This window comes from Hordeum vulgare, unplaced genomic scaffold (assembly GCF_904849725.1).
Source record: "Hordeum vulgare subsp. vulgare unplaced genomic scaffold, MorexV3_pseudomolecules_assembly, whole genome shotgun sequence".
NCBI lineage: Eukaryota > Viridiplantae > Streptophyta > Magnoliopsida > Poales > Poaceae > Hordeum > Hordeum vulgare.
Window position 1 is genome coordinate 201,763 of NW_025422495.1, and position 72,089 is coordinate 273,851.

Below are 72,089 nucleotides of genomic sequence, written 5' to 3' on the forward strand. Positions count from 1 at the left end.
GAACTCCCGCAAGAGGCTATCATTGACAGAATCCTTCAATCACTGCCGCCAAGCTATAAAGGCTTTGTGTTGAACTACAACATGCAAGGGATGAACAAGTCTCTCGGCGAGTTGTTTGCGATGCTGAAAGTCGCAGAGTCTGAACTCCATAAAGAGCATCAAGTGTTGATGGTGAATAAGACCACTAGTTTCAAGAGAAACGGCAAAGGCAAGAAGGGTAATTCAAAGAAGAGCGGCAAGCCTGTTGCCAATCCGACGAAGAAACCCAAAGCTGGACCTAAGCCTGAAACGGAGTGTTACTATTGCAAGGGTATGGGTCACTGGAAGCGCAATTGCCCCAAGTATCTGGCAGATAAGAAGGCGGCCAAAGAAAAATCAGGTATATTTGATATACATGTTATTGATGTGTACTTAACCGGCTCTCGTAGTAGTGCCTGGGTATTCGATACCGGTTCTATTGCTCATATTTGCAACTCGAAACAGGAACTGCGGAATAGACGAAGGCTGGCAAAGGATGAAGTGACGATGCGCGTAGGAAATGGTTCCAAGGTTGATGCAATCGCCGTCGGCACAGTTTCACTTCAGTTGCCATCAGGATTAGTGATGAACTTAAATCATTGTTATTTAGTGTCTGCGTTGAGCATGAACATTATATCTGGATCTTGTTTATTGCGAGACGGTTACTCTTTTAAGTCAGAGAATAATGGTTGTTCTATTTCTATGAGTAACATCTTTTATGGTCATGCACCTAATGTGAGAGGATTGTTCATATTGAATCTTGATAGCGATACGCATATACATAACATTGAGACCAAAAGAGTTAGAGTTAACAATGATAGCGCCATATTTTTGTGGCACTGCCGCTTAGGTCATATTGGTGTAAAGCGCATGAAGAAACTCCATGCTGATGGACTTTTGGAGTCACTTGACTTTGATTCACTTGACACGTGCGAACCATGCCTCATGGGCAAGATGACTAAGACTCCGTTCTCCGGAACAATGGAGCGTGCAAGTGACTTGTTGGAAATCATACATACCGATGTGTGTGGTCCGATGAGCGTGGAGGCACGCGGCGGATATCGTTATTTTCTCACCTTCACTGACGATTTGAGTAGATATGGTTATGTCTACTTGATGAAGCACAAGTCTGAAACATTTGAAAGGTTCAAGCAATTTCAGAGTGAAGTTGAAAATCATCGTAACAAGAAGATCAAGTTCCTACGGTCTGATCGTGGGGGTGACTATCTGAGTTTCGAGTTTGGTGCTCACTTAAGACAATGTGGAATTGTTTCACAGTTAACACCGCCTGGAACACCACAGCGTAATGGTGTGTCCGAACGTCGTAATCGTACTTTATTAGAGATGGTGCGATCTATGATGTCTCTTACCGATTTGCCGTTATCGTTTTGGGGTTATGCATTAGAAACAGCTGCATTCACTTTAAATAGGGCACCATCAAAATCCGTTGAGACGACACCATACGAACTGTGGTATGGCAAAAGGCCAAAGTTGTCGTTTCTTAAAGTTTGGGGATGTGATGCTTATGTCAAAAAGCTTCAGCCTGAAAAGCTGGAACCCAAAGCGGAAAAGTGCGTCTTCATAGGTTACCCAAAAGAGACAGTTGGGTACACCTTCTATCTCAAATCCGAGGGCAAAGTGTTTGTTGCTAAAAACGGAGCTTTTCTCGAGAAGGAGTTTCTCTCGAGAGAATTGAGTGGGAGGAAGATAGAACTTGACGAGGTTGTCGAACCTCTCATCCCTCTGGATGGTGGCGCAGGGCAAGGGGAAACCTCTGTCGTTGCGACGCCGGTTGAAGAGGAAGTTAATGATGATGATCATGAAACTCCGGTTCAAGTTTCTGTCAAACCACGCAGGTCGACGAGACCACGTGCTGCTCCAGAGTGGTACGGTAATCCTGTCTTATCAATCATGTTGTTAGACAACAATGAACCTGCAAATTATGAAGAAGCAATGGTGGGCCCAGATTCCAACAAATGGCTAGAAGCCATGAAGTCCGAGATAGGATCCATGTATGAGAACAAAGTGTGGACTTTGGAGGTACTACCTGAGGGCCGCAAGGCTATTCAGAACAAATGGATTTTTAAGAGGAAGACGGACGCTGACGGCAATGTGACCGTTTATAAAGCTCGACTTGTGGCAAAGGGTTTTTCACAAGTTCAAGGAGTTGACTACGATGAGACATTCTCACCCGTAGCGATGCTTAAGTCCGTCAGAATCATGTTAGCAATAGCTGCATTTTTCGATTATGAAATCTGGCAGATGGATGTCAAAACGGCGTTCCTTAACGGTTTCCTTAAGGAAGAGTTGTATATGATACAACCCGAAGGTTTTGTCGATCATAAGAATGCTAACAAGGTGTGCAAGCTCCAGCGATCCATTTATGGACTGGTGCAAGCATCTCGGAGTTGGAACAAACGCTTTGATGAGGTGATCAAAGCATTTGGGTTTATACAAGTGGTTGGAGAATCTTGTATTTACAAGAAAGTGAGTGGGAGCTCTGTGGCGTTTCTAATATTATATGTGGATGACATATTGCTGATTGGAAACAACGTGGAGTTTTTAGAGAGCATAAAGGATTACTTGAATATGAGTTTCTCTATGAAGGACCTAGGAGAAGCTGCTTACATTCTAGGCATTAAGATCTATAGGGATAGATCAAAACGCCTGATAGGACTTTCACAAAGCACATACCTTGATAAAGTTTTGAAGAGGTTCAAAGTGGAACAGTCCAAGAAAGGGTTCTTGCCAGTTTTACAAGGTACGAGATTGAGTAAGACTCAGTGCCCAGCAACTGATGAAGATAGAGAGCATATGCGCTCCGTCCCCTATGCTTCAGCCATAGGTTCTATCATGTATGCAATGTTGTGCACAAGACCGGATGTTAGCCTGGCCATAAGTATGGCAGGTAGGTTCTAGAGTAATCCAGGAGTGGATCACTGGACAGCGGTCAAGAATATCCTGAAGTACCTGAAAAGGACTAAGGATATGTTTCTCGTGTATGGAGGTGACGAAGAGCTCGCCGTAAAAGGTTACGTCGATGCAAGCTTTGACACAGATCCGGACGACTCTAAGTCGCAAACCGGATACGTATTTATTTTTAATGGGGGTGCGGTAAGCTGGTGCAGTTCCAAGCAAAGCGTCGTAGCAGATTCTACATGTGAAGCGGAGTACATGGCTGCCTCGGAGGCGGCTAAGGAGGGTGTCTGGATGAAGCAGTTCATGAGGATCTTGGAGTGGTACCAAGCGCACTGAATCCAATAACCTTGTTCTGTGACAACACGGGTGCCATTGCCTTAGCAAAGGAACCACGGTTTCACAAGAAGACCAGACACATCAAACGACGCTTCAACCTCATCCGCGACTACGTCGAGGGAGAAGACGTAAATATATGCAAAGTGCACACGGATCTGAATGTAGCAGACCCGCTGACTAAACCTCTTCCACGGCCAAAGCATGATCAACACCAGAACTGTATGGGTGTTAGATTTATTACAATGTAATTCACATGATGATGTGAGGGCTAGATTATTGACTCTAGTGCAAGTGGGAGACTGTTGGAGTTATGCCCTAGAGGCAATAATAAATATAGTTATTATTATAATTCCTGTATCAAGATAATCGTTTATTATCCATGCTATAATTGTATTGAATGAAGACTCATTTACATGTGTGGATACATAGACAAAACACCGTCCCTAGCAAGCCTCTAGTTGGCTAGCGAGTTGATCAAAGATAGTCAGTGTCTTCTGATTATGAACAAAGTGTTGTTGCTTGATAACTGGATCACGTCATTAGGAGAATCACGTGATGGACTAGACCCAAACTAATAGACGTAGCATGTTGATCGTGTCATTTTGTTGCTACTGTTTTCTGCGTGTCAAGTATTTATTCCTATGACCATGAGATCATATAACTCACTGACACCGGAGGAATGCTTTGCGTGCATCAAACGTCGCAACGTAACTGGGTGACTATAAAGATGCTCTACAGGTATCTCCGAAGGTGTTCGTTGAGTTAGTATGGATCAAGACTGGGATTTGTCACTCCGTGTGACGGAGAGGTATCTCGGGGCCCACTCGGTAATACAACATCACACACAAGCCTTGCAAGCAATGTAACTTAGTGTAAGTTGGGGGATCTTGTATTGCGGAACGAGTAAAGAGACTTGCCGGTAAACGAGATTGAAATAGGTATGCGGATACTGACGATCGAATCTCGGGCAAGTAACATACCGAAGGACAAAGGGAATGACATACGGGATTATATGAATCCTTGCCACTGAGGTTCAAACGATAAGATCTTCGTAGAATATGTAGGATCCAATATGGGCATCCAGGTCCCGCTATTGGATATTGACCGAGGAGTCTCTCGGGTCATGTCTACATAGTTCTCGAACCCGCAGGGTCTGCACACTTAAGGTTCGACGTTGTTTTATGCGTATTTGAGTTATATGGTTGGTTACCGAATGTTGTTCGGAGTCCCGGATGAGATCACGGACGTCACGAGGGTTTCCGAAATGGTCCGGAAACGAAGATTGATATATAGGATGACCTCATTTGATTACCGGAAGGTTTTCGGAGTTACCGGGAATGTACCGGGAATGACGAATGGGTTCCGGGAGTTCACCGAGGGGGACAACCCACCCTGGGGAAGCCCATAGACCTTGAGGGTGGCACACCATCCCTTAGTGGGCTGGTGGGACAGCCCAAAAGGGCCCTATGCGCCTAGGAAAGAAAATCAAAGAGAAAAGAAAAGAAAAAAGGAGGTGGGAAGGGAAGGAAGGACTCCCACCCACCAAACCAAGTCCAACTCGGTTTGGGGGGGAGCCTTCCCCCTTGGACTCGGCCGACCCCCTTGGGGCTCCTTGAGCCCGAAGGCAAGGTCCCCTCCCTCCCACCTATATATACGGAGGTTTTAGGGCTTATTTGGGACGACTTTTCCACGGCAGCCCGACCACATACCTCCACGGTTTTTCCTCTAGATCGCGTTTCTGCAGAGCTCGGGCGGAGCCCTGCTGAGACAAGGTCATCACCAACCTCCGGAGCGCCGTCACGCTGCCGGAGAACTCTTCTACCTCTCCGTCTCTCTTGCTGGATCAAGAAGGCCGAGATCATCGTCGAGCTGTACGTGTGCTGAACGCGGAGGTGCCGTCCGTTCGGTACTAGATCGTGGGACTGATCGCGGGATTGTTCGCGGGGCGGATCGAGGGACGTGAGGACGTTCCACTACATCAACCGCGTTCACTAACGCTTCTGCTGTACGATCTACAAGGGTACGTAGATCAGTCATCCCCTCTCGTAGATGGACATCACCATGATAGGTCTTCGTGCGCGTAGGAAAATTTTTGTTTCCCATGCGACGTTCCCCAACAATTTTAACATCAATTCACCGTAATTTTACGTTTCATAATTTTTGTCTTATTTTATACGTAAAAAGAGACCATAAAATAATATAATCAATGTAAAAAAAATTATGTCACATAAAACTACGTACATACAAAACTAGTGCAAAAAATACAATAAATTCAATTTTTTCTGGTCTTGTGATCTATATTTTTGTTTTCCTTTTATCAAATTTTACGTAGTGATTCAATATAAATGTAACTATTTGTATTTAAAATTTAATTTATTTGTAAATTGATCGTAAGATTATCTCGGGTGAAGAATAAACTATTCTGCGTCCTGGGTGATGAATAGAGTTTCTATATATATATATATATATATATATATATATATATATATATGACAAATTATATCTGTCGTTCTATATTATTGTGTTTTGGTACATCAAGTTCTTTAAAATATCTGCCGTTCTTAGAGGTCGTCTGGTGAATCATCCTCGCAAATGAAGAATCCACATAAATTAGTCCCGGATTCCTGTCTCAAGCAGTACTTTACTGTAATGCCCCAAGTGTAGGTCTTTCCCTTTTTGTAACCTTTCTTGTGGGGCCACCTTGTCAGAGATTGTGATGCTATTATTTTGTGCCATGATTCCATGTGTGTTCCCTAGTGCTTACTTCACTTGCATGCATGCACTACATATCATCCCTTGCCATGTCTTATGTTTGTATATCAGGATCATGCTTGCATAGGCTCTTACTAGGGGTGAGTAGTGGGTGTTATATTTCATGTGGTCATGTGTTGTGTGCCTTGTGTGGAGTGTAGCATGTGTTAGCAAGTGCTCATTTATATGTTTCCCTTTCAAAACCAACCACCTTCTCCCCCCCCCCCTCTATTTCTTCCCTATATAAAAAAATCACCTCTTTCTTTCCTTTAAAAATAATGCCCATGTTTTAGCTAGAATTGTGGTGGATGAGTATGTAAGTTGCTGGATTTGTTGGGGTGTTTATAGGGGCATATATAATCACAAAACAGATCAAAATATTGCTGTTTTGTAAAATATCTAATTGCTCCTAAATTCTTGTTCTGATTTTTATAAAGTAAGGTTAGATTTTCCAAGTCCAGGGAGCTTCTTGTGTTTTTTTTTGTCATGTGTTTACAACCTTGGGCATTTCTTTCTTCTCTTGTATTCCTGTTAAAGGAAACTGCTTAGGGAGGGGTTTAATCTTTATATCTCGCCAAGTTGGGCTGCTTCCCGCGCAAGGTGTGGCCCATCTACTCCTCCCTCGCGAGTAGAGGCCCAGAACATCAGCTCCATCCTCCTCTCACGCCGTAGCTTTCCTCTGCAGCTTTCCGTCAGGTCGTGAGTGCACCTGTTGACGCCGTGAGGGCGCCAACGTCGAGGGGGACCCTTATAACCCGGGCGTCCGTGCCTCCCCCCTCCTCCTAGGGTTCCTCCTCTCCCCAGTCCGCCGCCGCCACCTCTTCTCCTTCCCATCTCTCACCTCCCGTCGACAGTAGGGAACCTGTAGGGGTAGTCCGAGTGGTGCAGCTCCTCGCCGGAGAACGCCTCGCTTCCGCCTCCGATCGCCGCCGTCGCCATGTCCAGGAGTTCGGGGTGGATCCCCGCGATCCATTCTCGGCACTAGGAGCCCCGGGGACCGACTACTCCGCTGGATCCGTCCACGTCTACGGAGAGTTCCCGATGCTCCTTCCCCTGCAGCGTTTCTTCGGTTCAGGAACAGCTACTCCGACGTCCTTCTTCCTCTCCGGCGCTCTCCCGTCGCAGACCGGCGCCCCCTCTTCCGGTTCTAGGTGACGACCGCCTCCTCCCTTCCCCGTGAGTTAGCAGGCGTAGTAGAGGCGTTCTCTGTTCCAAGGAGAGGGCGTCAGGAAGTGTGTGTGTGCGTGGTGTGTAGCAGGGGCAGTTTGTTCGATGAGGGGCGGTACAGGGTAGCCGCGCAGGAGCCCTTTCCCTCTCCCGCAGGCGTAGTAGAGGCGGGACAGAGATGCAGCTCCGGTGACCTCCCTGTCACCGGATCGCAGGTGCAGTCCAGCGGGCTAAAGCGAGGCATGTCAGGTTGCCTTAGTTCCCTCCTCGGTCAGACAATGCGTCGTAGCACAGTGGTACGCAGTGCGTTGTTCTTCCGTCAGGTGCAGGGATCGAATCCTAGTAGAATCATCCCCCTTTTTGTTTTCTTTTTCCTGTTTTATCAGCAGGACAGAGCAGTTAGTAGTTCCTCTGCTTGGGTCCTCCTTTGCCGAGTACCTAGAGCCTAGCAGAGTGGTAGGGATGCGGTTTGCACTCCAACAGGTCTGGGGTTCGACCCCAGCACCTCCCCCTTTTTTGTCTGAACATTGTTTCCTTGCTATTTTTTTCTTCCTTCCTTGCTAGTTGGTAGCTAAACTTCCCTATTAACTTGTATGTGGTATTTTTTTCCCTTCCTTGGCATTTAGTTTTCTCCTTTCCTGCATAGTGTGTACTTGTGATAGGCTTGGTGTAGGTTGGTGATGGAGTGTGTGCATGGTGGCACACACACAAGGGGTGTTTTGTGCATAAGAGTTTGTGTTTGTGTATGAACTTGCTATGCTTGTGATGTCTATGGTGGGTGCACCTTAGTGAAGTGGAGCTAACCTTGTTAAATGGGTCATGTGAGATGCCTTGACATTTGAGTGTGTGTGCCTTGAGGTGATAAGAGGCACTAGCTACCCTTGTAAAGCCCCAAACTCTTGAACCTTGATGTGGGCTAAGGGATCTTGTAGTCTTAGTTGTTTGCATTGGTAGTGGGGTGTGGATGCCTCCCCCTCATCACATGTTTTGGGGTGAAGTGAGGTTCTAGATAGCTATCTATGTTAGCATGTGAGGGTGTGGATTGTTGTGGTGGTTTGCATATTGTTGGTGACATGAAGACTAGGAAGATCCTAGTGATGCTTGTGAGAGTGTGCACCATCACATGCCCATATGTGGGGGGTGTGCATACTTTCTTGTTAGTTTAAAGATTTCTTATGTGTGAGCTTGATGCTAGTGCTTGAGAGGAATTGTGTGTGTTGGAGTTGTTGATGTGCATGACACATACATGGGGTTCAAACCCCCATGTCACTTTGTCATTGTGCACATGAAACTCTCCTATGTACTTGTCATTGTAGGAGCATACCTTATGGATTGCATTTGCACTTTGTTGAAAGTTTGGGCCTTGTTCCCATGGTATAGAAGGAGCCCAAGGGCATGGATTTTGTGTGTTAGTAGTAGGGGTTTATGCTCAACACCATAGTGGTGTCAAACACCTCTTGGGAACATGTGTGTGCAAACTATGCCTAGACAAAGTGGGCATGTGGCTGGAAAATTCCAGATTTTTGAACTCTGAAAATTTCACTAAGTCTGGAATGCTGAAAACATTTTCTTCCCCTATAAATAAGGTTGTGCTGGTCATTATGTTGGGAACTGGACTTAGTTAAGTGCTAGTGTTTTGAACCTGGTATGTTTGTGAAGCTTCCTGTCAATTTTCAAGTCATTTGGAGTCCAGTAGATTGTGTTTTGATTGCTGTCAAAAAGCTTCAGAACAGAAACAGAAACTCAGGTGCAGGAATTTTCACTAAGTCCCTGAGAACTGATGGTTTTGGGAAAGTTTGTGGCCTTGTATCTTCTAGAGTTTAATTCCTTTTGCTGTGATTCTTGCTGGAGATGGTAGTATTCTTGGTTGGAAACATCCCCATATATTATTTGTCATGTTTGAAGACCTGTAGCTATGTTGCATTTTGCTCTCAAACAGCTAAGATGCAGAAGCTGGCAGATTGCGTAGTTTTGACATTTTGTGCAAAGTTTGCGTTTAATTGTTGTTGGAGTGTTCTACCTTGCTCCATTTCATTCATGTTGGGTTAATATATGTCTTGGCAACCTGGGAACACCAGATTCGTGCCAATTGTGTGTGTGGTGATGAATCTTTCACGTAGGGCTTCATATCGTGTTTCGTTGATTCCCGTTGATCCGTAGCTCCGTTTGCAAAGTTCTTTATATGGTTTTGCACCGTTTTTACGAGATGCATCTGTTCATTTCATTCCCAGGCATGTCCAAATAGTTTAGTGCAAAGTTCTGTCCAGGAACTTGTTGTAGTTATTCTTGCTTGTGCTAGTGGTAGAAATAGTGGTGCATGCTCAACGTTCATCTCATGCATCATGTGATTGTTGCATTTTGTGGTGCTGCTGTTCATTGGCTGTTGTTCTTGCATTGGGTAGCACCGGGAGCGGAGACCGATTACGTGGAGTCAGGGGAGTACGTGCAGGACGATCCAGAACCTTTCCAAGCTGAGGATATCACACGCAAGATGACATGACCTTGATCCCATATCTAGACTTGTTATGTTAGTTTCGATTCCACGTCATATTGCTCGCTGCCTACCACTGAAAATATATTGCCTCTTCATATGCCATGAGCCTAAACACCTTACTCCTTCCTAGGAAACTTGCATGGCTAGGTAGGCTTGCTCAACTACTAATGTTAGCATTGTTAGTTGCAGGTGATTATAACTCATGAGTTGTCATGAGCTTGATATCATTATATTAATTTCTGTTATTAAATTAATGTATCTATACACTTGGTAGATGACGGGAGGCCGAGCCTTTTGCTGGGTGTCTTGTCCCGTTATTGCCGCCTTAGTTACCGGTTACCGGTGTTTGATTCCATAATGATCGCTCCTAACACGTTCGGGGTTGTTATGGGGACCCCCTTGATAAATCGCGTAGTGTTAAGGCTTGTCCGGCAGGACCCAACTTTGGTACTATTTGCTAATCACCTAATAATAATCTGCATAGGGAATAGCTAACCCGAGGATTCTAATCAACAACCCGGGCCAGTGCTCCTCATGAGTGTTGGTCCAAACTGGTCTGCCTGCGGGGCCACCACAAGGAAACTTGAGGTTTGGCACCTGTAGCTAGTTCCATCCGGCGTGTCCTGAGACTGAGATACGCGGCTCTTATCGGGGTCGTCGACACGTCGGGAGGTCCTGCTAGTCTTGCCTTGCCTTAGCGGTATATCTTGCGTATAGGATTACCGGTGAAGCTTTGGTTTCCCCCATAGTTGAGGTTTTCCTCTAAGGAATCCGACGAGATCACGAGATTCGTGATAGAGGATGCCTTTGCGGCCTGTGTTCGTTTGTGATGGACTAGTTGGAGCACCCCTGCAGGGTTTAATCTTTCGGAAAGTCGTGCCCGCGGTTATGTGGCAACTTGGAATATTTTGTTAACATCCGGTATTAGAAAACTTAAACATAAACTAATAAAATATGCCAACTGTGTGCGTAACCGTGACCGTCCCTTCGAAGATCTCTCTTCGACCGGGAACACGGTGGGGTCATGATTGCCGTAGGTAGGTGTTCAGGATCACTTTCTGATCAAGTATTCCCGATCGTTGGCGTAGGCCACTGCCACTTCTCCTTTGCGTAAGATAGCCACTTATTCAATCTTAGGATGCAGCAGCCGGAAACACTTCATCCCTTCCTTACCCAATAACATGACTAGATCTGGCACCAAGGCCTTAGATTGTTGAGTCCCCGTGGCTCACGGATTCCTCCGAAACTTCCAGCAGGTACAGGTACCCCAGAGGCAGAGGATCCCGACGGCACCCAGCTGGCGTGGCAGTACGACGAGGAGACAGATCGCCTTTACGTGAACTATCCAGAGGACTGAGCCGTGGTCGTGATCGTGGGCCTGCAGCGGGTAGCATAGCATTTCCCTTGTTTTGTAGTCCGTACCGGAACTACCTTGTTTGTATCTGCGTTGTACTCTGCATCTTTAATAAGAAGACAGTTGAATCCCAGATTGTCTACTATATTTATTATTATGTGCTATGTTTACTTGCTTGCAAAACACTTAGATGCGCTTCTTTCCTATTCGGGGCCTCGACCCCCAGATCGGAAAGGACCGCATCTTGGTCGTTACATTTACGAGAATAGAGTTCAATCAAAATAATAATCAAGCATGATAATGATACTGAAACTAGAATGAATGAAAATCAAGATGCGCGGAACTAGCTAGTGCTACTTACTTTGGAGAAGGTAAATTGCAGCTCATTATTCCATTCACCCTTAACTTTTTTGGTGAACTTTTTCCAAACCCTTCACGGCAAAGAAAATTATTATTTGATATCAGGAAATGAAAGAAAGTTGTCGATATGGTGCGATAATGATTGAACTTACCTCTCGAGCATTTCAGTAATCGGCGCCAACTCTGTAGGGTCTTAACGTAGCGAGTCCAAGACAATTACTACTCCCTCGTCAAGCCTAATGATTATCAGAACAAAGTGAAACCTGCGCACACATAACTCATCAATTACACTTAACCTCGAGTAAGCAAAACATAATGTGCGGAAGACGACTAGTAACACTCATCCGAAGTTGTAAGGAAATAGTTTTCTTCTGTCATGTTGTCGAAGTAACGCAGTTAGCAAGTTGTTCTTTGTATCCTTGGGTGTATTACATATGTTATGTGCATTTACGGTATCTGGGTTAATGAACCCAATGTCATATATTTGTCCTCTTTTATATTCGAGGATCTTCCATTTCCATAATATAGCAAGGATAATTACACATGCAATAATGAAGGAGATGAGCTAGAGACTTAATTACAGAAATAATACTTACAGACAATAGGAACTAATGATCGTTTTGTGGAGGTGTCTTGATTGTATAACTGAAATAATTCGTCAAATTCAACAAATAGTGACATGTTTCCATTGTAAAAGTGCTCATCTTTAAATCTCACGTAGATATTGTTGATCGAATCATTGTAGGCATTCAAGTACCAATCATGCAGTCTTCGCATCATCGTTGATAGTTTTGTCAACTGCTCATGTTTCACGAGAGGCTTCCCGTACTGGTATCTAAGGCCTACTATCGGGGCAGTTTCGAACTGTACATCATTGCTTACGAAATTAGTAGGATTGAAACCAAGATAATTAGCGGCCACTACCCCTGGATCAACATTAGCGACATCGGTAAACACCTTGAGCGGGGGGCACGATTGCTTCTCCTGTTCGACGAGCTGGGGATTTTTTTCCCACTTCTCGAACCACTAGTAATTAAGCTTCCCGGCCGCTTTAGCATGTGTCTTTTGAATAATTCTCTCATAGTTTGATGGCAGCGGACGCGGTACCGATGGTGGTCGCTCAAGGGCATCCAGACAGCGCTTCGCTTTTACCGGATCAACTTTCTCCTTTGGAGGTGGACGTTTAGGTGCAAAAAGGGCCTTATTATAGGCAACCACGATTTCCGCGTTTTCCTCGGGAGCCCTCTCATATGGTAATTTTGGAAGAGGCTTGAGGCTTGGACCATATTTGAATTTCTTCCCGCCTCCAGTGCTGCTAGCCGCCGGAGCGACGGCTTATCTCTTCCACCGTTGCTGACGCGTCGGAGGAGGCGGAGGAGGAAGAGGTTGAGTGTGCTCACGCGCCGGAGGAGGCAAAGGAGGAGGAGGCGTAGTGCCCTCACGAGCTGGAGGATGCGGAGGAGGAGAAGGCGGAGTGCGCTGACGCACCGGAGGAGACGGAGTGCTTTCACGCGCCGGAGGAGGCAGAGGAGGAGGATACGAAGGAGGAGGAGGAGTCTACTGAGGCGTCTAGTGTGGAAGCTTGATGTACTCCTTTCTCCATATACATGTAGACCTTAAAGCATTTTCCAGATGAATCTCCCCTTCACCTATAGGGTAGTCAAGCTCCAGCTCCTCAAATCCCTCCGTTATTTCATCCACAGTCACAAATAGCATAGTCATGTGGAATTGGACGACAATGGAAAGTTCCGTCAGCTCGAGGAGGTAGAATAGAGCCGATCGTCACCTTCAAGGTCAGGTTTTGGCATCTCGCCAGTAGCACAAAATGTTCAGCCTCCGTGATACTATCCACGGGGTAGCGAGGAGCCGTGAAATCAGGCTGAACGAGCTCCGTGGAAGCCACGCTGCTTCTCCGCTTAGATGGTGGGGTAGCTTCTGTGGCAGCGTCCAAGTAATGATCTCCGTGCCGCTGAGATGGTTGGCCGGTAGCTCGCTGGCTCTTAAGTTCCTCTCATTTCGCTAATCTTGCACTGAGCTTCTGCATTTCATTTGCTTCCTCTTTTTTCTTTCTCTATCGGCTTCTATAACCATCGTTGTCGGGAAACCCATGCACCCACGGAACGGAGCCTGATGTGCCTCGTGTTCGCCCAGGGTGTTCAGGATTCCCGAGGGCCTCTGTCAGTTCGTCCTTCTCTTTGTCGGGAATGAACTTCCCTTCCTACGCTGCCTTGATTGCCTTCTAAAGCTTGCTAATGTGTATTGCTAGTTGTTCGTTTGTCCAAACACACTTCCCTGATTCTGGGTCCAAAGTTCCCCCAATCCCGAAGAACCAATTCCTTGACCGATCTGGCCAGTACAATGTCTCTGGTTTGACCCCTTTAGCAAGCAGGTCTTGCTCCGCTTTTTCCCACAACAGTCGGCCTTTACTCTAGCCACCTGACCCCATGGTATGGTGATACTTCTTCAGTGCAACATTTCGCTTGTTTGTCTCTGACCTTTGCTTACCCTTGTTCGATTTCTTGTAGGCCACAAATGCGGGCCAGTGATCTCTGATCTTCTCATATTGACCGATGAACTCTTGAGTCTCGTCTTTCTCGACAAACTTTGTGTTCAAATGTTTCCGCCAGTTCTTGAATAGTTCTGCCATCTTCTTTAGAGCAAACGCCTTGACCTTTCACTCTATAAATGGGTTATTCGGATCCTCCTCTGGCGGTAGCCTGAAATTTGTCATCAGCGAGGGCCAAAGATCATCTTTCAGTCTATCATGGACATAAGAAACTTCAGGGTCCTTCTTCTTATTTCATTCATGGATTATGATCGGGACACTGTCCCTAACAACAACTTTGCACCGATGTACAAATGTGTCCTTGGTCCGCTTGGGAGCAATCGGTTGGCCATTTTGCGCGACTTCTATGATAGTGAACCTTTCATCCCGTCGCAACCTTTTCTTCGGGCCTCGTCTCCTTACGGAAGTTTGGCTCGATCCCGAGGGCTAAAAGAAGAAAGAAGTGTTACCAAAACATATAATGCATCAAGTCAGCACAGGCCAAAACATATACCTTGCCGGACTTTGCAACAGTTAAGGCTCCCTCCTCCATTTGGTGACCAGAGCCATCATCATGATCTTCTTCCTCCGCCATTCGGTCACCGGAGCCGTCATGACCTCCCTCCTCCTCCATTGTTGGATCACCGGGCATGACCTCCTTCCTCCTCCATTGTTGGATCATCGGAGCCGTCATCCTCTCCTTCTTGATCATTTGTGTTGTTGAGAAACGACAAGGGATCACGTCCGTCGCGAATTATATCCCCCAACAAATCTTATTTTTCCCAGTCTCTGTCCATGGTTTCTGCAAATATTACAACATGGTAATATGAAAACATGAGAGATGGATTAGCGTGGCCTCGATAGTTGGTCGGGCGAGCGGACGCCCTCTCTCTCATGCATGTCCGACGCCCCCCCCCCCCCCCCCTCTCATTTCAAAAAAAGACTTGCTTCACATTTTCATTTAACAAAAATACTACCTTCATATTTTCATTTAAAAACAGAGCACATTTCCACGAAACATTTCATCTCTCAAAATGGGAGCTTCACATATTCATTTCAAAACTCATCATGCGTATGCAAAATTTAAAATTTGTTTCTCTATCTAAAAAACAGATCGCATTGCCAAAAATAGAGCACATCCAAAAAAAAATAAAGCACATTTCATACATCTCATCTCATCTCATTATGCAACACAAATTCATCTGTCTATTCATCTCATCTCATTATGCAACAAAAAACAGAGCATGGCCGGAGCACTGGCAGCAGGGGACCATGGCCGGAGCAGTCGTAGCAGGGGCGAGCATGGCCGGAGTAGTGGCAACAGGGGGGCTTGGGAAAGGGGGGAGCTCATTGCGGACGCAGGGATGGAGCTGTGGAGAACGGCGACGACGAGGAGCCGGGCTCGGGGACACGCAGCTATGGTGATGTTCTTGGCCGGTGACCCCTTGGTTAACAGAAGAGTCCAATTGCGTTACTATAGCATCATGTAGTGGTCCAATCCAGTCCTAGTCATATTAACATGGAATTCAGTGCCTTGAGAAAATGATAAATAACAGGACCAAAAACTGGAAAATAAGAAAATATCATTCGTTTGAGATATTTGAGTTTACCAGTTAGCAAGGCATGTTTTGCAGAGAGGAAAAACTAAGTCTGATCGAATTTCTAGTTGAAAAACATCCCCAAACCCCTTCTTATATGAAACTAACTCCCCAGAATATCTTCAAACCACGTCCAGATTAAATAGTCAGATGCATCGATATTTTCCATGGTTTCCACTGCCTGCAGATTACAATTTATAATGGACATCATTTAAACCACATACGAGTGAAAAAAAATATTAAGTGGAAGCTTTTTCTTTGCAGGACTAACTAAAAGCATTTTCCATAACGCCAGGTCAATTATTTCTGACAATGACTGGACTACAGCCACAATTGAGCTGTTATCACAACCAGTCAAAGTTCAAAACAGAATTCCAAAGGAGGGTGATTGTGATGTTCTTGACCGGAAAAGTCCAAGTGTACTAATGTATCATCCTTTAGGGCATGAACTATGGGGGCAGTAGTATTCGATCGCCCCATAAATAAACGTTTGATAAAAAATTATGAAGCATCAGTTTAGAGAAAATTCTTCCAACGCAACTGATCTGAAGCCACGACCTCCCTGGGCCCCACCTCTAGAGCTTGGGCAGGCCTTGTCTCTCGTGTTTTGCCAATTTCTTCTCTCTCTCTTCCTCTTTCTCTTCTCTCTCCTACCTTTCTGACACAAGGAACCCGCCTCCTCTGCAGGAGACTCTGACAGACTGCAAGGCCACCATTCTGACAGTCCGAACCTACATGGCCTGCGGGGCAGCTAGCTGAGGGGACGCGTTGTACATGCTGTTACTGGTCCAATCATGTCCTAGTCACAAACCTGAAATAACAGTGCCCTAAGACAATGACAAATAGCAGGGACCAAAAAATGGCAAATAACACAATATCATTCAATTGAGATATTGATTATTGTCAGTTAGCAGTTCTATCAGAGACTAATTAAGGCTGATTCAATTCCTTATCTTTATCTATTTCTAGTATCAAACTAATTTCCTAGAATATCTTTAACACCAAGTGTATGTTGGCTTTTGAACGTGCGTATGCAGTCGTACAGGCGTGCCTACACGATTCTTGCTTCGGCCGGTTACTTGAAGGAACTTGCGTAACTAGCGACACGAATAAAACTGATCGATGGATTTGATGGCTAAAGGCCTATGTCGAGCCTTTGCTTTGTATTGCTTTTCATTTTTCTGGTGTTATACTAGTAGAAAACAGGGCTATCGTTCGGCCCTGGCCAGCCCATTAGTCCCGGTTCTTCAAAAACCGGGACCAATGGGGGGTATTAGACCCGGTTCGTGAGCCGAGGGGGCCGGCCGGGGCCTCGTGGGCATTGGTCCCGGTTCGTGTGGAACCATTTGTCCCGGTTCGAGCCACCAACCGGGACCAATGGTCCTCGCTGCTGGCCCACAACCTTTAGTCCCGGTTCATGCCACGAACCGGGACAAATAACTTGCCTACATATATACCCACCGCCGCGGCACAGCACTTCACGGTGCTCTGTTTTTGTCGAGCCGGCGAGGGGAGGGCATTTGGGTGCTCTAGTTCACCTCCTATGCACATGAGGTGTTCGATGAAATGCCCGAGCCACACTAGTTAAGCTTTCTCCTCTCGAAACTCGACCTTCGAGCTCCATTTTCAACGAGACTTGTCTATATTTAGCGGTCCGTCACGCCCCGTCCCCGCCCCGTCTTCACCGCCACCGATCGCCCGCGCCGATCTCGTCGCCGGCACCACCGTGGTGAGCCTCTTGTTCTTATCTTCTTTCTAAAAGAAAAAAATTCTGACTTCAGATAGATACTTGTCTAATTTTCTTACTTTTATTATTCCTTGTTATTATATAGTGCGATGGTTTTGGTATCCGCCCCCGTCGGCCCTCGTCGTGTCTATGATTCAGATGTGGTATATATTATCTTTTCATAACTATTTGGTTCATTTATTGTTTATGACAATTATGATGACCAACGTGACATATATTTTTAATCTAGGAGGTATGTGAACCGGAAATTCGAACCCACCTAGAAATGCTTCTCGAGAAGTTAACTTTGGTTGAAAAAGAAAACAAATACTTGAAGGAAAAATTGAAAATAATTGAGGATAAGAATGTGGAAATGGAGTTGCATGTTGCCGAGGTCATTGACGATCGCAAGATGAAGATCGATGTGATGCGGTTGAAGATGGATGCAATGCGCTTGAAGATTAGGAATATTAGAAAATATGCCATTTATAAAGAGGCTTGGTATCATTATGCTGTTGGGTCAATTGTTACCTTACTTGCGATTTTGATCGTGTTTGTTGTTGCATTTAAATATTTTACATAGTTATATGTTGTTTTATGAGAGAACTTTATGTATTTATTTTTCAATAATAACATTTGATCACAATTGTGCTTTGGTTTTAATGTGATGATGAACTTGTATTAATTTGGTCATTTCTCTATTTATTTTGTTCTGCAATGGTTTTTTGATATATACTTAATTTCATAATAGAGATTAACCGCAAATGGATGTACGGTGAACGGCGCACTTTGGAGTACATTACGAACCGGGACTAATGCCCGAGTCGAAAAGGGTTGTAAATTGATGATGTGGCTTTGAATGGTGCATTTTGAGCACAGAAAAACTATGGAGTTCAAATAAGTTCAAAAAAATGAAATCCCTTTGTAACAGAGGAGTTCCCGTATGAAACCCTGATACTTCGAAATAGATTGTCCGTTTTGTACACGAAGTGCATCCAGTTTTTGCCGTAACCCTCTCAACTTTCTCGCACATGCTATGTGGGTGAAATGATGATACCATGCCAACTTGGAACCTTTTCAGAGTTCATTTCAAATGCTTTTCAATTTCATGGTCTTATAGCTCATAATAATCAGTAAATGCATGAAAAATAACAAATGAAGTCAGAAAGGGTTGTAAATTGATGATGTGGCTTTGAATGGTGCATTTTAAACACAGAAAAACTATGGAGTTTAAATAAGTTCAAAAAAATGAAATCCCTTTGTAACAGACGAGTTTCGTATAAAACCCTGATACTTCGAAAGAGATTGTCCGTTTTGTACACGAAGTGCATCTAGTTTTTGTCGTAACCCTCTCAACTTTCTCCCAGATGCAGAGGCCGGGGGTCATCCTCCTTTTCTAAAAAAAACTCATAGCAAGGGTATGGTAACTGCATACTGGCTACAGACTGCATGATTGTGACGTGGTTGGACAGGATCAGATCTCTTGACGAACTGGTGGGTGCTCTTTCAAGTTATTCCTCTGATCTTCACTCATGGAAGCATGCACTAGTGGAAAACGGGCCTTTGGCCGGGACCATTTAGTCCCGGCCTGCCTCTCGGCCGTGACTAAAGGCCCGGCCACGTCGCCCCAATTCTCAATGCCTCCCTCGAGGCATTAGTCCTGGCCCGTAAGGAGCCTTTAGTCCCGGTTCGTGTCCCAAACCGGGACTAAAGGACTACGCGGCGGGCAGTGGTGGTGGCAACCGTTCGTATCCCCCTTTAGTCCCGGTTGGTGGCTCAACCCGGGACTAAAGGACCAACACGTGGCCTGCCGTAGTGGTGGCAACCGTTGGTATACCTCTTTAGTCCTGGTTGGTGGCTCAACCCGGGACTAAAGACCCAAACGGTTTGCATCCCGCGTCGTTTCGGGCGATGAAAAGCACGAACCGAAGCACAGTCGTCATTTCTCTGTTTCTTCTTCTCTCTCGCTCTCCCTCTCTGTTCTTCTCCTCTCTTCTTCCCTTCTCTTCTTCCACCATGCCAACTAGCTTTCATAAGGTGCTCGCACATGGCACGACCATGCTCGGTGTCATGTACACGAACCTGAGCACGGAGGTGTCGTTTTTTCTTCAACAGTTGAAGGAAAAATGGTTTGACAACGCAGTGGATCATGAGAAGTTCTTGGGGCTTGATCTGGAGTACACGGCCGATCAACGCGGTGTTGCTGTCATCCAACTATGCTTCGCACGCCATGTCTTGATCTTCCAATGGGCGAGGTAAGTTTTGAGGCTTTCTTTGATCCAAGATAATGACATTGTAAGTTTATTTGTTTCAATCATAGTTGGTTCCCTTCAAATAGTTGTAGTGAAACAATTTTGATTAGTTTAAGGGGAACACAATCTAATTGGAATAGTGTTCCATAATCTGAAAAATCGTATTAGAGTCAACTAGTGTTTAATATGTTCCATTGGAATCATAGTTGGTTCCCTTCAAATAGTTGTAGTGAAACAATTTTGATTAGTTGAAGGGGAACACAATCTGATTGGAATAGTGTTCCATAATCTGAAAAATCGTACTAGAATCAACTAGTGTTTAATATGTCCATTGGAATCATAGTTGGTTCGCTTCAAATAGTTGTAGTGAAACAATTTTGATTAGTTGAAGGGAACACAATCTGATTGGAATAGTGTTCCACAATCTGAAAAATCTGATTGGTTCAATATGTTCCATTGAAATCATAGTTGTAGTGATACAATTTTATGCGGTGTTCTTTGATCCAAGGTTATGAAAATTGAATATAGCTAGTGATCTCTCTAGGTTCCATTGGATAGCAATATAATATGTCATAGTCATGAAAATTGCATATAGCTAGTGATCTCTCTAGGTTCCATTGGATAGCTATAGTGATCTCTCTAGGTTCCATTGCATATGTTCTATTTGAATCCTAAAGATAATTTTCTCTTTAGTTGTAGTGAAACATGTTTCCTTATTGCAGCAGTATGTAACATTTGTTCCATTTTAATTTGTTTCTGTTACAGGAGTGACAAGCATTGTCCAGAACTCATGGACTTCCTTCGCAGCGGCATCACTTTTGCTACCATTGACATAAGGAACGACAAGCTGAAGATGAGGCACAGCTTCGGTATTGAGATACCAGCTGATTGCCTTGTTGATCTCCAAACGGTATTCAGGCTTCGACATGACAGGACTTCGATGGCTCATATGGTAGTTGCCTTGATCGACGAGGGATATGGTGATATGAAGACCAGTTTCCCAAAGTCTCAGCACAAACTTTGGGAGAAGGGCCCACTTGATCCTATCAACATTGAGTATGCAGCAAAAGATGCATACGTTTCATACGAGTTGTACCGCAAGATTCGAGTCGTCAACTATGTCAGTGTCACCTCGAGGAAGGTGGACATTCTGATTTAGACGATTCAGACGAGTAGTGTTCTGAACGTCGAACACTTGTATATATATCTATGGTAGCTATTATTATGTACTGTTTGGACTAGTATCATGTACTTCTTGGACCAATTTATATATGTCTAGTTTCTGTTTGTGTCATTATAGTTTCCAAATTTGAATGGTTTAGCCCTTTCTAACTTCATTTGCTACTTTTGAATGGTTTAGCCCTTTCTAACTTTATGGTATCATGCATTTCGACCACATATATATACAAAAAGTCTTCAGTTCAAATAAGTTTAAAAAATGAAATCCCTTTTGTAACAGATCTGTTTTTGATTAAAACAGTCATTTAAAAATAAGTAAATGCACGAAGAATACCAAATGAAGTCAGAAATTGTTGAAATTTTTTGATGTGTCTTAGAATGGTGCATTTTGAACACACAAAAAGTATGGAGTTCAAATAAGTTCAAAAGAAATGAAATCCCTTTGTAAGAGATGAGTTCTCGTTCGAAACCATGATACTTCGAGAGAGATTGTTCGTTTTGTACACGAAGTGCATCCAGTTTTCGTCGTAGCCCTCTCAACTTTTTAACACATGCTATGTGGGTGAAATGATGATAGTATGCCAACTTTCAACATTTTCAGAGTTCATTTGTAGTGCTTTTCAATTTCAGGGTCAACTAGCTCAAAAAAAATAAGTAAATGCATGAAGAATACCAAATGAAGTCAGAAATTGTTGAAATTTTGTGATGTGCCTTAGAATGGTGCATTTTGAACACACAAAAAGTATGGAGTTCAAATAAGTTCAAAAAAATGAAATCCTTTTGTAAGAGATGAGTTCTCGTTCGAAACCCTGATACTTCGAGAGAGATTGTCCGTTTTGTATACGAAGTGCATCCAGTTTTTGTCGTAGCCCTCTCAACTTTTTAACACATGCTATGTGGGTGAAATGATGATAGCATGCCAACTTTCAACATTTTCAGAGTTCATTTGTAGTGCTTTTCAATTTCAGGGTCAACTAGTTCAAAAAAATGAAATCCCTTTGTAAGAGATGAGTTCTCGTTCGAAACGCTCCTACTTCGAGAGAGATTGTCCGTTTTGTACACGAAGTCAAAATAATTACTTTTGAAAATAGAAAATAGTTTTGCATTATTTATTCAATTTCAAACACTTTTCATTATCATAGTTTTGTCAAATTCTCAAATATGCAAAAAGAATTTTTAATAAACATAGTTTTTAATTGAAAATAACAAAATAGATAATAGTTTGGATAGTCAAAATAATTAATTATGAAAATAAAAAATAGTTTTGCATTATTTATTCAATTTCAAACACTTTTCATTATCATAGTTTTGTCAAATTCTCAAATATGCAAAAAGAATTTTTAATAAACATAGTTTTTAATTGAAAATAACAAAATAGATAATAGTTTGGATAGTCAAAATTATTAATTATGAAAATAGAATAAAATTGAAACTATATTCGAAATCATAGAGAAAATTCAATCTAAATTCTCATTTGAATTTAGATTGAATTTTCTCTATAATTTCTAATATAGTTTCAATTTTCAGTGAGTTTAGGCCCGTAAGCCTGCTTTAGAGAGGAGCTCGATGGAGAAGCTACGACGGGGCTTATAAACAAGTGTTAGTCCCCCTCGCTGGGCGAGGTGGGACTAAACTTATCGTGCAGCCGAGGAGGGGCTTTAGTCCCGGGTGGAGCCACGCCCCGGGACTAAAGACCCCCTTTAGTCCCCGTTGGAGCCACGCCCCGGGACTAAAGACCCCTTTTCGGCAGGCGAGGAGGCGGGAAACGAGGGGCTTTAGTCCCGGGCCGTGGCTCCACCCGGGACTAAAGGGTGTCTTTAGTCCCGGTTTGAGCCACGCACCGGGACTAAAGATCCACCTATATAAGCGGGACTTCGAAAAATTCCAACCCAAATCGTCCATTTCTCTTCTTCTTCCTCTCGTTCTCCTGCCCGGTGCGGCACAGCGACGAACTCGACGACGCCGTCAGGCTGCCCGACGTCCTGCTCGCCGCCGCCTGCCGTCCTCCTCGCCGCCGCCGTCGTCCTCGCGCGCGCCGTCCTCCTCGCCGCGCGCCGTCGACACCTCCGGCCGGTAAGCCCCCCGCCCCCTCCTCCCCAACACTCCGGCCAGTAGAAGAAAAGAAGGAAAAGGAGAAGAAAATAAGAAAAAGGAGAAGAAAAGAAGAGGAGGAGAGGACAAGAAGAGGAAAAATAGAAGAAGAAAAGAAGAAAAAGGAGAAGAAAAGAAGAAAAAGGAGAAGAAAATAAGAAAAATGAGAAGAAAAAAAGAAAAAGGGAAGAAAGGAAGAAAAAGGAGAAGAAAGGAAGAAAAAGGAGAAGAAAGGAAGAAAAAGAAAAAAAATGTCATTTAATTCCAATTGTTATTAGGTTTGTGCTAGATTATTAGGGTTAGTAATATTTAGAATTAGGTTAGGGTTACAAGAAGAAGAAATATGAATAAAAATAAGAAAATAAGATTAGGAAAAATGAAAATAAGAAGAGGAGGAGAAGAAAAGAAGAAAAAGGAGAATAAGAAGAGGAGGAGAGGAGAAGAAGAGGAAAAATAGAAGAAGAGGAGAAGTAGAAGAAGAGAAAAAATTAGAAGAGGAGGAGAGGAGAAGTAGAAGAAGAGAAGAGGAGAAGTACTACAAGAAGAGGAGAAGTAGAAGTAGAAGAAGAAGTAGAAGAAGAGGAGACATATTGTATAGTGTCATTTAGTTTTGCTATTGTATAGTGTATATGCTTAATTTTGCTATTGTATAGTGTATATGCTTAAGTGTTAATAGTGTTTCTTAGATTATTGCTTAATTTTGCTATTGTATATGCTTAAGTGTTAATAGTTTAATTTTGCTATTGTATATGCTTAAGTGTTAATAGTTTATTTTTAGCAAGAAAATTAATAGAACTAGTTTATTTTTTTAGTTCATTTTACGATGCATCCCGCATCCTCGTCGTCGACTCGGCGGAGGACACCTGCTTGATCAGAGGGGCCCTGTCTGGGACTGGGCTCCGCCCGGCTGGTATTGGAAGGTGCTACCTTCCGGGGGGCGTAGGTTGGTGAGGAGCCAGCCCGTCGTTGACACGATCCTTGTTTGGTGGCGGTCGCGTGGGCCAGTGAGGGTGCCGAGGCTTCCGGACACCGCGGAGGTGGTACGTCACCGTGTCAGCGAGGAGGATGAGCACGTCCGTCGCTACATGGTTGCATTGGAGGGCAGGTTCGAGCATACCTGGCAGGTTCTTCGGGGATCTCACTGGAGCTATGATCCTGTGATGGTTCCTTCTCTTTGGGTGTCCACCGCCCGCGCCGATACACGTCGGGCGCTACGGTTCTAGATGTATCAGTGATGCTATATGTATGATAGTATTCGAGGAGTATTAGTGATAATATTCGACGGTGTACGGACAAAAGTGATGATGTATTAGCTTATAATTGAATGCATGCTAATTTGAATACTACTTTATTTTACGATTTGGTTTTGCTTATTGAATGCTCAAATTGGAAAAGTACTCCTACTTTGAATACTATGCAAAAATCTAGGAGTCCCGGGTGGAGCCACGACCCGGGACTTAAGTTGTTTTCGAACGGAGTTCCTGATAGAATAATTCTTTTTTGGTACAAAGGTTAAGAGAATCCGTTTTTTGCAGAACTATGGATCCACATATCAAAAACCTCGAAGAGGAAGAACTTCTCGAAGATATAATCAAAGACGGCCCCGACGTTGAACCAGCTGAATCTCCGTCGTCATATCTAAAGCAGGACGTTGGAATGGAGGTCGAGCGACACGAAGATGAAGCCGATGGGGCAGGAGATAGGTCCAATGACGGAGAAGGTGATAGCTCCACTGATGGAGAAGCCGGTGAAGAAATAATAAAGTCCGGCGAGGGATACATATGAAGTTCGACAATCACTTGTAATATGTGAAAAATATTGGAGATAGCTCTATATTGTATACATATACATTCATTTGATGAATGTTTCTCCCTCTTAGGCCTCCACATCGAGCAAAACTACGAAACGAGGCCCGACTAGAAAGTTGGATGCACGGACGCATTACACCTTTGAGGTGATATTTCCTACGGGCGAACCCAAGCTTCCTAAGAATGTTGCTGACACATTCAAGAAGCAATGCGGAGTTCTCGTTAGGGATCACGTCCCGATCAGCGTTCGGGAGTGGAACAAGCGCAAAAGGGCAGCCGATAGTGACTATGTCGCCGAAAGGTACAAAGATAATCTTTGGAATGATCTCATGTCACATTTCAACCTGCCAGAATGTGAGAATGAAGACGCCGCAGACAAACTGAGGGCCAAAGTCAAGCAATGGACTCTGAAGAAGATGGCCGAACTGTTCCGTAGCTGGAAGAAGAAGCTATGGAAAACTATCTGAAGACAAAGAAAGTGCCAGTATTCGAGGGGTATCTAGCCAAGCAGGCGAATCACTGGAAGGCATTTCAAGAGTACAAGGAGTCAGAAGATGCCCAGACATTATCAGAAAAGAACAAGATAAATGCCGACAAGAAGAAATATCACCACAAGCTGGGGCCAGGGGGCTATGAGACTGCCATCCCAAAGTGGGATAAGAAAGAGCAAGATCTGCTAGATAAAGGCATCTTACCTGAACCACTCCGTGATGAGTGGGAATTAAGAGCAAGAAATTGATTCCTTGCGCATGGTGGGTCGTACGACGAAAAAACAGGGGAGCTCATCTGCAATGACGGTCTTAGGATACCCAGGGAGAATTGGAAAAGGATAGTGAAAGAAATTAAGGAGGGAAAAAGAAAGTTCACTGCAGATAGAGATAAATATTTGCTCACACTGGTCCTCGGCAATGACGAACATGGAGGACGAACGCGAGACTTCGGTCCTTCTTACCCGTGGTGGCTTGGGTTTGCCAGAGACCAAGACACTTACAGAAGCCGAGAGAGAGCAAAGAAGCGGCAGCAGGATGAGGAGAATGACAAGTTCAACCAGTTGCTTGCCAGGATTAACGAGCAACAAAAGCAGATTGATGAGCTTAGAGGAGTACCGCGCCAGGAAGATCCTGCACTTGATATTACCAGCGCCCCATCTAAGGGAAAAGCGGCGTGGCTGAATCTGAGGCCCCGCCCGACGATGCACAAGAACTACATCAAGCTTCCAGGCTCGACCCCAAGGACAACACCGCCTCCGAGTCGTCGCAGGTCACCTACACCTCCATTACCTCCAAGCCCTCCACATGACGTCGGCCAGCACAACACGAGTCCATCTCGATCACCGCCGCCGGACTTGGGTCGTCCGTCTCCGCCGCCGCCCGCACAGGATACTAAGCGGAAGTGTGCCAGCAAGAACGCTCCGTCGATGATTTTTAAGCGACGGAGCTCCCCAAAGCGCAAACTGTCGCCACTCCCAAAGGTACCTCATGCTAATCTTCCTATCAAACCTTATGATCGTACCCCCGAGGAAAACGCCAGGATAGCAAAGGAACAACATGATGCGCAGATGAAAAAGAAGGAACCCGAGCCCCGCCCGGAATACACCGAGAAACAAATAGCATGGGCAAAAGACTTCATAACCCTTCCATCACAGTATGACTTACACTATAAGCCTGATGACTATACACGCACATTGCAGAAGGAAGTGAAAAAGAGCAGCTCACGTGCAAGTGCAAGTGGGAGCAAATCAAGTTCAACTACAAGCAAGAAAAAATCAGACGTTCCTCAGCTTGGACAACAGGCCAAACAGTCGATCCCACCCCTCAAGGTGTTAACCGAGAATGTTCCCCCTCCGGTGCAGGGGCAAGCTTTTGAAAGAGCAAAGGAGTTGGCGGCTGAATGTGGTATCTCAGTTGAAGATTTGCTGGCTTCCCAAGACGACAGGATACCCAAGGCTGTGGTAGCCCCTAAGCCATAGTTTGTCATGGGAGAGCCTTTGGTCAGCAAAGATAATCTCCCAACAAATATGCGTTACTTGCATAAATGGTACTTAAGTGAATCAAAGAATGGGAGAACGATGATCGTGCTGAGTGTCCCACGGGAGTACTACGGCCGCTCCGAAGAAATCCATATCAACTTTGATGAACTCTTCCAGATGTACAATGGCGACGCCCTCGACAAATCGCTTATGAGTTGCTATTGTGTGTAAGTTTTTCAATTCGTTGTCTACATATAACTTGTTTAGTTATTTCAATTCATTGTCTATATATAACTTGTATTCTATTATGCAGAATGGAGATTCTGGATTGTAAAAGTAAGACCATCCTAAATATTGGGTTTATTGACCCAGATAAAATACATATAGCGACGCTAACTGATAAACCCAAGGAGACGGAGGAAAACCTTCTAAGGTTTCTAATAGATCAAAATTTCTGTGACCACATACTGTTTCCATACAACTTCAGGTGAGGGTCTTTACTCTGTTGTGTCCATTCACTTATAAGTGTAATTGATAAGTTACTGACACATATATATATATATACATGTGCAGCTTCCATTGGATTCTGTTGGACATTCAAATTGATAAGGGAAGAGTTGATGCCTTCGACCCATTATCGAGACCCTTGGAACAGTTCCAAAGCCTGCAGGACATGCTCCAAGGGTAATTTTAATCATTCTTGCGCTCTATCGGTCTCTTTCGATGATTTTCTGATATATCAATTAATGAAAACTTAGCAAATCATTATCCTTGTCGGGCAGGGTATGGAAGCGGTTCAAGTGCGTGACTCCCGGTAACTTTCCTGAGAAGCTGACCTTTAGAGCGGCTCAGGTAAGTAGTATTATGATATACTTCTATTAATTTTCAATACATTTATGATGCTAGATTATTATTTTGATTATATATATTCTATTCTCGTAAAGTGTGACCAGCAGCCACGGGGAACGCATCTATGCGGATACTATGTTTGCGAGACCATTCGCACGTTTACCTCTGAGCTCAAGGATCACAGATTCGACGTAAGCAATGAACATTCACACCTCTATTTTTACCCGTCATTCTTTGTTATCATGATTGATATTCATATTCATCTTCTCTTCTTATATAGCACACGGCCATGAGGACGAAGGTCCTACCAGAGCAACGCGCGATTGCTGTTGCAGAGGAGCTTGCGGGATTTCTGAGGACGGAAGTTATAGAGCTCAAAGGACGATTTAGTGTAGCTAAGGGCCATTACTAATGTTCGTCCATGTAATCGAATAGACAGGCTCTAGTCCCGATAATTCAGATCTCCATATAATTGTATATATATGCTCGCTTGTAAGATAAGTTAATCTTATATATATATATATATATATATATATATATATATATATATATATATATATATATATATATGCATAATTATTTCTATTTAAATTATATGAAAACTAATTCCCGAACACCAAACGAGGCATGACGTTAATCTCCCGACCACCTAAACCCTAAAACCCTAAAACGCAAAAATAATTTCATTAAAAAAACCCAAAAACCAGCAAAATCTGAAAATCTGAAAATCTTTAGTCCCGGTCCGTGTAACGAACCGGGACTAAAGGGCCTGCCCCTGGGGCGCTACGAGGCGCCCATGTGGAGCACCTTTAGTCCCGGCTTGTAAGAGGGCCGGGACGAAAGGTTAGGCCTTTAGTCCCGCCCCTTTAGTCCCGGTTGGTGAACCGGGACTAAAACCCCTTACGGGCCGGGGCTAAAGGCCCGTCCCCACTAGTGATGGAGCATCTTAATCATCAAAGCAATGGGGCCCATGGAAAATTGGTTCTGGCTCTAGTAACAACAACAGTAGTATTCGCCACTCACAGTACCGTGTACTCTTCTCCTCTCCTCCTCTTGTTTTTTGTTGCATAACTCAAATATCCAGTTAACTCTTTCTTTTTTATGGCCAACTTGTAAATAGCCTTGAAGATCTTCTTGGCAGTATTAAGACAGGTTCATCATGGAGATGTAGCAATGGAAAACGACCTATCAGGAATTAAATGGTATAATGCAATAGGAAGGAAGGGAAGTACTACATGGAAACTAACAAGAAACAACTGGTGGTCCGAACCGAAATGATAATTATAAAGCTAAATGGATGCACATATTTTTTATGCTTTACCATGTCCTTAGAGGATTGGAATTTTATTGGAGCACTAGAGGATATATGTGTGGTGAAATGGCATAAATGGTCCAAAACAGTAATAGAACCACGGAACTTAATTTCTGAGCCATACAACACCTATGACAGAGGTTTTGGTGACAGCTGGAATTCCTGGCCAGGCACATTACTTTCAAGACAAGCGCCACCCCCATCCTCACCAGAGGTTAAAGAAAACTGCGATTTTTAATACTCCTGGCTTTCTCTTCTTCCATCTTCATACCCAATACATCCCATGGATTTGCTTAAATTTCTTCTGACACCGCTGCTGCTATCTCTTCTAACCCATCAAACCTATGTGGGCGCAGCATCGGATGATGAAGGTTTCTCCAAACAATGTTCACCTCACAGGTGCAGCAAACATGGCCCTGAGATCCGGTTCCCGTTCGGGCTATCATCATGTGGCGCACCTGGCATGCAGTTATCATGCTCCCGGGATGACATAATCCTGGATCACCCTGTTCTTGGCTCCTGCAAAGTGACCGAGATCTACTACAGACACCGTGTCATCAACGTCGCCCCGCTTGCGGAACCTGCGATGCAGTGCCCACTTCAGAGGCTCATCTCAACAAATTTAGCAACTGATGTGTACAAACTACCTCCATCACGAACGACCCTGGTACGTTGTTCAAGCGGATTCATACCTGCAGATCCATACAGCATAGCTGGCCCAGCTGCTTGTCTCAGTAACAACGCAACCCAATTCTGGTATTTGGCGGCGTCAGCTTATGCATACATATATGATCTACCACGAGACTGTGAGGCTGTTTCTAGAGGCATTCCAGTACCCTACAGCTATGATATACATGGCCCAAACTTACAAGACGATCTTGCCTTCAACAAAAAAGCGAGTGCAGTCATCAGTTTTGGTGAAACAACATTCACTTGGTACCTCAGTAACCTTACCGATGTCTGCCAACAGTGTGAACGTGAAGGTCGACACTGTGGATTCAGTTCACGAAGCCGTCAAGCATTCTGCCAGCCCCATGGTATTCTTTCTTTCCCTTGGTGTGTCAATTTATTTTGGAACAACAATTCAATCTCTTATATTCCGGTGTTAACTGTTTTAAATCTTCCAATAGGATTTTCACCGATAGTTCAATTATTTAACAAACAAAAATGTGATGCAAATCATAGAAATGGTTAAGTTGTTCAAGCACATACAGTCTGTAGGTTCACATCCTTGAAAGTTCCCACCAAAAAACATCCGTTAAGAGATGCAAGTGCCAAATTATATGGGAAAACCTATGGTGGTACTAATTTGTAAAATTCTCGGCACATAAAAAGTAAGAGATGAACCTTAATTGATCATTTTTCATATTGCTTTAGTATTTGATATCTGAATATGAATAAATAAGTGTACAACTATAACATAACAAAGAATAATTAATCGATATTACACCATATGTCTAAGGTCCAATAGACACGCACCAACGAATCAGGAATTAGTTGTTCCAAACATACTTTGTAGAAGTAATGAAGTAGTCTTCTGTTTTCATCTACATTCAAATTAAATCATGGAAAAAACTAATGATATTCTTCCTACATGCAAATGCAGGTACCCATGTCGTCCCAATTGCGGGTAATGTTGCAACTCTTTTCCTTTTGCTCATTCTAAATGAAATTCTTGTTGCTTACCACTATAACTCCTTTGTGTTTTCCCATTACAATAAGAGTCGGGAATGCATGGCCTCTTATCTGAATGCAATTAGCTAATTTCCTTTATTTTTTCTAATCAGCAGCCTCATCTGTAGCTGCATTTGTAGTTTTTTCATCGATGGTGGCCATTGTGATATATTTCTCCTTGAAGTCAAGGTACAATGAAGAGATAAATATGAAGGTTGAAATGTTTCTCAAGGCATATGGCACATCGAAACCTACAAGATACACCTTCCGTGATGTTAAGAAGATAGCAAGAAGGTTCAAGGATAAACTCGGTCAGGGTGGATTCGGAAGTGTGTACAAAGGCGAGCTACCAAATGGAGTACCCGTGGCAGTCAAGATGCTAGAGAGCTCTACAGGAGAGGGGGAGGACTTCATCAATGAAGTTGCAACCATTGGACTGATCCACCATGCAAATATCGTACGTCTCTTGGGCTTTTGCTCCGAAGGAATGAGACGGGCCCTTATTTATGAATTCATGCCTAACGAGTCACTGGAGAAATACATATTCCCACAAGTTCCGAATATCTCTCGACAGCTCCTAGCACCCAACAAAATGCTAGATATTGCTTTAGGCATTGCCAGAGGAATGGAATACCTGCATCAAGGCTGCAACCAGCGCATCCTCCACTTTGACATCAAGCCACATAACATCCTGCTGGACTACAACTTCAATCCAAAGATCTCAGACTTTGGCCTTGCAAAGCTGTGTGCAAGGGACCAAAGCATCATTACCTTGACTGCAGCCAGAGGCACAATGGGATACATCGCACCAGAGGTATATTCTCGGAACTTTGGAGGGGTGTCTTACAAGTCAGACGTGTACAGTTTCGGCATGCTGGTGCTAGAAATGGTGAGTGGAAGGAGGAACTCAGACCCAAGTGTTGAGTACCAGGACGAGGTATATCTCCCTGAATGGGTCTACGAGAGAGTAATCAGTGGACATGAATGGGAGCTTACTTCAGAAATGACAGGAGAAGAAAAAGAAAAGATGAGGCAGCTGACTATTGTGGCCCTGTGGTGTATCCAGTGGAACCCGAAGAATCGGCCATCAATGACAAAGGTGGTAAACATGTTAACTGGGAGGTTGCAGAACCTACAGATTCCCCCTAAGCCCTTTGTGTCGTCTGAAAATCATCATCCTAGAACATAAAAGCACAGAGAATGCTGCCATTATTTGAAGACATGCACTTAGTCCATGTGTTGCACAACAATACATAGCAGTAGCACTAGCGTGCATTATATTTCCTTCTTTCCACTCTATTACTTATTAGCACCTGATTGTATGAATAATCGTCCGTCCCCATGTAATAAAATACTACTACCAGGTATTTGCAAGACCATATGAGAACTTCATTTGGACTGTATAATAACAGTTAGAAATGCAGTGGTTTGTTGCTTACCTTGTTGTGACGCTCCGCTGATTTATATTTCCTACAGTGCATTATTCCACACTGGGATCCTCAGGAAACATGATTGTCATTTCCATTGTGCTGAGAACATCACAGAATATCTATTTCCCTGTTCCTTCAAATATCAGCAGTCGACTGAACATGTTCCGATCTTTCCCCTCCCCTGTGCTAGCACCTGCCAGCTGATGCATGAATAACCAGTCATCACCATGTACTAGTAGATATTTGCAGCATATCGGAATCACATGGAGCTTTGTTCTGCGGATCGACGCTTCTGTAACTAAGCTCTTTCTAATGCGCAGATCCTGAAAATAATCGTGTCACTAAAAACGAAGTGAGAGCAAGGGGGATTACTCACCGGAGCAGAGGAATGGGGGCGCTTCGCCGGAGCCCAAGGAAAGACGAGGAGCTCGCTTAGACGCCGGAGAATTAGGGCGGGAATCGCTCGCCGGCAGCCACAAGGGTCCGAGTTGCAAAAAATGTGGATACGTCTTTCTGTCCGAAAAATATTTTTTAAACACAATATTCATCACTGTCCGCCACAAGGGTTATAAACGGGCAGAGTTGGGCTCCCCTGCAAAAGGGGATTTTTATTCGTCACTGTCTTTACTTTGCAATTGATTTTTTTTAACACAATACGATCGAAGTCGCTTGCATACATGAGCATACACTTGTCGTTATGCATGCACACACGCACGCACGCACGCATACTCTACTTCTTTGAGCATCTCCGAGAGACTGAGTCGACAAAGCATCTTCAGACTTTACAAAGTCATCACATGTGTCTCGCCTCGACGGGATGTCTCCTTTCACTGAATGAACACTGACAGAAGCCAAAAATAAATTCAAAAATAATGCGAGCACCAACTTCAAGCCTAGAACTTGAACTCTCACGGGACATGAATATTTCTGTTCTCCTAACCATCCAACCACCAATTATTTGAAAAACGCTTTCATCGATCAACAACATCAGTCGCACGTTCTGTTGTTTGATCGGCATCGATCACATGGTGTGGCATGCAACAGGTGTGATAATTCCTAAGTACAAAGAATTGCCGTAGCACTTTTTAATGATGCAGCCACTTGAGAGGTCATCTATCGTCGAGGACCAAAACGTGTTGAGGTATGGGGAGAGGCAAGGGGGACGAGCCGTGTAAAACGGGCGGGCCTTGTTTGCACGCACGAACCATTGAGTTGTTTTCACCATAAGAATGATGTATCGATAAGAACTAGGGTTGGGCATTGTGGTAGACTTGCACACGCAATAATACAAACTGATCAACTGTTTTTGGGTGTTTCTTATTTCCCATGAAGGTATCTGGATATCAACCAACTAACCATAAGTGTCTCTCTAGTAGATCTTGATATATTGTGTCGGCTTAGTCTTTCAAAGATGCTTATAAGAATAACATGTGCGTTCGTTAAGGTGAGTGTATATACATATGTATGAACATCTATGTTTGTATTGTGGTAAATAAAAAAAAGCAATCTACCGTATAACCTACACACGCCCTGTCCTCTGCATGGGATGGCCCATTCTGCTTTTTTCCCACTGGTTTTGGAAACTTCTAGATCCTTCCTTGAAACAATTTTTAAAATTAGTGATTTCTTTGAAAATTGTGCATGATTTATAAAATTTGCAATCAAATTTAAATTCACGTTTGTCAATATAAGAGAATAATTTTCAAATTCTTAAATATTTTTTAAAATTCAAGATATGTTTTAATTGTTAACAATTATTTAATTTTGGAACATTTTAAATATAGGCAAGTTTTTTTTGAACTTTGGTAACAACCTTCCTAACTTCCAGATTTTATTGAAATTCCTGCACATTTCTTAAATTGTGAACATTTTTTATATTCAGAAACTCTATGAAGTTTGTCAACATATTTTTTTAATTTATATTTTGTTTTGAAACAAACATTTTTTTAAAACCATGATTGTTTTGAATTTGTGACCATTTTTAAAAAATTGAACAAGTTTTGAACTCTGTGAACATTCTGTGAAATTCATGAATAGTTTTTGAAATAATAAACAATACTTTTGAAGTTACGAACATTTTATGGCTTTGTAATGTTTTTGTGAATATTTTAAAATTTTCTCAAAATAAAATTATTATATATAAATTTAATGGTAAAACAAAAAACGAGGATAATAGAAAATAAAGAACGTAACAAATGGCGCCCAACGGGCTGACCCAAATCGTGTAGGGGGTTGTACGTTCGGAACGTAACCTCCGATCCACGCCTGGATTCATATGTCTCCTGTTTTTTGTCATGCTCGTGGTCAAATTATGTGGCACCATATCGCGGTTGTGCGCCCCTACAAAGTAAATAAAAGTTTTTTTTATCTTATCACCATCATGGCGAGCATCAATTGTGTGGGGTCCAGTGCACAAGTAGCACCAATTGCTCGGTGCACCAAATAGGCCCTCTATGTGAGCATGGCCTTCGGCTGTAGTGCTCCACCTAACCCTGACGAAAGGGAAATTCGAAAGCAGATGAAAGACGAAAGAATGATGAAACCTATTTGATGCATTCTGCAACAAAACATTCCTCATTTCAGGAAGGTGAATGACCGAGAGATGCATCGAGCCATAGCAGCTACGTGCTCTACAGAATCCTGGTTTTAGGAACTTTCTAGACGGTTCATGTTCGGTTTTTTGCTTTATATTTTGGTTTTTATCTTTTTCTCTTTCCTTTTTCTTAAATGTTATGAAATTAGGGAAAATATTAGATTTTTAACTGTTCACTTTTCATATACATGTCTTGAATTTTTCAAAATGTTAGATTTTTTAAACGGTTAACTTTTCATATATAAGTCTTGATTTTTTAAAATGTCGTGTTTTCAGAGAATGTTCCTTGGGGGAGTTTTTTTAAATGTTTATATTTTAAAAAAATGTTGAAATTTTAAATAAATTACCTATAATTTCAAAAGATGCTACTGCTATAATCCATATTAATTGTCGTTGATTTCAAATTTCTATGGATCTAAGGGAGTAGCATTTTACGTTTTTAAAAAAATTTACTCCCTAGGATCCATATTATTTGACGTTTTAATAAGGTGAATAACCGAGAGATGGATCAGCCTATTTAGCCTCAATCGAGTCACGTGTTTAAGAACTTCCTACATGGTTCATGTTCAGTTTTTACCGGTTTTGTTTGGTTTTCTATTTTCTATATTCGTTTTTGTTTCTTTATTTTCTTTTTAATGAATGTCCATATTTTTTATTGAAAAAATTCTTGATTTTTTTAATTGTTCACATTTTTAAAAAGAAGTCCTGATGTCTTGAAAATGCCCGTGTTTTCACAAAGTGTTCCTGTTTTGGACCCATCACCCTGTGCGAAGCGTCAACAATTGGACGCAGTGAGCGGCATATAGGATTTTCCCTAGAACCCATCACCTTGTTGTAAACAAATTGTCTGGCTACTTTTTGGAAAATCCTATCTGGACTGGTCAATCATGAGCAGCCAACCGGGAAAACAGTGTGTCCTTAGAGAGCGCTCGCCTCCTTTGCATGTGCTAGTCCAAGTGGGGATGCACATGAGCGGTGAATACCATCCTTGACGCTTAAGGTGATGGGGAGGAGGTCTCACAATGGTTGTGGTGTTGTAATTTGGGCATCTTGTGAGGCAGAAGCTATAAACTGACCAAACTAAAATGTGTCACGGACGATGTAACGGGACCTTCTATAACATGACTCGTGCACTAGGAATGAGGACAGGGAATATCCTATTTCATGCTCTTTGCGTCAAACTGTCGGGCAAACGCACAGAACAGGGCAAACACAGGAGTGATTACATGGGCCGGCCCGTTAACATGTTTAGGTGGTTCCGGTTTTGGGAATCTTCTAGGGTTTTTAGTCGGTTTTTTCCGGTTTTGGAAAACTTCTATAATGTTCACTGAACCTGTTTTTTTAGTTTTCTTTTTCTGTTTTTCTTTTCTGTTTTTGTTTCAAAAAATGTTCTGGATAATAAAAAAATCAGTTTCTTTTTTCTTCATTCTTTTATATTTCTTTCTTTCTGTTTCTGTTTCAAAAAAGTCCTGGATTTTCAAAAAATGTTTTGGAATTTGAAAAAATGTTCCAGAATTTGAAAAAATGTTTCGGAATTTGTAAAAATGTTCCAAAATTTAACAAATTGTTCCATAAATTGAAACAATGTTTCATAATTTGAAAAAATGTTCCAGAATTTGAATAAATGTTTCAGAATTTCAAACAATGTTCCGGAATTTTTATACAAAGGTTTCGTATTTTCCGAAAAATGTTCTGGAATTTGAAAAAATGTTCCAGAATTTTGAAAAAAACGTTCCGGATTTTAGAAAAATGTTCTGGAATTTGAAAAAATGTACCAGAATTTTATAAAAATGTTTCGTATTTTTCAAGAAAATGTTCCGTAATTTAAAAAAAATCCGGCATTTTAGAAGATGTTTCAGAATTTGAAAAATGTTCCGAATATTTATAAATAGTTTCGGATTTTCAGAAAAATGTTACGAAAAAATTGTTTTGTATTTTTCATAAAAATGTTCCGGAATTTCAAAAGTATTCCGGCTTTTGAAAAAATGTTCCGGAATTTGTAAAAATGTTTGCAAATGTTCGTATTTCTGAAAAATGTTCGCGCTTTCGAAACAATGTTTCCTATTTTCAACATATAATAAAAAATTCGGAAAATGTTCCAGAAATCAAAAGGGGAACGCTACGCGTCCGCCGGATGATTTTTAAAAATTATTCGTCACCTAGCTAGCCGTCGGATGCCGATCTAACACCGCACATTCCCGTCGCATGGTCAGCAGTTATTTTCTGAAACGACGCTCGAGTTGCGAAAACTTTCGATTTATTGCAAGAAATAAACTTTGGATCCGTTAATTCCTGAAACAACGGTCGACTTTCAGAAACAATTTGCTTGTTGCAGAATTATTATTTTTCTTCATCTTTCTGTAACATAAATATTTTTACAAAAGAATTTTTTGCAACAACGGTCGAGTTTCAGGAATTTTTGCAACAAAAGTCATGTTGCAGCCGGGATCCATGCTTAACGGAGAGTCGGGCGTGCGAGCAGGGACGCATCTCCAGCGAGGCAGAGAAGCTCCCGGCGGCGGAAGCTTGCCGGCGTCCGCGCCGCAAACCTCCTCGTTCACCGCGCGAGGTGGGGATCTGGCGATCCGGTGAGGTGGGGACCCGGCGAGGGGCTGGATCTCGTCGGTGAGGTGGGGATCCGGCGAGCTGGCGAGGACCGATGGCGGTGGCGGTTCGCCGGACTCCGGCAAGCTCGTCCCTGGTAGCAGAGTAGCCACGACGAGGAACCTGGAGTGCTCCAGCTTCAGCCCCCGTCATGAATCAACGCTTTAGTTTCTGAAACAACGAGCCAGTTTCGGGAAATGGTTCGTGATCGAGGCGAGATCTAACGGACGAGCAGGCGGCGGATGGATCAATCAGATCAGCCGGTGAAACGTAATCTTTTCCCAAACCAAAAAGTGTTCAACGTTTTTTGAAAAAAGGTTCGCATATTTGAAAAATCATCATGTTTTCAGAAACATATTCAATTTAAAATGTTGTAATTTTTGAAAAGGTTCGTCTTTTACAATATGCAGCAGCTACAGAAGCATTTTCTCGCATGTGTTTTTTTACTGTATTATCGATCTGGTGCTACAGTAAAATGGCTACCGGGCCAGCCCAGGTCTGAGTCTTTTGTGCGTTTCCTTGGCAGTCGGGTGCACAAGGCGTCGTATAGAGCTCCCAGAGGACAGCGCGCACCCTCCCCTCCCACCTTTCGCTCCAGGCTCTGAATTTTCAGAGCAAGTCTGCACTCGCATTCATGATTCTCTGCCGAAGATGCGGGACACATACGGCAGCGAGTCTACAGCGGTACTGGTAATCGCAAGAACCCATACGCAGGAGGTCACATTCTTAGCTTTTTAGCTCTCTTTTTTCCTGGACTTTCAAGTCATTTGAATGTTATTTATATGGCTGAAATTAACGCATTAGCAATTTGTTCTTGGTCTACAAGTCGTTTCGACGTTTACATGTCTGAAATTATTGCTGTAGAAATTCGGATGACAGATGCTGGACTTTTTTTTGCCCTGAGAGCGAGGTTGCTGCTGCTGTCCAGTTATTTATAGTGGTTCATATGAGGCAGAGGACTCGTCGTCCTTGCAGTGCTTGTCAATCACACTCGTAATTGCAGAAACGCATACGGCAGGAGGTTGCATTCTTGGCTTGTACAGTAGTTTTCTGCTGAACTTCAAAGTTATTTGGATGATTTTTATACCGTTGGAATTGCCGTCGATTAAATCACAATGCGTGTGACAGCAAGAAATCAGCTTAATTTTTCTCACCTTGAGCTGACGGTGAGGCTGCTGCTGTCAACTAGTTTGGTCCATATGCGACACTGGACTGCAGGTAAACAATCACATTCATGGTTACAAGAACTTAACCTTACCAAAAGTGATAAAAGTGCAGTCGACACGAATTCCTCTGCAATCATCATCATCTCCATACACTGAGCCCAAGTGTCGGGGGATAACCCCGGGGTAGGCTCATCGAGCCTGCTCCTTCATCTCCTGCCCAAAAGGAATGACCAAGTATAATTCCCCAAGGCCCAAGTCCTCTGGCCGGCTAGACTGCACCTACCGGCTGGAGGACGAGACGGCTACCTCTTCTTGACCGCCTTGGCCAAGCCAGCCGGCTAGAAACGAGGCGGCCATGCCCAAGCAGGCTAGCCGGCCGGGGACCTTAAGTCACATCAGGTCGTAGGTCATGACGAGACTCTACGATTAAAGGTGGCTACGCGTCAGCAAAGGTACTGTATCGGAGTGCCTGGCAGGTACGAGCGTCGGCGGCCACGCCGCTGACCTACCCCTGGTCTGATCCATCACCCAGCATAGTATCGGACCGTCAAACTCCCACTCCATTACTGCACTCGACGTGGGAACAGTGGAGGCAGCCGTACTATCTGCCCATGACAAATCTCGCTGGAGGCATGGGAACACTGAGCCCAAGCTTTACAAAGGGAGCACATTTATAAACACCCCTATTCATGTGTTTGTTATCTCTAATACCCAAGTTAATATTTACTGACAGTGTTTATGTTTTTTTTCTGTTTTTATCTTGTCTTCTTCATATGATGAGTGATGAGTTCAGGGCCGGGCCGGTAAAATCCGGGGCCCTGTGCGGAACGAAAAAATGAGGCCCTATTATAGAATAATGCGGCAAACCTTATACGATATCTATCTTTAGGACCTTTCTTAATTGAATTGTCTCTTTTTAAACCTTTTTGTGCTAAGATATCAATTTGTTTAGAATCAAGAGAATTCCAGTTTCTTGAATCAAATATATCAAATTTAAAAGAATCATCAACATCCTCACGAGGTGAACTATTCAAGTTAACATCAATATGATCTTCCTCTACCTCCATATTATCTGTCTCTGTCTGACCATCTCTATCATCATTGTAAGGAACAATTGCAAGTGCAAGGGTAGAAGGATCAACAGACTGATTACCGGATAACACTTGCGGTGGTTTTTTTCTAACAAATTTGTCCATGCCGCCTTTATAAGATTTATTAATTAAAATTTATTCTTCTGCTTTTTCCTTGCGCTTATAGGCACCAGATTGATGTTTCCCATGATGACTCAAATCTATATTATTGATACAATATTAAAAAGATGAATAAAATGAAATTGAAGTTATACAGTAGCATGATGACACTTAGACGAACTGTCTAACTCACTTAGTTTTGGGTCCTGCACGGATGACCTGGGATCGATCCGACGAGACGACGAGTCTCGGCGGCGGCCTGAATCGGATCGCGGGATCGATCTGATGAACAGATGAACTGATCAGTGATGATGCGAACGACGAAGGCGACGAGCACCTGAGTACCTGACGACGAGATATTATTTTCTTACCGAAGCCTGATGCTGATGGGAAAACGTTTTGGCGACGGCGACTCGGCAAACTGCGAGCACGAGACGGCGAGCCGCGAGCACCAGTTCCTCAGAATCCTCACGTTTCGAGATCACGTGTTTTGGCGAGCGAGAGCGATCTCCTTTTGGCGAGCGACAGGGGCGAGGCGGCGAGCGATTGCTGGATCACGGCGTCGTGCCTGGATCGATCGTACTACTACTATCCTAGCGGCTAGCGCTATACGGCTGTAGCTACTACTACTAGCTAACACAGGCCCAGGTCTCTAGCGCTGTACGGCTGTAGGTACTAGCTAACACAGGCCCAGGTCTCGAGGCTCTGTGCGGGGCTGCGGGCGCCCACTGGCCCAGGCGGCAGGCGCCCAGGTCCAGCGAGCGAGCGACGCCCAGATCGATCGCACGCCCACGACCCCACGTCCAGCCGATTTTCCTTTATATACAACTATATCTATATACATATATATATATTTTGGGGCCTTCCAAAATCGTGGGCCCTGTACAGGCTGCACATGTGGCATCACTGTGGGCCCGGGCCTGGATGAGTTAAATTCCTGATCCTTTCTTAATTTATTTTGAGCTAAATTATTCGTTTTGAGGTAGCTATGTATACAATACTGCTCTAAAAATTATTCCTTAGAAAAAGCAACATATGTATTTTTGTTGCCTTGAGACTGATTGAGGTCTAAGATAACTACTGTTGTCCACTGTTTTGCGATGGTCGATAAGCCCCACACCAACACCAGAGCAGCTTTGGATTGATCGGAGACTTACACTGCTACTGACTTCCACTGATTTTGTAATGGAAGCAATCATCATTTTCACAGTAATTTACTTGATGGGGATGATACCGGGCCTGGAATTTTCAGAGCAAGTCTACAATCGCATTCATGACTCTCTGCCGAAGATGCGGGACACATAAGGCAGAGGTCATCGCAAGAACCCATACGGCAGGAGGTCACATTCTTAGCTTTTAGTTTTTTTGCTGGACTTCCAAGTCATTTGAATGTCTTTTTATACGGCTGAAATTAACACATATTAAATTGGAATGTGGTAGCAATTTATTCTCGGTCTACAAGTCGTTTCGACGTTTACATGTGTGAAATTATTCCTGTAGAAATTTGGATGACAGAGATGGGACTTTCCTTGCCCTGGCTGTCCTCCCCATCTCTTATTTGGGGATGCCTCTGGCTGAGTCCAGGATCATGGTTAGCGGGTTTGATCCGCTGGTGGGACGAGTAGCGTCCCGTGCGGAGCCCTGGTGCGGCAGGTTCACGTCTAAGGGCAGCAAGACCGTCCTCATTAGCGTTAACCTTGCGAGTCTCCCCATGTATATGATGGGGATGTATATCTTGTCTGAAGGCGTGCATAGCTCCTTTGACAAGGAGCTGGCTAGGTTCTTCTGGCAGGCACGGGATGGTAGCCCCAAATACCACATGGTGAAGTGGGCCGATATTTGCTTACCGAAGGATCGAGGGGGCTTGGGCATACCTGCATCCCGCCGCATGAACGTTGCCCTGATGCTGCGTTGGGTGTGGCGGATCCTGCAGGGAGATGGGGATCTGTGGCTACAATTGATTGAGGCCAAGTACCTTCAGGGTAGACCCCTCTTGGCCTGCTCGCTCGCGACTGGGTCGCAGTTCTGGAAATCTATTCAAGGCATCAAGAGTGATATTAGACTGGGCCTACGGGTCTCGGCGGGCAATGGGTCTGGGACTCAGTTTTGGTTGGACCCGTGGCTGGATGGGGAACCTTTACGCCTGCAATTCCCGATGCTCTTTACTCTTTGCGGCGACCCAACCGCCCTTGTCTCCACGTCCGCTCTGGAGGACGGATGGCATGTTGCGTTCCGCCACCCCCTCGGTACAGCCGAGGTCCACGAGTGGGAGATCTTGAAGGAAGTGGTGCCTCTCCTAGTCTCGTCGGGTAGAGATTATGTGTCTTGGGGTCTTTCTCCTTCGGGAGAATTCTCCGTTAGCTCGGCATATTTGGTTCTGTGCAGGTTGCCGGTCCTTCCGTGGTTATCCCCATTTTGGAAGGCACCGTTGCCCGTGAAGATTAAGATTTTCGTTTGACAGCTTCTCCGTGACTGCCTGCCTTCAGGGACCGAGGTGCTGAAACGTCATGGTCCGGGTAACGGCACCTGTCCCCTGTGCCACGTCCCGAAGACTGGAACTCACATTCTATTCTCCTGCGTTGCGGCACAAGCCCTTTGGTGCTTTGTGCGTGAGGCTCTGGGACCTGAGTGAGAGGCCCATGACCTCGCAGAATTTCTGTATGTAAGGGACACCCAGGCTGGCCGTAAGCGCCGATTGTTCTGGCTGGTATTCGCAGCACTGACGTTGACTCTTTGGACGACTCGCAATAAGATGGTGATTGAGCGGGTGTTTCAGCGGCATGCATCTGACTCGTTCTTCAAATTCTTTGCCTTCTTGCAGCATTGGCATCCGCTCGTTAGGCCCCGAGACCGCGACCAGCTTCAGGGCTATCTGGACGCGCTGATGATGTCCGCCCGGCGGCTCTCCCCCCGCTCCCATGATGCTTAGCTTGCCCCTTTGTTGGCGTTTTCTGTTTTCTTTTTTCCTTTTCTTGGGCGTGACTGTGCTGTTGCCCCAGCGCTCTTTTGTTTTATCACTATGTTGGGCTGTGGTTGTATGGATGCTGGAACTTATGCTTTATATATAAAGCGGGGCGCAAGCCTGTTTCGAGAGGGAGGTGCCCTCGGAGTGAGGTTGCTGGTGCTGTCCAGTCGTTTGCAGTGGTTCATATATATGAACTAGAGCACTCTTCCTTCTCGCAGCGACTGTTTACTGCTGAAGATGCAGGATTGGACGACAGCGAGTCTACAATCGCACTCGTAATCGCTAGAACGCATACGGCAGGAGGTTGTATTCTTGGCTTGTACAGTAGTTTTCTGTTGAACTTTAAATTGGAATGTGTATGACAGCAAGAAAACCAACTTTATTTTTCTTACCCTGACCTAACAGTGAGCTCGCTGGTGCTCTGACTACTTTGGTTCATATGTGTACATCCTAGTTATGCAGAGGATGGGTGTAATGCTTAAACTTTTAAGTAATAAAAGCCTTTTATAAAAAAAATGCAACACTGGACTGCAGGTACACACTCACATTCATGGTTACAAGAATTTGGCCTTAGGAAAAATAGATAAAAGTGTGAACACCGTCGTCGACACGAATTCCTCTACAATCATCATCATTTCCATACACTAAGCCCAAGCTTTATCAATCACAAGGGTTCATACTTCATACAGGATAGGCTGGGTCTGTTCATACCTACTCCAAAAATTTCAAGCATCATCAGCAGCTGAAGAAAACAGGGTACTCTGCATTTTTTACATCATGCTTTTTGTGTGTGTCTTCCGGGAAGATAATTACGTTTCAATTACCATTTTTACATCATTTTTTACATCATCCTCTAACTGCTAAATATTATTACATCTTTCCACATAAAACTTCACAGGACTGGGAAAACATAATAGCAGGTTATTTCTTAAGACTTGAGACCTTAAATCACACACATACACACACACAGACACATGCTACTCATCCTCCTCCGAGATCTCTGTCAGCTCGGACAACAAAGTGTACGAATCTGGGACAGCGATGTGATCGTCGTCGCAGAAGAATGGCCTGGAAGGCATCTGCAGGCCATCAAAGCCACCTTCCAACATGTCTATGACCTCGCTCATCGTTGGCCTGTCATGTGACTTCATCTGAATGCACCATAATCCAACGATGCACAGCTTCTTCTCCAATTCATGCATGCTTGCAACTGGACATATCGCATCTACTACTGGAGCAGTTAGTTTGTCATACACCCATGATGGGTAGTAAGACTGGCTTGAGTTCGCCGCATTTGGATCAGCGTTCCTTCTTCCTCCAGTCATCTCCAACAACAACATTCCAAAGCTGTAAACGTCAGACTTGCTCGATATGACACCAAAGCTCCTGGATATCATCTCAGGAGCTATGTACCCAATTGTTCCACGTAGGGCTCTCGATGGCACAAAACTGTTGTCCCTTGGGTATAATTTAGCGAGACCGAAATCAGCAACTTTAGGGATGAAATTGTTGTCTAGCAAGATGTTGTGCGGCTTGATGTCGAAGTGGAGAATCTGCATCTCGCAACCCTGGTGCAGGTAGTTGATACCCCTCGCAATGCCCAAAGCGATCTCGTTGAGCTTGTCCCAGGAGAAAGTCTTCTCAGCCGAGAAGATGTACTTGTCCAGAGAACCTTGAGGCATGTACTCGTAAACCAGTGCTCTCCTCATTTCCTCTGAGCAGAATCCCATGAGGCGCACCACGTTAACGTGATGGATCCTACCGATGGTTGAGACTTCATTGATAAAATCTTCTCCATTGCAGTTAGGATTGCCCTCTAGCATCTTGACAGCAACATGAACATTGCCTGGCAATAGCACACCCTTGAACACAGACCCGTAGCCTCCCTGACCCAGCTTATCTCTGAAATGGCTTGTGATTGCTGTGATGTCAGTGTAGGCATACCTCATTGGACCTAGCATTTGTTGCATTCGGAGGAACTTCTCGACAGCATCAATTGTGATCCTCGTTTTCCAATACTTGTGGGCGAGGAAGATCAACACAGCCAGTGGTGCCAACACAAACCTGCATAACACTGCATAAACAAGTTTATATAGTTTTAGTGGGTGGGTACACACATGCGTAGATGTGATGATGAAGAAACTGCAATTAAGATCAGAACATTCGGAATTACCAGCTAGCCACTTCATAGAGAAGAAGACTAACGCTATGATTCCTGAGGGATAATCATCATATCCAGTTGCATACAGTGAGCACTCCCAGAAAGCTCCATCGACCAAAAGAATTTTCCGAACACAACTCTTGACGCCATCACTACAATCCTGCGATAAGTCGCTGCAATACCATCCAACGAGACATAGAAGGAATGAAAGAGGGGCTTAACGGTTTTGGGATAAGACACTTATACAGGCAAAACTCACCGAAACTGGAGTATTAGGCACTCTTTAATGATTGTGCTACTCAGGCCAATGTCATATCTGAAAGGGAATCGAACAGCAAATCCAATCCTCATGGATTTCACAACATCTGCATAACTTGCATTTTCTAGCGGCCCTAGACTGTCCCAAGGCCGAGGAATTCTAGCCAAGTAACCACAAGAAAGCTCGAGATACTCCATTGAATAAGATCCATAACCAGTTAACACATAAAATAAGTATGATTTGTGCTAAGGCAAGCAACAGGCATGTACATACCATTGTCCTTTACTTCCCGAGAGCATGTAAGAAAGCAAGCCTTATTATATGAAAGGGGTTCCAATTCGACTTCCATGTGGTTCTGGTATCTGAACGGAGGCCGATTCCACCGAGGTAGAGGGCAGCTGTTGTATAAATCCATGTCGGCATCGACGACCCAGAAGGAAGAACTACTGTAGTTGATGGAAGATACATAGTATGTTGCATCGTCGATGTGAATTGAAGCCTTCGTACCACTGCAAATTAGCTCGTAATATGGATAACCACACCCAGGTGGATCACTTGCCTGACGAAATGGAGATGACACATTTCTGAGAGGGCCACACGAGAAAGAAGGACAATCAGGCAAATGATGCCGCCCTTCGACCTGATCTGCAGCAAGAACTACAAGCACAGACGAGATAGTTAAGATCTTGAGAGCAGTGCGCATTGCCATGGCAGACACACAGACGAGTAGAGATGAATGGCCGAATAAGTGAGTGGCTGCCAAAATAAAAAAAAGAACTCCAAAGAATGGACATTACATGCCAACTAGTGCCTCTACATGAACGTGATGTTTCTGGCTAGGAGACTTGGCTACTAGCTGCCAACTAAAGTTGGGTGCATACCACCTACTGGCTCGTCTAAGTGATGGTGATGTTCTTGACCGGTGACCTCTTGTTGGTTTACAGAAGAGTCCTGTACTGGTCCAATCCTGTCCTAGTCATATTAACATGGAATTCAGTGCCTTGAGAAGATGACAAATAACAGGGATCATAAAATGGATAATAAGAAAATATCATTCATTGGAGATATTGGTTTTACAGTTAGCAAGGCATGTTTTTGCAAAAATGAAAAACTAAGGCTGATCCAATTCCTCATATTTATCTAGTTCACTAAACCCCTACTAATATGAAACTAACTCCCCAGAATATCTTCAAACCACGTGCAGATTAAATCGGTAGATTCATTGATATTTACCTTGGTTCCAAGTGCCTGCAGATTACAATTTATAATGGACATCATTTAAACCACACCCGACTGAAAAATACTGAAATAAACTATTAAGTGGAAGCTTTTTCTGTACAGGACTAACTAAAAGCATTTTCCATAACGCAAGGTCAATTATTTCCAATATTTTAAATAGCGGGCTATGCCATTTAGCAGCGGCTCGATCAGAAGCTATGAAAGGCTATAGCGGAGCAAAACCTTATTTAGCATTTCTCTTAAATCATGAAAATATGATATATTGCATATACTTTACATATACACATGTTCGCACATCAAAATGGGAGTACCAAGAGGCATCCATGAGTAGAAAAGAAGGCTTTCGTCCACTTGATGAAATCCCATTAGTCCCGGTTCACTCACGAACCGGTACCCATGGGGGCATCGGTCCCGGTTTGTGAGGCTAGGGCGCCAGCCGGGCCTGATGGGCTATTGGTCATGGTTCGTATGACCCATTTGGTCTCGGTTCCGCACACGAACCGGGACCACTGTGACTCGCTCCTGACTCACAACAATTAGTCCCGGTTTGTGGGTGGAACCGGGACCAAATGTTGAACTCTAGTTTCGATTCCAACCACAAACTCGGACCAAATGGTTGGCCTATATATACCCCCCACCCGCGAGCAGAGCAGTGCACTGCTCTGTTTTTTTGGATGGCTGTGGAAGAGCTTTGTGGTGCTCTAGCTCACCTCCTATGCACATGAGGTGTTCGATGAAATGCCCGAGCCACACTTAAGCTTTCTCCTCTCGAATCTCCTTGTCCAAGCTCCATTTTCCTCAAGTTTTGTGTAGCTTTGGCGGCCCGTCCTGTCCCGTCCCCGTCTTCACCGTCGTCAATCGTCCGCGCCCACCTCATGCCTGCTCAACATGAAGGTCCCGTCTAGCTTCTCGTCGAATATAAAGGAAATAATAAATATGGCAGAGAAAAAGTTTCAGAACCTAAAGTCTCATGACTGTCACGTGATTATGACGAAACTGCTTCCAGTTGCATTGAGGGAGCTTCTACCGAAAAACGTTCGATTAGCCATTGTGAAGCTATGTGCATTCCTCAATGCAATCTCTCAGAAGGTGATCGATCCGGTAATCCTGCCAAGGTTAAGGAGTGATGTGGTGCAATGTCTTGTTAGTTTCGAGCTGGTGTTCCCACCATCCTTGTTCAATATTGATGACCCACAAGTATAGGGGATCAATCGTAGTCCTTTCGATAAGTAAGAGTGTCGAACCAAACGAGCAGCAGAAGGATCTGACAAGTGGTTTTCAACAAGGAAATATCTGCAAGCACTGAAATTATCGGTGACAAGTGATTGTGTGTTGAGATGATTCGTAGCAAGCAACAAGTAACAAAAGTAGCAATGGTGCAGCAAAGTGGCCCAATCCCTTTTGTAGCAAGGGACAAGCCTGGACAAAGTCTTATAGGAGGAAAAATGATCCCGAGGACACACGGGAATTTCTGTCATGCTAGTTTCATCATGTTCATATGATTCGCGTTCGTTACTTTGATAGTATGATATGTGGGTGGCCGGCGCTTGGGTACTGCCCTTACTTGGACAATCATCCCACTTATGATTAACCCCTCTCGCAAGCATCCGCAACTACGAAAGAAGAATTAAGACAAAGTCTAACCATAGCATTAAACTAGTGGATCCAAATCAGCCCCTTACGAAGTAACGCATAAACTAGGGTTTAAGCTTCTGTCACTCTAGCAACCCATCATCTACTTACTACTTCCCAATGCCTTCCTCTAGGCCCAAATAATGGTGAAGTGTTATGTAGTCGACGTTCACATAACACCACTAGAGGAAAAACAACATACAACATATCAAATTACCGAACGAATACCAAATTCACATGACTACTATTAGCATGACTTATCCCATGTCCTCAGGAACAAACGTAACTACTCACAAAGCATAATCATATTCATGACCAGAGAGGTAATGAGTAGCATCAAGGATCTGAACATAAACTCTTCCACCAAATAATCCAACTAGCATCAACTACAAAAAGTAATCAACACTACTAGCAACCTTACAAGTACCAATCGGAGTCGCGAGACGGAGATTGGTTACAAGTGATGAACTAGGGTTTGGAGATGAGATGATGCTGATGAAGATGTTGATGGTGATGAGTCCCCTCCGATGAGAGGAGTGTTGGTGATGACGATGGCGATGATTTCCCCCTCTGGGACGGAAGTTTCCCCGGCAGGATCGTCCTGCCGGAGCTCTAGATTGGTTCTGCTCAAGTTCCGCCTCGTGGCGGCGGCGAAACCACGAAAAAGCTCCTCCTTGATTTTTTCCTGGACGAAACCCTCCATATAGCAAAAGAGGGGGGCCAGTGGGCCAGTGGGTTGCCCACAAGCCCCCATGGCGTGGCCTGGGGGCGTGACCGCGCCGTGCAGGCTTGTGGGCACCCCCTGGTGCCCCTCTGGCACTTCTTCGGCCCAGTATTTTTGATAAATTGGGAAAAAATCCTCGTTTATTTTCACGGCGTTTGGAATTGCGCAGAATAGGTATCTCAACTTTGCTCCACTTTCAGGCCAGAATTCCAGTTGCTGGTATTCTCCCTCTTCATGTAAACCTTGCAAAATAAGAGAGAAAAGGCATAAGAATAGTACCGTGAAGTGAAATAACAGGCAAAGAAGCGATAAATATCAACATGAAAACATGATGCAAAATGGACGTATCAACTCCCCCAAGCTTAGACCTCACTTGCCCTCAAGCGAAAGCCGAGCTCAATAAATATGTCCACATGTTTAGGAAGAGAGGTGTCGACAAAACAAGATACGAACATGCATGCATCATGATCAAGCTCAGGACAACAATACCAACATATAATCTCTCATGCTAAAGTGATAATTCCTTCACAAAGTAAAGCATGGATCAAGAACCTTACCGAGAAGTAACAACCGATTGCCTTTAGTCACTGAAGCAATTGCAATCTATCACAACATCAGAAAGAGTCAAATAAGAGCTTGTAAAGCAAATCCACATACTCAATCATTCTTTCATTCTCTACAATTGCTACAACTCACGTGGTACTCATGAGATCAAAGTTTCAGCTGAACACAGAGAAAGATAGGGGATTATAGTATTGCCTCCCAACTGCTTACCTCAAGGGTAATGTCAACAATAATAATTCATGAATGCCTACCTCCAAGTTGACATATGAATATAGATCTTTCCCAAGCATGTGACGGTAGCCAAGACAAAGGCAAAATAAGGAATTGGTGAAGATCACCATGACTCTTTCAAGGGCAAAAAGTAAAGGTACAAGATAAGCCCTTCGCAGAGGGAAGCAGAGGTTGTCATGCGCTTTTGAGGTTTGGATGCGTGTCCTCTTAGTGCGGAGGAACGTCACTTTATATTGCCTCCTGTGATAAAGAACTTTATTATGCAGTGTGTCGCTTTTATGTCTTCCTCATCACATGCTCGTATAAAGCTTATTTTCCACACACTAATAGATCATACATATTAGAGAGCAATTTTTATTGCTTGCACCGATGACAACTTACTTGAGGGATCTTATTCAATCCATAGGTAGGTATGGTGGACACTCATGGCAAAACTGGTTTGAAGGTTTATGGATGCACAAGTAGTATCTCTACTTGGTGCGGGAGGTTTGGCTAATGTGAGGTGGAAGCAATCGTCACATGCTAAGGGATCTCTAATCATATAACATTGTTCAGAGCCAAGCAAACACAATCCATTACGTTGTCTTCCTTGTCCAACATCTACTTTTGGGCATGCAATAGTTTGGTGAGTGTTCACAATCATAGATGGTGTCAGAGATGATATATTTATATGTGAACCTCTCCTTCCTTATCACTTCCTATTAATTGCAACAATGACCAAGGTCTACGTTTGCCTACCCTCAACAAGTTTCAATCCTCATTCTTTTTATATGTGAAGCCATCAATTCCCATAAGATCATTACATGATCTTTCATGCTTTTGTTCTATTCTCACTCTTTTGATCATGGCAAGAGGCAAAGCCCTTTAACTAAGACACTCTTTATTATATGGCTCACGAGCTCGAATACATCGGGGGTGACACAAAGAAAAACTCAAGACTAAAACACTAAGACTTTAAAACTACTAGAGAAAAAAGAAAACTGAAAAGGAAAACTAGAACAAAGGTAAAGGCAAAAGATGTGATGGTGATACGATACCGGGGCAACTCCCCCAAGCTTGGCAAAAGCCAAGGGGATTGCTCATACCAATGCTCAGTTGTCTTCCTTTGGTGGCGAAGGTGGTGGAGTTGTTGAAGAGGTCTTGAGCTTGTTTAATTTCCTCTTGAGCATAAAATTCTGCTCCCTTAGATCATCATTTCCTCTTCAAGCTTCAACACCCTTTGGCATAATTCCTGCTTACTCTCCTGCAAGAAACCAGAAGGGATAAACAAGGTCTTAGGCTTCTTCCTTGAGTCAGGGAGGCTCGACTTCTTGAACTCCACATGCGTGCGTCCAGGTTGAGGAAGAGGAGCCTCCTCTTCATCGGAACTCGTTTGTTCCTTCTCCTTGGATCATAATATTCTTCCTCATCAGAGGTCCAGCCATAAGGATCAAAGTCCCCATAGACCTTGGGTTTAGCAAGGTAATCAGCCACATAGCTCTCCCCCTCTGAATCCTGAGAAGACATCTTGGCCTTGATCTGCGGCAGAAAATAGGCTCGAAACGAAAAACAGAGGAAATCTGCGTGATGCAGGGGTCAGACCAAACGGAAGTATATATAATGATTTTTTTCAGACCAGAAGGAGTACCCTGCACGAAAACCGAGTCCAGGAGGCGCACGAGGTGGCCACAAGCCCTCACGGCGCAGCCAGGGGGTGGGCCCACGCACGTGCAGGCTTCTCGCCTCCTTGCGCACTTTCCGGACTACTTCCAATTTTTGTATTTTTTCAAGTATTCCAAAACGGAGAAAATTTCCTATTGGCAAAGTTTTGGACTCCATTTTCTTACCGAATCACATACCTCTTCGTTTTCGGAGTCTGAAACAGGCTGATCAATATCCCTTAGGTATTCTTCCGGAGTTATGGTATTGATGATATTGCTTTCAACATTTATGGGAGTACCTGAGATATAATGCTTGATTCTCTGCCCATTTACAACTCTCGGACAATTACCTTTCGTGTTGTTGATCTTGATAGTACCAGAACGATTTACTTCCTCAACAACATAGGGACCTTCCCATTTAGAGAGAAGCTTGCCTGCAAAGAATCTTAAACGAGAGTCATATAGCAAGACATAATCACCTATATTGAACTCACGCTTTTGTATCCTCTTATCATGCCACCTCTTAACCTTCTCTTTGAACAGCTTGGCATTCTCATATGCCTGCGTTCTCCACTCATCAAGCGAGCTAATATCAAATAACCTCTTCTCACCGGCAAGTTTGAAATCAAAGTTGAGCTCTTTGATTGCCCAATAAGCTTTATGCTCTAGCTCAAGAGGTAAGTGACATGCTTTCCCATACACCATTTTGTACGGAGACATGCCCATGGGATTCTCATAGGCAGTTCTATAAGCCCACAATTCATCATCGAGCTTCTTAGACCAATTCTTTCTAGATCCGTTGACACTCTTTTGTAGAATCAGTTTAATCTCTCTATTACTTAGCTCTACTTGACCACTTGACGGAGGGTGATAGGGAGACGCAATTCTATGGTTGACATCGTACTTAGCAAGTGTTTTACGGAAAGCACCATGAATGAAGTGTGAACCACCGTCGGTCATTAGATATCTAGGGACTCCAAATCTAGGGAAGATAACTTCTTTCAGCATCTTGATAGAGGTGTTGTGATCAGCACTACTAGTGGGGATATCTTCCACCCACTTAGTGGCATAATCAACAGCAACTAAGATATGCGTATACCCGTTGGATTTGGGAAAAGGTCCCATATTATCAAAGCCCCAAACATCAAATGGTTCAATGACAAGTGAATAGTTCATAGGCATTTTCTGACGTTTGCTAATATTACCTATTCTTTGACATTCGTAATAGGACAAGACAAACTGACGGGCATCCTTGAAGAGAGTGGGCCAATAGAAACCTGATTGCAATACCTTGTGTGCAGTTCTATCTCCCGCATGGTGTCCTCCGTAGGCCTCGGAGTGACACTTCTGTAGGATCTGTCCCTTTCATGTTCAGGTACACAACGTCTAATAACACCATCTACTCCTTTATAAAGGTGAGGATCATCCCAAAAGTAGTGTCTCAAGTCAAAGAAGAATTTCTTCTTTTGCTGGTATGTCAAACTAGGTGGTATGTATTTGGCAACGATATAGTTTGCATAATCAGCATACCACGGTGCACTACATGAAGCATTGATGACATTCAATTGCTCGCCGGGAAAGCTATCATCAATAGGTTGTGGGTCATCTAGAACGTTCTCCAACCTAGATAAGTTATCTGCTATTGGGTTATCAGCACCCTTTCTGTCGACAACGTGCAAATCAAATTCTTGTAGCAAGAGAACCCATCTGATAAGTCTAGGTTTAGCGTCCTTCTTCTGCATGAGGTACTTAATAGCAACATGATTAGTGTGAATAGTGACTTTGGAATCAACTATGTAAGACCTGAACTTTTCACATGCAAACACGACCGCTAAAAATTCCTTCTCCGTAGTGGCATAGTTTCTCTGGGCACTGTCTAGAGTTTTACTAGCGTAGTGCATAACATTCAACTTCTTGTCAACTCTTTGCCCTAGAACAGCACCAACAGCATAATCACTAGCGTCACACATGATCTCAAAAGGTAAGTTCCAATCAGGTGGTTGAACAATAGTTGCAGTTATCAAAGCCCTCTTAAGTATTTCGAAGTCTTCCTCACAATCATCGTAAAAAACAAAAGGAATATCCTTTTGTAAGAGATTGGTAAGAGGCCTAGAAATCTTAGAGAAGTCGTTAATGAACCTTCTGTAGAAACCAGCATGACCAAGGAAACTTCTTATACCTTTGATATCTGTGGGGTATGGCATTTTCTCGATTGCACCAACCTTAGCCTTATCGACTTCAATACCTCTTTCAGAAATTTTATGTCCTAAGACGACGCCTTCATTAACCGTAAAGTGGCACTTCTCCCAATTCAAGACAAGATTGGTGTCTTTACATCTCTGTAAGACTCGATCAAGGTTGCTGAGGCAATCATCAAAGGAAGACCCGTAAATGGAAAAGTCATCCATGAAAACCTCGACAATCTTTTCACAAAAGTCATAGAATATATCCATCATACATCTTGGAAAGGTGGCAGGTGCATTACATAAGCCAAAAGGCATACATCTATAAGCAAAGGTACCAAAAGGGTAGGTGAAAGTGGTTTTCTCCTGATCAGATTGTGCAACTGGTATTTGGGAGAAACCAGAATAACCGTCTAGAAAGCAGAAGTGTGTGTGTTTGGACAGTCTTTCTAGCATTTGGTCGATAAAAGGCAAAGGTTAATGATCTTTCCTAGTGGCTTTATTCAATTTCCTAAAATTGATCACCATCCTATAACCAGTAATAATCCTCTGTGGGATCAGTTCATCCTTATCATTAGGGACAATGGTAATGCCTCCCTTCTTAGGGACGCAATGCACCGGACTCACCCAATCGCTATGAGCAACAGGATAGATAATACCTGCTTCCAGGAGCTATAGTATTTGATTTCTTACTACCTCTTTCATCTTAGGATTCAATCTCCTTTGATGATCAGCAACTGGTTTGAAGTCAGGATCAGTTTTAATCTTGTGCTGGCATAGGGTAGGACTAATGCACTTAAGATCATCAAGAGTATATCCAATAGCAGCACGGTGCTTCCTCAGAGTTTTTAGTAACTTCGTTTCTTCATGCTCTGAGAGGCCAGCACTAATAATGAGAGGATATATCTCCTTTTCGTCAAGGTAGGTATACTTAAGAGTATCAGGCAACTGTTTAAGCTCGAACATAGGATCACCCTTTGGTGGGGGTGGATCCCCAAGCAGATCAACAGGAAAATTGTTCTTAAGGATAGGATATTGTTCTAAGACAACTCTATCTATCTCATCCCTTTCATCCATATGCATATCATTTTCGTGCTCAAGCAAGTATTGCTCTTAGGGATCAGTAGGAGGCACGGCAATAGAAGCGAAGGCAATAGTTTCATCCCTACTAGGCAACTCCTTTTCATGAGGTTGTCTACCAAACTTAGAGAAATTGAACTCATGTGACACACCTTCAAAGCCAACAGTGACAGTTTGCTTCTCACAATCAATATGAGCATTGAGAGTATTGAGGAAGGGTCTGCCAAATATGATGGGACAAAAGCTATCTTGTGCAGTAGCAAGAACGAGGAAATCAGCAGGATACTTCGTTTTACCACACAAGACTTCAACATCCCTAACAATTCCCACAGGCCAGATAGTATCTCTACTGGCAAGCTGAATAGTGACATCAATAGGCTCTATCTCAACAGGTGCAATCTCATCTTTGATTTCATCGTATAAGGATTGAGGTATTGCACTAACACTAGCACGCACGTCACATAAACCATGATAACAATGATCTCCTATCTTAACAGAAACCACATGCATGCCAACAATAGGCCTATGTTTGTCTCTAGTGTGAGGTTTAGCAATTCTAGCAGCATCTTCACAGAAGTGAATATTATGTCCCTCAACATCGTCGGACAGAAGATCTTTGATAATAGCAATGCTAGGTTCAACTCTAATTTTCTCAGGGGGTGCAGGTGTTCTAATATAGCCTCTAGGTATCATAGTTGAAGCTTTAGAATGTTCCTTTATCCTAACAGGGAAAGGTGGTTTCTCAATGTAAGCACTGGGAACAACAGGATCATTATAGGCAATGACTTTCTCTTCAACTGGAGTGGGTTTAACTACATTGACTTGTAAAGGAGGATGATATTTAAACCACTTCTCTTTGGGGAGATCAATATGAGCAGCAAAGGATTCACACAATGAAGCTACTATCTCAGAGTCAAGTCCATACTTAGCACTAAAATCACTAAAGGTATTTGTCTCAACAAAGGATTAAACGCAATCAAACGTGAAATTCATACCTGGTCCTTACCTTCTTCAAGCTCCGAATCTTTAGAGTTGTTTTTAATTCTCTCCAATAAATTCCATTTGAAGTCAATATCTCTCTTCATAAAAGAACTGGTACAGGAAGTGTCAAGCATGGTGCGATCATCATGCGAAAGCCGAGCATAGAAGTTCTGAATGATAATTTCTCTCGAGAGCTCATGATTTGGGCATGAACATAGCATTGATTTAAGCCTCCCCCAAGCTTGAGCGATGCTTTCTCTGTCACAATTCTTGACGCCATCACTACAATCCTGCGATAAGTCGCTGCAATACCATCCAAGGAGACATAGAAGGAATGGAAGAGGGGCTTAACGGTTTTGGGATAAGACACTTATACACGCAAAACTCACCGAAACTGGAGTATTAGGCACTCTTTAATGATTGTGCTACTCAGGCGAATGTCATATTTGAAAGGGAATCGAACAACAAATCCAATCCTCATGGATTTCACAACATCTGCATAACTTGCATTTTCTAGCGGCCCTGGACTGTCCCAAGGCCGAGGAATTCTAGCCAAGTACCCACAAGAAAGCTCGAGATACTCCATTGAATAAGATCCATAACCAGTTAACACATAAACATAAGTATGATTTGTGCTAAGGCAAGCAACAGACATGTACATACCATTGTCCTTTACTTCCCGAGAGCATGTAAGAAAGCAAGCCTTATTATATTAAAGGGGTTCCAATTCGACTTCCATGTGGTTCTGGTATCTAAACGGAGGCCGATTCCACCGAGGTAGAGGGCAGCTGTTGTATAAATCCATGTCGGCATCGACGACCCAGAAGGAAGAACTACTGTAGTTGATGGAAGATACATAGTATGTTGCATCGTCGATGTGAATTGAAGCCTTCGTACCACTGCAAATTAGCTCGTAAGATGGATGACCACACCCAGGTGGATCACTTGCCTGATGAAATGGAGATGACACATTTTTGAGAGGGCCACACGAGAAAGAAGGACAATCAGGCAAATGATGCCGCCCTTCGACCTGATCTGCAGCAAGAACTACAAGCACAGACAAGATAGTTAAGATCTTGAGAGCAGTGCGCATTGCCATGGCAGACACACAGACGAGTAGAGATGAATGCCGAATAAGTGAGTGGCTGCCAAAATAAAAAAAGAACTCCAAAGAATGGACATCACAAGCCAACTAGTGCCTCTACATGAACGTGATGTTTCTGGCTAGGAGACTTGGCTACTAGCTACCAACTGAAGTTGGGTGCATACCACCTACTGGCTCGTCTAAGTGATGGTGATGTTCTTGACCGGTGACCTCTTGTTGGTTTACAGAAGAGTCCTGTACTCGTCCATTCCTCTCCTAGTCAAATTAACATGGAATTCAGTGCCTTGAGAAAATGACAAATAACAGGGATCATAAAATGGATAATAAGAAAATATCATTCATTGGAGATATTTTTTTTGAAGGCAACCGCAATTCTCATTAACTATTACGGCATGAGGGCAAATCCCCCTCAACACAAATTGCCACTTGGGCATGAACAATGTTTCCCCACTCCTCAAAGTGGTTCGGTAAATACGTACGACCCGTACATGCTAGTTGATGGGCAACACTATTAGCGTCTCGCCGGCAAAGGGAGATCTTCTGTTGGGAAAACCAGATCTTCAGTTGGTGTTGGGGATATTACCTATTGATAACCCGCCCTGGTTGGGCCGGGTCACCAAATCAGGCGATTCATCGAAGCGTGGTTCGGGCCTTGGCCTGGCAAGACCAAAGGTTGTATGCCGGTTTACAACTTCCGAAAGGTTTCCAAGCTTTGGAAGATGGCGACTTAGAGATCGTAAGGGTCACGGTTTGTAGAAAGGAAAGTACCCTTGTGAACCCTAGGGACTCGACCTGTATATAAAGGCGAGTCCCAGGGAAGAAGAGGGCAGGTTAGAAATCATCGATTGCTAGGTCTGGCGAGTTACGCCCTCTTTGTAATCGAAACTCCATCAATACAACTCAAAGCAGGACGTATGACTTTACCTCCTCACGAGGGGCCGAACCTGGGTAAATCGTCGTCTCTCTCCCGTTCAACCCCTTTGAGTCGCCTGTTGGAATTATGCCCTAGAGGCAATAATAAATATAGTTATTATTATAATTCCTGTATCAAGATAATAGTTTATTATCCATGCTATAATTGTATTGAATGAAGACTCATTTACATGCGTGGATACATAGACAAAACACCGTCCCTAGCATGCCTCTAGTTGGCTAGCCAGTTGATCGATGATAATCAGTGTCTTCTGATTATGAACAAGGTGTTGTTGCTTGATAACTGGATCACGTCATTGGGAGAATCACGTGATGGACTAGACCCAAACTAATAGACGTAGCATGTTGATCGTGTCATTTTGTTGCTACTGTTTTCTGCGTGTCAAGTATTTATTCCTATGACTATGAGATCATATAACTCACTGACACCGGAGGAATGCTTTGTGTGTATCAAACGTCGCAACGTAACTGGGTGACTTTAAAGATGCTCTACAGGTATCTCCGAAGGTGTTAGTTGAGTTAGTATGGATCAAGACTGGGATTTGTCACTCCGTGTGACGGAGAGGTATCTCGGGGCCCACTCGGTAATACAACATCACACACAAGCCTTGCAAGAAATGTAACTTAGTGTAAGTTGCGGGATCTTGTATTACGGAACGAGTAAAGAGACTTGCCGGTAAACGAGATTGAAATAGGTATGCGGATACTGACGATCGAATCTCGGGCAAGTAACATACCGAAGGACAAAGGGAATGACATACGGGATTATATGAATCCTTGGCACTGAGGTTCAAACGATAAGATCTTCGTAGAATATGTAGGATCCAATATGGGCATCCAGGTCCCGCTATTGGATATTGACCGAGGAGTCTCTCGGGTCATGTCTACATAGTTCTCGAACCCGCAGGGTCTGCACACTTAAGGTTCGACGTTGTTTTATGCGTATTTGAGTTATATGGTTGGTTACCGAATGTTGTTCGGAGTCCCGGATGAGATCACGGACGTCACGAGGGTTTCCGGAATGGTCCGGAAACGAAGATTGATATATAGGATGACCTCATTTGATTACCGGAAGGTTTTCGGAGTTACCGGGAATGTACCGGGAATGACGAATGGTTCCGGGGGTTCACCGGGGGGGGGGGGGGGGGCAACCCACCCCGGGGAAGCCCATAGGCCTTGGGGAGACACACCAGCTTTTAGTGGGCTGGCGGGACAGCCCACAAGTGGTCTATGCGCCAAGAAAACAAAAATCAAGAGGAAAAGAAAAAAAAGGAGGAGGTGGGAAGGGAGGAGGACTCCCTCCCACCAAACCTAGTCCAACTCGGTTTGGGGGGGGGGGGGAGAGTCCTGCCCCTTGGCTCGGCCGACCCCCTTGAGGGTCCTTGGACCCCAAGGCAAGGCCCCCTCCCTCCCACCTATATATACGGAGGTTTTAGGGCTGATTTGAGATGACTTTTCCACGGCAGCCCGACGACATACCTCCACGGTTTTTCCTCTAGATCGCGTTTCTGCGGAGCTCGGGCGGAGCCCTGCTGAGACAAGGTCATCACCAACCTCCGAAGCGCCGTCACGCTGCCGGAGAACTCTTCTACCTCTCCGTCTCTCTTGCTGGATCAAGAAGGCCGAGATCATCGTCGAGCTGTACGTGTGCTGAACGCGGAGGTGCCGTCCATTCGGTACTAGATCGTGGGACTGATCGCGGGATTGTTCGCGGGGTGGATCGAGGGACGTGAGGACGTTCCACTACATCAACCGTGTTCTCTAACGCTTCTGCTGTACGGTCTACAAGGGTACATAGATCACTCATCCCCTCTCGTAGATGGACATCACCATGATAGGTCTTCGTGCGAGTAGGAAAATTTTTGTTTCCCATGCGACGTTCCCCAACAGTGGCATCATGAGCTAGGTTCATGCGTAGATGTCTTCTCGAGTAGAACACAAAAGTTTTTGTGGGCGGTGATGTGCGTTTTGCTGCCCTCCTTAGTCTTTTCTTGATTCCGCGGTATTGTTGGATTGAAGCGGCTTGGACCGATATTACTCGTACGCTTACGAGAGACTGGTTTCATCGTTACGAGTAACCCCCTTTGCTCAAAGATGAATGGAAAGTGTCGGTTTCTCCAACTTTAGTTGAATCGGATTTGACCGAGGAGGTCCTTGGATGAGGTTAAATAGCAACTCATATATCTCCGTTGTGGTGTTTGCGTAAGTAGGATGCGATCCTACTAGATACCCTTGGTCACCACGTAAAACATGCAACAACAAAATTAGAGGACGTCTAACTTGTTTTTGCAGGGTATGATTGTGATGTGATATGGCCAACGATGTGATGTGATATATTGGATGTATGAGATGATCATGTTGTAATAGAAATATCGACTTGCACGTCGATGGTACGGCAACCGGCAGGAGCCATAGGGTTGTCTTTATACTAACGTTTGTGCTTGCAGATGCGTTTACTATTTTGCTAGGATGTAGCTTTAGTAGTAATAGCATAAGTAGCACGACAACCCCGATGGCAACACGTTGATGGATGATCATGGTGTGGCGCCGGTGACAAGAAGATCGTGCTGGTGCTTTGGTGATGGAGATCAAAAAGCACGTGATGATGGCCATATCATGTCACTTATGAATTGCATGTGATGTTAATCCTTTTATGCACCTTATTTTGCTTAGAACGACGGTAGCATTATGAGATGATCTCTCACTAAAATTTCAAGAGGAAATTGTGTTCTCCCCGACTGTGCACCGTTGCTACAGTTCGTCGTTTCGAGACACCACGTGATGATCGGGTGTGATAGACTCAACGTTCACATACAACGGGTGCAAAACAGTTGCGCACGCGGAACACTCGGGTTAAGCTTGACGAGCCTAGCATGTGCAGACATGGCCTCGGAACACATGAGACCGAAAGGTCGATCATGAATCATATAGTTGATATGATTAGCATAGGGATGCTTACCACTGAAACTATACTCAACTCACGTGATGATCGGACTTGGGATAGTGTAAGTGGATCATGAACCACTCAAATGACTAGAGAGATGTACTTTTTGAGTGGGAGTTTAGCATGTAATTTGATTAAGTTGAACTCTAATTATCTTGAACATAGTCTAAGTCCACTTTGAAAATATTTGTGTTGTAGATCATGGCTCACGCGACAGTCATCCTGAATTTTAATACGTTCCTAGAGAAAGCTAAGTTGAAAGATGATGGAAGCAACTTTGTAGACTGGGCTCGTAATCTTAAGCTAATCTTACAAGCTGGGAAGAAGGATTATGTCCTTAATGCTGCGCTAGGAGATGAACCACCCGCTACGGCTGATCAGGATGTTAAGAACGCTTGGTTAGCACGTAAGGAGGACTACTCAATAGTTCAATGTGCAGTCTTGTATGGCTTAGAACCGAGACTTCAACGTCGCTTTGAGCGTCATGGAGCATTTGAGATGTTCCAAGAGTTGGAGTTTATCTTTCAGAAGAACGCCCGGATCGAGAGGTATGAGACCTCCGATAAATTCTATGCTTGCAAGATGGAGGAAAACTCGTCTGTCAGTGAACATGTGCTCAAAATGTCTGGGTACTCAAACCGTCTAGCTGAGCTGGGGATTGAACTCCCGCAAGAAGCTATCACTGACAGAATCCTTCAATCACTGCCGCCAAGCTATAAAGGGTTTGTGTTGAACTACAACATGCAAGGGATGAACAAGTCTCCCGGCGAGTTGTTTGCGATGCTGAAAGTCGCAGAGTCTGAACTCCGTAAAGAGCATCAAGTGTTGATGGTGAGCAAGACCACTAGTTTCAAGAGAAATGGCAAAGGCAAGAAGGGCAATTCGAAGAAGAGCGGCAAGCCCGTTGCCAATCCGCCGAAGAAACCCAAGGCTGGACCTAAGCCTGAAACAGAGTGCTTCTATTGCAAGGGTATGGGTCACTGGAAGCGCAATTGCCCCAAGTATCTGGCAGATAAGAAGGCGGGCAAAGAAAAATCAGGTATATTTGATATACATGTTATTGATGTGTACTTAACCGGCTCTCGTAGTAGTGCCTGGGTATTTGATACCGGTTCTGTTGCTCATATTTGCAACTCGAAACAGGAACTGCGGAATAGGCGAAGGCTGGCGAAAGATGAAGTGACGATGCGCGTAGGAAATGATTCCAAGGTTGATGCAATCGCCGTCGGCACAGTGTCACTTCAGCTTCCATCGGGATTAGTGATGAACTTAAATCATTGTTATTTAGTGCCTGCGTTGAGCATGAACATTATATCTGGATCTTGTTTATTGCGAGACGGATACTCTTTTAAGTCTGAGAATAATGGTTGTTCTATTTCTATGAGTAACATCTTTTATGGTCATGCACCGAATGTGAGAGGATTGTTGATATTGAATCTTGATAGCGATACACATATACATAGCATTGGGACCAAAAGAGTTAGAGTTAACAATGATAGCGCCATATTTTTGTGGCACTGCCGCTTAGGTCATATTGGTGTAAAGCGCATGAAGAAACTCCATGCTGATGGACTTTTGGAGTCACTTGACTTTGATTCACTTGACACGTGCGAACCATGCCTCATGGGCAAGATGACTAAGACTCCGTTCTCCGGAACAATGGAGCGTGCAAGTGACTTGTTGGAAATCATACATACCGATGTGTGTGGTCCGATGAGCGTGGAGGCACGCGGCGGATATCGTTATTTTCTCACCTTCACTGACGATTTGAGTAGATATGGTTATGTCTACTTGATGAAGCACAAGTCTGAAACATTTGAAAAGTTCAAGCAATTTCAGAGTGAAGTTAAAAATCATCGTAACAAGAAGATCAAGTTCCTACGGTCTGATCGTGGGGGTGAATATCTGAGTTTCGAGTTTGGTGCTCACTTAAGACAATGTGGAATTGTTTCACAGTTAACACCGCCAGGAACACCACAGCGTAATGGTGTGTCCGAACGTCGTAATCGTACTTTATTAGAGATGGTGCGATCTATGATGTCTCTTACCGATTTGCCGTTATCGTTTTGGGGTTATGCATTAGAAACAGCTGCATTCACTTTAAATAGGGCACCATCAAAATCCGTTGAGACGACACCATACGAACTGTGGTATGGCAAAAGGCCAAAGTTGTCGTTTCTTAAAGTTTGGGGATGTGATGCTTATGTCAAAAAGCTTCAGCCTGAAAAGCTGGAACCCAAAGCGGAAAGGTGCGTCTTCATAGGTTACCCAAAAGAGACAGTTGGGTACACCTTCTATCTCAAATCCGAGGGCAAAGTGTTTGTTGCTAAAAACGGAGCTTTTCTCGAGAAGGAGTTTCTCTCGAGAGAATTGAGTGGGAGGAAGATAGAACTTGCCGAGGTTGTCGAACCTCTCATCCCTCTGGATGGTGGTGCAGGGCAAGGGGAAACCTCTGTCGTTGCGACGCTGGTTGAGGAGGAAGTTAATGATGATGATCATGAAACTCCAGTTCAAGTTTCTGTTGAACCACGCAGGTCGACGAGATCACGCGCTGCTCCAGAGTGGTACGGTAATCCCGTCTTATCAATCATGTTGTTAGACAACAATGAACCTGCAAATTATGAAGAAGCAATGGTGGGCCCAGATTCCAACAAATGGCTAGAAGCCATGAAATCCGAGATAGGATCCATGTATGAGAACAAAGTGTGGACTTTGGAGATACTACCTGAGGGCCGCAAGGCTATTCAGAACAAATGGATCTTTAAGAAGAAGACGGACGCTGACGGTAATGTGACCGTTTATAAAGCTCGACTTGTGGCAAAGGGTTTTTTTCACAAGTTCCAGGAGTTGACTACGATGAGACTTTCTCTCCCGTAGCGATGCTTAAGTCCGTCAGAATCATGTTAGCAATAGCTGCATTTTTTCGATTATGAAATCTGGCAGATGGATGTCAAAACGGCGTTCCTTAACGGTTTCCTTAAGGAAGAGTTGTATATGATGCAACCGGAAGGTTTTGTCGATCCTAAAAATGCTGACAAGGTGTGCAAGCTCCAGCGATCCATTTATGGACTGGTGCAAGCATCTCGGAGTTGGAACAAACGCTTTGATGAGGTGATCAAAGCATTTGGGTTTATACAAGTGGTTGGAGAATCTTGTATTTACAAGAAAGTGAGTGAGAGCTCTGTGGCGTTTCTGATATTGTATGCGGATGACATATTGCTGATTGGAAACAATGTAGAGATTTTGGAGAGCATAAAAGGTTACTTGAATAAAAGTTTCTCTATGAAGGACCTAGGAGAAGCTGCTTACATTCTAGGCATTAAGATCTATAGGGATAGATCAAAACGCCTGATAGGACTTTCACAAAGCACATACCTTGATAAAGTTTTGAAGAGGTTCAAAATGGAACAGTCCAAGAAAGGGTTCTTGCCAGTTTTACAAGGTACGAGATTGAGTAAGACTCAGTGCCCAGCAACTGATGAAGATAGAGAGCATACGCGCTCCGTCCCCTATGCTTCAGCCGTAGGTTCTATCATGTATGCAATGCTATGCACTAGACCGGATGTTAGCCTGGCCATAAGTATGGCAGGTAGGTTCGAGAGTAATCCAGGAGTGGATCACTGGACGGCGGTCAAGAATATCCTGAAGTACCTGAAAAGAACTAAGGAGATGTTTCTCGTGTATGGAGGTGACGAAGAGCTCGCCGTAAAAGGTTACGTCGATGCAAGCTTTGACAAAGATCCGGACGACTCTAAGTCGCAAACCGGATACGTATTTATTCTTAATGGGGGTGCAGTAAGCTGGTGCAGTTCCAAGCAAAGCGTCGTAGCAGATTCTACATGTGAAGCGGAGTACATGGCTGCCTCGGAGGCAGCTAAGGAGGGTGTCTGGATGAAGCAGTTCATGACGGATCTTGGAGTGGTGCCAAGCGCACTGAATCCAATAACCTTGTTCTGTGACAACACTGGTGCCATTGCCTTAGCAAAGGAACTACGGTTTCACAAGAAGACCAGACACATCAAACGACGCTTCAACCTCATCCGCGACTACGTCGAGGAAGAGGACATAAATATATGCAAAGTGCACACGGATCTGAATGTAGCAGACCCGCTGACTAAACCTCTTCCACGGCCAAAACATGATCGACACCAGAACTGTATGGGTGTTAGATTTATTACAATGTAATTCACATGGTGATGTGAGGGCTAGATTATTGACTCTAGTGCAAGTGGGAGACTGTTGGAATTATGCCCTAGAGGCAATAATAAATATAGTTATTATTATAATTCCTGTATCAAGATAATAGTTTATTATCCATGCTATAATTGTATTGAATGAAGACTCATTTACATGCGTGGATACATAGACAAAACACCGTCCCTAGCATGCCTCTAGTTGGCTAGCCAGTTGATCGATGATAATCAGTGTCTTCTGATTATGAACAAGGTGTTGTTGCTTGATAACTGGATCACGTCATTGGGAGAATCACGTGATGGACTAGACCCAAACTAATAGACGTAGCATGTTGATCGTGTCATTTTGTTGCTACTGTTTTCTGCGTGTCAAGTATTTATTCCTATGACCATGAGATCATATAACTCACTGACACCGGAGGAATGCTTTGTGTGTATCAAACGTCGCAACGTAACTGGGTGACTATAAAGATGCTCTACAGGTATCTCCGAAGGTGTTAGTTGAGTTAGTATGGATCAAGAATGGGATTTGTCACTCCGTGTGAACGGAGAGGTATCTCGGGGCCCACTCGGTAATACAACATCACACACAAGCCTTGCAAGCAATGTAACTTAGTGTAAGTTGCGGGATCTTGTATGGCAAGAGGCCGATTCCACCGAACTTAGTAACTTAGTGAACGGAGGCCGATTCCACCGAGGTAGAGGGCAGCTGTTGTATAAATCCATGTCGGCATCGACGACCCAGAAGGAAGAACTACTGTAGTTGATGGAAGATACATAGTATGTTGCATCGTCGATGTGAATTGAAGCCTTCGTACCACTGCAAATTAGCTCGTAAGATGGATGACCACACCCAGGTGGATCACTTGCCTGATGAAATGGAGATGACACATTTTTGAGAGGGCCACACGAGAAAGAAGGACAATCAGGCAAATGATGCCGCCCTTCGACCTGATCTGCAGCAAGAACTACAAGCACAGACAAGATAGTTAAGATCTTGAGAGCAGTGCGCATTGCCATGGCAGACACACAGACGAGTAGAGATGAATGCCGAATAAGTGAGTGGCTGCCAAAATAAAAAAAGAACTCCAAAGAATGGACATCACAAGCCAACTAGTGCCTCTACATGAACGTGATGTTTCTGGCTAGGAGACTTGGCTACTAGCTACCAACTGAAGTTGGGTGCATACCACCTACTGGCTCGTCTAAGTGATGGTGATGTTCTTGACCGGTGACCTCTTGTTGGTTTACAGAAGAGTCCTGTACTCGTCCATTCCTCTCCTAGTCAAATTAACATGGAATTCAGTGCCTTGAGAAAATGACAAATAACAGGGATCATAAAATGGATAATAAGAAAATATCATTCATTGGAGATATTTTTTTTGAAGGCAACCGCAATTCTCATTAACTATTACGGCATGAGGGCAAATCCCCCTCAACACAAATTGCCACTTGGGCATGAACAATGTTTCCCCACTCCTCAAAGTGGTTCGGTAAATACGTACGACCCGTACATGCTAGTTGATGGGCAACACTATTAGCGTCTCGCCGGCAAAGGGAGATCTTCTGTTGGGAAAACCAGATCTTCAGTTGGTGTTGGGGATATTACCTATTGATAACCCGCCCTGGTTGGGCCGGGTCACCAAATCAGGCGATTCATCGAAGCGTGGTTCGGGCCTTGGCCTGGCAAGACCAAAGGTTGTATGCCGGTTTACAACTTCCGAAAGGTTTCCAAGCTTTGGAAGATGGCGACTTAGAGATCGTAAGGGTCACGGTTTGTAGAAAGGAAAGTACCCTTGTGAACCCTAGGGACTCGACCTGTATATAAAGGCGAGTCCCAGGGAAGAAGAGGGCAGGTTAGAAATCATCGATTGCTAGGTCTGGCGAGTTACGCCCTCTTTGTAATCGAAACTCCATCAATACAACTCAAAGCAGGACGTATGACTTTACCTCCTCACGAGGGGCCGAACCTGGGTAAATCGTCGTCTCTCTCCCGTTCAACCCCTTTGAGTCGCCTGTTGGAATTATGCCCTAGAGGCAATAATAAATATAGTTATTATTATAATTCCTGTATCAAGATAATAGTTTATTATCCATGCTATAATTGTATTGAATGAAGACTCATTTACATGCGTGGATAAATAGACAAAACACCGTCCCTAGCATGCCTCTAGTTGGCTAGCCAGTTGATCGATGATAATCAGTGTCTTCTGATTATGAACAAGGTGTTGTTGCTTGATAACTGGATCACGTCATTGGGAGAATCACGTGATGGACTAGACCCAAACTAATAGACGTAGCATGTTGATCGTGTCATTTTGTTGCTACTGTTTTCTGCGTGTCAAGTATTTATTCCTATGACCATGAGATCATATAACTCACTGACACCGGAGGAATGCTTTGTGTGTATCAAACGTCGCAACGTAACTGGGTGACTATAAAGATGCTCTACAGGTATCTCCGAAGGTGTTAGTTGAGTTAGTATGGATCAAGACTGGGATTTGTCACTCCGTGTGACGGAGAGGTATCTCGGGGCCCACTCGGTAATACAACATCACACACAAGCCTTGCAAGCAATGTAACTTAGTGTAAGTTGCGGGATCTTGTATTACGGAACGAGTAAAGAGACTTGCCGGTAAACGAGATTGAAATAGGTATGCGGATACTGACGATCGAATCTCGGGCAAGTAACATACCGAAGGACAAAGGGAATGACATACGGGATTATACGAATCCTTGGCACTGAGGTTCAAACGATAAGATCTTCGTAGAATATGTAGGATCCAATATGGGCATCCAGGTCCCGCTATTGGATATTGACCGAGGAGTCTCTCGGGTCATGTCTACATAGTTCTCGAACCAGCATGGTCTGCACACTTAAGGTTCGACGTTGTTTTATGCGTATTTGAGTTATATGGTTGGTTAACGAATGTTGTTTGGAGTCCCGGATGAGATCACGGACGTCACGAGGGTTTCCGGAATGGTCCAGAAACGAAGATTGATATATAGGATGACCTCATTTGATTACCGGAAGGTTTTCGGAGTTACCGGGAATGTACCGGGAATGACGAATGGTTCCGGGGGTTCACCGGGGGGGGGGGCAACCCACCCCGGGGAAGCCCATAGGCCTTGGGGAGACACACCAGCCCTTAGTGGGCTGGTGGGACAGCCCACAAGTGGTCTATGCGCCAAGAGAAGAAAAATCAAGAGGAAAAGAAAAAAAAAGGAGGAGGTAGGAAGGGAGGAGGACTCCCTCCCACCAAACCTAGTCCAACTCGGTTTGGGGGGGGGAGAGTCCTCCCCCTTGGCTCGGCCGACCCCCTTGAGGGTCCTTGGACCCCAAGGCAAGGCCCCCTCCCTCCCACCTATATATACGGAGGTTTTAGGGCTGATTTGAGATGACTTTTCCACGGCAGGCCGAACACATACCTCCACGGTTTTTCCTCTAGATCGCGTTTCTGCGGAGCTCGGGCGGAGCCCTGCTGAGACAAGGTCATCACCAACCTCCGGAGTGCCGTCATGCTGCCGGAGAACTCTTCTACCTCTCCATCTCTCTTCCTGGATCAAGAAGGCCGAGATCATCGTCGAGCTGTACGTGTGCTGAACGCGGAGGTGCCGTCCGTTCGGTACTAGATCGTGGGACTGATCGCGGGATTGTTCGCGGGGCGGATCGAGGGACGTGAGGACGTTCCACTACATCAACCGCGTTCTCTAACGCTTCTGCTGTACGGTCTACAAGGATACGTAGATCACTCATCCCCTCTCGTAGATGGACATCACCATGATAGGTCTTCGTGCGCGTAGGAAATTTTTTGTTTCCCATGCGACGTTCCCCAACATCGCCACCAAAGTGCAATGGCTCCAGTACTAAGTCCTTTCACGAGGACATCTGCCGTGACAAAACCAGGACAGTTGGCGCCCACCGTGGGGCCTGCGCACGGTGGAGTTGAGTTCTCAAAGGGAGCCCTACCAGGGTTTGGGAGCTACGCGACGGGGCTTATGACCCGGAGCCGCCATGGGAAGTCCTACATCAACAACCTGCAATGGGGGCCCGAGGCGGATTCGATCGAACCTGGTTACATGGTCCCCTTCGGCAAGATCAACGTCTTCGTCGGCATGATTGATCATCCGTGCCTGAGCCGGACACCTCCACCGACATCGTCGAGCCGGCCAGGTACGTCCGCCCACTAACAACGTCAAATCTGACTCGCCCGATCTTTGTTGGATTCACGCAGGGATCTGAGGAGCCAGAACACTGAGCGACCCAGGAAACCACACCCGTCAACACTGATGACGAATCATCCATGGGCGATTCAGATTCAATCCGGTCTCTACATGGGGATTGTCTCGGGGGCTTGTCGTTGGCCATGGACCCCGAGGTCCTTGACCGAACCCGCCGCCAGATCGCTATTTACATGGCTGGGGCGACTCAACTCTCGCCAAACCTGGCAGGCAGGGATGGGCCTAGCGAGACATCTAGAAGCCCGGCCACTGTCTTGGTGGAATTAGCAGCAGAAATTACAAGGCTCATGGCGACTCCCATCACACCGGAAAACCAGGAGGTAGTAAACACGGAATTGGCGAAGCTAAGAGAAGCAGTGGCAAAAGCTCATCGGGATGCCGAGGTGGAGTTTGCCAGAATCGAGACCCGGCAGGCTCAAATTACCGTCGAGAGAATTCGCTTAAATACTGACAACTGGTGGCTCAAAAGACACTAGCGCTCACCTGACGACGCCCATCAGCGGAGGCACCAGGGTCGCCTACCCCCTGATCTCAACCCGACCCGCCTGTTCGATACTCCGCGAACTCCGGGGCCGGGAGCCGCCCCAGGGGGAGGACCGGGCCAACCACCTAACCCACCGGTTCAACCAATTGAGGATCGCGTTCCCCGATTCTGGACACCTCAAGTTCACTTTTCCAACCTAGTGGACAACGTCCTTGCTGCAACTCACCATTTAGAATCTCTTCCGATTCACGGCAATACTCCTGCCGAGATAGAAGCAAGAAACACCATTGAGATGTTGAAGACGGCGGTGGTTCAAAACGCCCAGTTGTCACATAGCCTAGATAGGATGCATTCCACTCCTCAGGCGAGTCACACCAGGAGTCGGCCAAAGGACCAGCCTGCTGTAAACAGCGGACGGCGACTCATCCCCCAGGACAACCCGCCTGACCATCAAAACCCGCCAGGCCGGGATCTCCCGAACATCCAAGTCGACCGAGCCCCTCTCGTCGGGAGCGGCGGACGAGTGGGGGTGCCGTGCTTGGCCCCCGCCCTCCGCGACGAACGAATGCCAAAGGATTTTAAAGGACCAAGAAAGGTGCCTAATTACACCCCGGACCTTGAGCCGGCATCGTGGGTCGAGAGTTATGAAATCGCCATGGACATGCTCGACGTAAACAAAGCAATTTGCGCCAGATACTTCACGATGATGCTCGAAGGGTCAGCACGTACTTGGTCAAAAAACTTACCCCCGAACTCCATCCAGACATGGGCTGAATTGAAAGAGCGCTTCATCAAAAACTTCCGAGGAACCTGCAAACGTCCAATGACGATTGTCGATCTGCCGCACTGTGTTCAGCGCCCCGATGAGTCGGCCCACCATTGGTCACGGCGGGTCGCGGAAATTATCCATTCATCAGACGGTATTACGGCGGCTCGGGCTGTGTTGATCCTCGGGCAGAATTGCCACTACGAACCCCTGGTGCAGAAGTTGGGGCGACTGAAGCGAAAGGTCCAAGACATGGGGGAGCTAATTGATACTCTCACTAGATACGCTGAAGCAGACGACACCAAAGATCCCGGTGAGGACGGTAAACCTAACTCGCCAAAGAAGGGCGAGTCATCCAAAAATCATACCCGGTTCCAGGGACGTAACCGCCACAATCAGGGAGCCAATGGCAAGAGAAGGCAGCAAGAGGAATCTTCGGATTTAGTCGCCAATACCAACACCAACAATGGCAACCAACGCCAGAAGAAAAACAGGGGTTACAGTGGTAAGAAGCCGCGTAACTATGAAGAGTTACTCAAGGGCCCTTGCCCGCACCATGCCATGGCAGACGGACCGACAAATCATTCCTGAGAGAACTGTTTCGTGATGCGGGAGTTTCGGGCGGAAGCGATCAAGAAAAGCCAAAATGGTGACCCGGACCAACGGCAGGAGCAGTTTGCTGCACCCAACCAACGTCAAAACCCCTTTGGCAGTTTTCCCGAGCCGGGGGCTCAGGGGGGCCCGCAGCCAAGTAGCGGCCAGTACCTAGTGCATCACCAGCGGCGGTATAACCCGCCCGGGGCTTTTCAGCAACACCCCCACAGGGAGCTTCACAGGGTCAGGATGACAACGGCGGCTTTCGCAGCATCCCCAAACAGTTAAGCAATGGGCAGTACCACGTTTTCACCACCAATGCTTGCAGGCGTGATAAGAAGGTGAGTCACCGGGCGTACAGTGTGTCTGAGCCGGCACTTCCCAGGTACCTCCACTGGTCCGAACAGACCATATCATGGAGTAGGGAGGATCACCCGCCAAGAATTGACAACCCTGGCGACTTAGCGTTGGTCGTAGCTCCTCAAGTTGGGGGGTACACCCTGTCCAAGGTACTAATGGACGGTGGCAGCTGCATTAATATCTTATATTTTGACACTTTCCAAAGGATGAATCTATTGGAGAAGAATTTGATGCCTTCAACCACGGTATTCCACGGAATCGTCCCGGGCAAGTCGGCGTACCCCATAGGCCGAGTCAGGCTCACAGTCGCATTTGGAACAGCGTATAACTACAGGAGTGAGTCGCTGATGTTTGAGGTGGTCAAATTGAAAAGCCCCTACCATGCGCTATTTGGGCGACCGGCTTATGCCCGGTTCATGGCTCGCCCATGCTATGTTTACCTTAAAACTCAAGATACCTGGTCCTAAGAGTCCCATCACGGTGGACGGTGATAGAAGAATTGCAAAGGAGTGTGAAGAAGGGGACGCGGCTTATGCAGAAGTCGCCTGCGCTGCAGAAGAGCTCAAGTATCATCGGGCTAATGTTGATCCTTCTGACATGTCACCCTTAAAGAAGCCAACGACAGATGTTGAGCCGCCCCTCAAGTTCAAACCAACAGATGACACTAAAACGGTTGATTTCGTTCCTGGCGATTCATCCAAGCAGTTCACCATTGGGACGGGTCTGGATCCCAAATAGGAAAGCGCGCTCATCGAATTCATCTTTGAGAATCAGGACATCTTCGCATGGAAACCTTCTGACATGCTTGATGTGCCGAGAGAATTCGCTGAGCACCATCTTAATGTTGACCCAAAAGCAAAACCTGTCCAGCAGTATCTTCGCAGGTTTAACGAGGAACGGCGCAAGGCAATCGAGGAAGAGGTTGCCCGTCTCTTAGCCGCCGGATTCATCATGGAAGTTTTCCACCCCAAGTGGTTGGCTAACCCGGTCCTGGTACTAAAAAAGAATGGCACTTTCCGTATGTGCATTGATTACACGGACCTTAACAGAGCTTGTCCCAAAGATCCTTTCGCTCTTCCCCGCATCGACCAGATTATTGACTCGGTGGCGGGATGCGAACATTTGTGCTTTTTGGACGCCTACTCTGGTTATCACCAAATCAAGATGGTCGTGGAGGATCAAGAGAAAACAGCTTTTATAACCCCCTTTGGGGCTTTTTGCTATGTATCCATGCCGTTTGGGCTCAAGAGTGCAGGGGCGACTTATTAGCGCTACATCCAGAACTGCCTCCGCGACCAAATCGGACGCAACGTTCACGCCTATGTCGATGGCATTGTCATTAAGACCTCCGGGGGGAGACGCTACTGGAGGATCTGAAGGAAACTTTCGATAATCTGCGGGTGTATCAGATGAAGCTGAATCCC

The 72,089-nt window shown here is 44.6% G+C and overlaps 1 protein-coding gene and 1 pseudogene across 1 annotated transcript; one reads left to right on the plus strand and one right to left on the minus strand.

The window, feature by feature from the left end:
• The first annotated feature begins 29,191 nt into the window (after window positions 1-29,191).
• LOC123417900 (rust resistance kinase Lr10-like) lies at window positions 29,192-31,658 on the plus strand. Its single transcript, XM_045106932.1, has 4 exons — window positions 29,192-29,395; window positions 29,502-29,765; window positions 30,335-30,358; window positions 30,587-31,658. Exons 1-4 carry the CDS (start codon window positions 29,192-29,194, stop codon window positions 31,589-31,591), a joined length of 1,497 nt encoding a protein of 498 aa, XP_044962867.1. The 3' UTR covers window positions 31,592-31,658.
• Window positions 31,659-43,327: 11,669 nt separating this feature from the next.
• On the minus strand, window positions 43,328-56,143 carry LOC123417897 (annotated as a pseudogene).
• Between the last annotated feature and the right edge of the window lie 15,946 nt (window positions 56,144-72,089).

Excerpts from the sequence above, each read along its gene's own strand:
- LOC123417900 (XM_045106932.1), top strand. The coding sequence starts at position 29,192 with ATGCAGTTATCATGCTCCCGGGATGACATAATCCTGGATCACCCTGTT. Across the intron at positions 29,396-29,501 it reads CTCCATCACGAACGACCCTG|CTTATGCATACATATATGAT; the intron begins GTACGTTGTTCA and ends TGGCGGCGTCAG. Across the intron at positions 30,359-30,586 it reads CCATGTCGTCCCAATTGCGG|TCAAGGTACAATGAAGAGAT; the intron begins GTAATGTTGCAA and ends TTCTCCTTGAAG.